The 72,089-nt window shown below is 49.5% G+C and overlaps 1 protein-coding gene across 1 annotated transcript; it reads left to right on the plus strand.

Annotated features, from left to right (window-relative positions):
• The first annotated feature begins 28,784 nt into the window (after positions 1–28,784).
• LOC139227183 (myeloid-associated differentiation marker homolog) lies at positions 28,785–45,461 on the plus strand. The gene is made up of 2 exons (XM_070858245.1): positions 28,785–29,880; positions 44,811–45,461. Exon 1 carries the CDS (start codon positions 28,928–28,930, stop codon positions 29,843–29,845), a length of 918 nt encoding a protein of 305 aa, XP_070714346.1. The 5' UTR covers positions 28,785–28,927; the 3' UTR covers positions 29,846–29,880; positions 44,811–45,461.
• Positions 45,462–72,089: the final 26,628 nt, after the last annotated feature.

A 72,089-nucleotide genomic window follows, 5' to 3' on the forward strand; every position in this document is an offset into this window, starting at 1 on the left:
TAGAGAACTTGCACTACATTTTCAAAGTTAAATTGCATGTTAAGTATGAAACTTGCTGGGAGAGATTTGCAGGGTCTCAGCAGGTCCACCAGGCTGACTGACCCATTCCTCTTTCATATTTTTATATCTGTCTCAGTAGGCCCACATGAACCTAACAGCAGGGGACGAGAGTGAATTCATGATCCAGCAATAATCTACAAGTCATGCATCTTCCTGTTGTGCCCTGTCGTGATCAAACACTGAAGGTCTTCCAAGCAGATATTTGGTCTGGATTTCAGCTGTCAGTCAAGGTGGTTATAATTTTTCATTTTGCTCCTAATTTGCTAAAATGATCCTCAAAATTGTAAAGGCTGTGTGATTGGGTTGCAGTTTTCTGGATGTTTTTTACACTCCCAGGAGATTGAGAGTCAATCCATAGGTAGGTTTGAGCGTCGGTGAATCGGCTTCAATTCTTGAGGCGCTGTGTGAATCAGAGATATCGAAGGCTGATTAAACCTGTAAATGAGTCTTTACTTCTCTAAACTCTCACTAAAAACAAGGTACTTAGTCACTGCTGTGATGTATGATGATGGCATGCAATGTCACAGTTGCCACATGATGTCACAGTTGTCATATGTCACAGGTGTTACATGTGACCTCACTTCCGGTGAAACATTGACCTATCTTTCCTCTTTCCAATTTTGACAGACCCGCTGTGAATCTCCAGCGTTTTCCATTTCGCATTCAGATTTTCAGCAATTTGTGGCTTTTTTTTTCACCTTAGGAAGTCTAGTTTGTAATTACAATGAGGAGCTTTTGAAAAGTCCATGCTGCAGCAGGTTGCCAGATTCCTGGTAGCCATTTTGCTGCCTTTCCCTGAAAAGAATGACGGCAGCCCAGTGTCTTCTGGGTAAATGATCATTTCCAAGTCTTCTCACAAATGTTAGAATGCTGCAATATATACACCTCGAAAGCTTACAGTCCCAACATTACAGGGGAAAACAGGAAAGAAACCATTATTGCACAAATGGACATCGAGTAGCAAGCAGCTGAAAATCAGATACATCCACTGGAAAATTGGTCAATAATCAGGGGCACTGAAGCTAACTGCAGTGCTTCCAATATCAACCTGGCTGAGACTAGCTAACACAATATAAGCCAGGGATTGAACCTGTTCTTCCTGGCCTGCAAGACTGAGTAACACTCTGGGTAAGACTTGGTGGGGTGGGGGCCTTTAATTTTTTGAGACTGAATTGTCTTTGTGTGAGAAGACTTGAGTTGAGCCTGAGAATGGTAACGACCATGTTAGAGAGTGATGGGTCAGCACTGGGCAGGGCTGTGGAACTGAGAGCGCAGCAGCAGGATTGAACAGAGAAGCCAGTTTGGAGAACAAGGCCTGGGTGTGAATAACCATGCCAGAAGGTACAAGAACAATCTGAGCCAGTTAGAATTCCCTATGTTTGTAAGAAGGCTGATGGAGAAAGCAAAGGGAATGGCAAGGGGAAGAACAAGGGAAAGACAGAGGAGGAAGTGACAGCGGCCATTGGGCAAGGTGGAGGGTAAGGGAAGGGTGTGCATGAGTGAGGAGGTAGGTGAGGACAAGAATAAGGAGGACGATGAAGGCACCACCAAGAGGGAGGGCAAGGGGAGGGTGAGGAGGAGAGTGATGGTGAGTGAGGAGGAAGATGAGGGCAAGGGAGAGTGCAAAGGAAAGGGAGGGTGAGGGCAAGCGAAAGGTGAGGGCGTGTGAGGGCATGTGGGAAAAGGAGGGCAAGGGGACAGTAAGGGCAAGGAGGAAGGAGAGGGTAGGGATGAGGATAGAGAGGGCAGGGAGGAGGGAGAGGGTAAGGGATGAGGATCGAGAGGGCAGGGAAGAGGTAAGGAAAAGAGTGAGGCGGCAGGTGATGAGAGGTTAAGAGGATGTGGGCAAGGGAGAGGTTGAGACCACGAGTGAGTCGGAGGATGAGGGTGAGGTGGAGGGTGAGGGTGCATGTGAAATGGAAGGCAGAAATACCAAACCCTGACTAATCATAAACTCTTGAACAAAACTGGGGCAGAATTCAGACAGCAGCAGTTTGCCAATATTACGGTGGCACATTTGAAGAAAGATGACAGGAGGGACATTAAAAATGATCACAGGAGTTCGGCGATAGAAAGAGAAATCATAGGAAGGGGCAAAAAAGTTTAATTCATTCGCGTCTATTTTGCAAGAAACTTTCATTGATGAGCGAGCCATCTTGTCCACTGACAGTAACTAATATAAAATGAAAAGAGCAGGTACTGCCCATGGTCTGATAATCCCCTATCTTTAATCTTAGTCAGGAGCCGAGGTCCAGGCTCTGCAGCCTGATGCCTTAGCTGCTGTGATAATAGCGACAAACCTTTGATGTTCCCGCTCATTCAACAGTATGTTGTTTGGTTCAAAGTGAAGAACAAAGGCTGCTTCTGTGCTTTTAAATTATTAGCTCCCTAAGTCCTCTGTAATGATATAGTTTGACTGAAGTGTGCAGTTTATTAGCTGCATAAAGATGATATTATTAGGAGCGCAGGAGAGCGGCAGTGAGTTTTGCCTTTCAGTTTAGCAGCAGGGGCTTCCAACACTTTGATCTCAATCACAACTAAATGTCTTTGTGAGATAGTGTGAGCTGCTGAAATTACCGTGGGCTCTGAGCCCCCATCAATTATTCACCATTTCTTCCCTTCTAAATTAAAGTGTTTCTCCATCTCTTTTTTCCCTCCTTTTATTCCCCCCTCCCCCCCACCATTTGAATACATACTTCAATCAGTTAATAATATTCATTCTGACCTTTTCGAAATGTTAGGACGATTCTCTTCATTCTTGCCAGATTTTTCTTTTTGAAAAGATTAAACAGATTTCAGATAAAACCGTAAATCACTTAGGGAAATAAATGGGAGAGCTCTCCTCACGCCTGCTTATCATTTGGTTCGTTATTTAATTTCTTTTAAGAATTTTTTTCTACTTCCCGTTAATTAGTTCGGTGCCAGCCGAGGCTCAGTGGGGTAGCACTCTTACCTTAGTCAGCAGGTTGTGGGTTCAAGTCTCACTTCAGAGACTGGAGCACGTAATCTAGGCTGACACTTTAGTGCAGTACTGAGGGAGTGCTGCACTGTTGGAGGGGCGGTACTGAGGGAGCACTGCACTGTTGGAGGGGCAGTGCAGCGGGGAGGGACAGTACTGAGGGAGCGCTGCACTGTCGGAGGGGCAGTACTGAGGGAGCGCTGCACTGTCGGAGGGGCAGTACTGAGGGAGTGCTGCACTGTTGGAGGTGCCTTCTTTTGGATGAAATGTTAAACCGAGGTCTGCTCTCTCTCAGGTGGACGTAAAAGATCCCACGGTGCTATTTAGAAGAGCAGGGGAGCTCCCCCTGCTGGCCTGGTCAATATTTATCCCTCAATCAACATCACTAAAACAGATGATCTGGTCATTTGTAATGTACAACACAGAAACAGGCCATTCGGCCCATGCTGATGTTTATGTTCCTCGTGAGCCTCCTGCCATCTGTCTTCATATTATCCTATCAGCCTAACCCTCTATTCCTTTCTCCCTCATGTGTTTATCTCACTTCACCTTAAATGCATCGATACTATTCGCCGCAACTTGTGTAGCAAGTTCCACATTCTCACCACTCTACGGGTGAAGAAGTTATTCATTGTTGTTTGTGGGAGGTTGCTGTGCGCAAGTTAGCTGCCGCGATTCTCTACAGTACACTTCAAAAATACTTTGTTGGCTGTAAAGTGATTTGGGATGTCCTGAGGTGGTGAAAGGCACGAAATGAATGCAAGCATTTTCCTTTTTCTTTAATTCCACACAAGTTGACAGGAAGGAGGAAGTTTCTGAATAGGCTTCCACTGACCAAGCCTCCCCTTACCCAGAGGTCAGGAAATTTGGATGGTAGCTCGCCGGTAGCCTGCCCGCCATTTCCTGATCCATGCGGTTAGCGGTGTAGACTCGACCCCACCAAGGCAACCTCGAAAACTGGCCCCCAAGTGCCAAATCTAACTATAAAGCAGGTTAACAGTTACATGCCTGCAGTTGTTTAAGAGCAATGAGCTATGGCTGATAGTCAATCTCCACTCTCCACAAAATTATTAATTTTTTTGAAGATTTCAATGCCTGCTGATTACAATGTGGCTTGTTCATTAATGCTGTGTTCATTAATTCCTGTTTTGTGAATAGGCAAAATCATGGCCTTATTTGTAAAGTGGATCAGCCGTTCATTATACACCTCCCCCATTCAAACTTTCCTTTCCAGTGAAGTAATTGTAATTACAAAATAAAAATAAATGCCATTGTAAGCACATCAATGTAAGTGTTATTGAGTTATTTAACAATATAGCTTCACATGAATCATGAGCTTTACACTGAAGCACCGCAATGTGCTGAAACTTCCAACAGAGGGCAGCATTGTTCTTTTATTCAAATCCAGAGGAACAATGTCAAAGAGGGTGAATTAAAAAAAATTAAACACTAAAAATGCTGGAAACATTCAGCAGATCAGGCAGTATCTACGGAGAGAGAAACAGAGTTAACGTTTCAGGACGATGGCCTCTCATCAGAACGTTTTCTCTTTGGTGGGGTTTATCTGTGTAAACCGGGTTTGTACTGAACTTGGGTCCAAGTTACATTGGGGTGGGGGGAAAGTTCTGAGGAAATTCAGCCCCCTTCAAACCTTCAAACTGTTCTGAGTTCAGCACTGCGGCAGGATGTTGGTCAAAATAGAAGGAAATTAAACTGTGCATTTTCAAATCCCTTCATGGCCTTGCCCCTCCCTATCTCTGTAATCTCCTCCAGTCCGATAATCTCCTAGATCTCTGCGCTCCACCTATTCTGGCCTTTTGAACATCCCCAATTTTAAATACTCCACCATTGGCGGTTGTGCCTTCAGCTGCCTGGGTCCTAAGCTCAGGAATTCCATCCCTAAACTCTCCGCCGTTTCACCTCTCTCCTCCTTTAAGACGCTCCTTAAAACCTACCTCTCCGACCAAGCTTTTGGTCATCTACCCTAATGTCTCCTTCTTTGGCTCGGTGTCAAATTCGGTCTGATAATGCTCCTATAAAGTGCCTTGGGACGTTTTATCACATTAAAGGCGATATGTAAATGCAAGTTGTTGTTGTTCAACCTCTCCTGTTGTATAAATAAAGCCCAAGTCCTTCTGATGCCTGAGAACTAGATGTTCCTGTGCTTGTGAATGCATATTAAGGAACGGTAGCAAGTTATGGAACTAGTAAACCAGAGACCTGGACTAATAATCCGAAGATGTGAGTTCAAATCCCACCACTGTAGCGGCAGCTGTGGAGTTTAAATTAAGTTAATTGAATAAAAAGTTAGTGTCAGTAATGGGGACCATGAAACTACCGGATTGTCATAAAAACCCATCTGGTTCACTAATGTCCTTTAGGGAAGAAAATCTGCTGTCCTTATCCCGTCTGACCTATATGTGACTCCAGACCCACAGCAATGTGCTTCACTCTTAACGGCCCTCTGAAATGGCCAGCCAGCCACTCAGTTGTAACAAACTGCCACAAGAAACAATAATGAGAATAAAACTGAAAGGACCACCCGGCATCGATCTCGGCAGCGGCTTCGGACACAACAACGACACACCCAGCCCAGTCGGTCCTGCAAAGACATCATCACGAGCATCTAGGGATTTGCGCCAAAATTGAGAGAGCTGTCCCACACATGAGTCAAGCAACAGTCTTGTCACAGAACCAATGTCCCAGGCTTCTCCATAGCCATCCCTCGGTATGTCCTGTCCCACCGGCAGAACATACCCACCAGAGGTGGTGGCACAGTGGTATACTGTCGGGAGGGAGTAGCCCTGGGAGTCATCAACATTGATTCCAAACCACATGAAGTCTCATGGCTTCAGGTCAAGCATGCGCAAGGAAACCTCCTGTTGATTACTACCTACCGCCCTCTCTCAGCTGATGAATTAGTACTCCTCCATGTTGAACCCACGTGAAAGAAGCACTGAGAGTAGCAAGGGCTCAGAATGTACTCTGGGTGAAGGACTTCAATGTCCATCACCAAGTGTGGCTCGGTAGCACCACTACTGACCAAGCTGGCCGAATCCTGCAGGATATAGCTGCCAGACTGGGCCTGCAGCAGGTGGTGAGAAAATCAACACGAGGGAAAAACCTACTTGACCTCATCCTCACCAATCTACCTGTTGCAGATGTACCTGCCCATGATAGCATTGGTAGCAGTGATCACCGTACAGTCACTGTGGAGACGAAGTCCCATCTTCACACTAAGGACACCCTCCATCATGTTGTGTGGCACTACCACCATGCTAAATGGGGTAGATTCAGAACAAATCTAGCAGCTCAAAACTGGGCATCCATGAGCGCTATGGGCCATCATCAGCAGCAGAATTGTATTACACCACAATCTGTAACCTCAAGACCCGGCATATCCCTCATTCTACCGTTACCATCAAGCCAAGGGACCAACCCTGGTTTAATGAGGAGTGCAGAAGAGCATGCCAGGAGCAACACCAGGCATACCTAAATATGAGGTAACAACCTGAGGAAGCTGCAACACAGGACTACATGCGTGCTAAGCAGTGGAAGCAGCATGCTATAAACAGAGGTAAGCAATCCCAGAATCAACAGATCAGATCAAAGCTCTGCAGTCCTGCTACATCCAGTCGTGAATGGTGGTGGACAATTAAACAACTAACGGGAGGAGGAGGCTCCATGAATATCCCCATTCTCAGTGATGGCGGAGAATAGCATGCAAGTGCAAAAGACAAGGCTGAAGCGTTTGCAACCATCTTCCGCCAGAAGTGCCAAGTGGATGATCCATATCGGTCTTCTCCTGAGGTCTCCACCATCACAGAAGCCAGTCTTCAGCCAATTTGATTCACTCCACGTGATATCATGAAGTGGCTGAGCGCACCGGATACAGCAAAGGCTATGGGACCCGACAACATCCCAGCTGTGCTCCAGAACTAGCCATGCCCCTAGCCAAGCTGTTCCAGTATAGCTACAACACTGGCATCCACCTGACAATGTGGAAAACTGCCCAGCTATGTCCTGTCCACAAAAAGCAGGACAAATCCAATCCGGCCAATTACCACCCCATCAATCTACTCTCAATCATCAGCAAAAGTGATGGGAGGTGTCGTCGACAGTGCTATCAAGAGGCACTTACTCACCAATAACCTGCTCACCGATGCTCAGTTTGGATTCTGCCAGGACCACTCGGCTCCAGACTTCATTATAGCCTTGATCCAAACATGGACAAAAGAGCTGAAGTCCAGAGATGAGGTGATAGTGACTGCTCGTGATCTCAAGGCACCATTTGACCAAGTGTGGCATCAAATAGCCCCAGTAAAATTGAAGTCAATGGGCATCAGGGGGAAAACTCTCCACTGGCTGGAGTCATACCTAGCACAAAGGAAGGTGACTGTAGTTGTTGGAGGTCAATCATCCCAGCCCCAGGACATCGCTGCAGGAGTTCCTCAGGGCAATTGCCTAGGCCTAACCATCTTCAGCTGCTTCATCAATGACCTTCCCTCCATCATGTCTGAAGTGGGGATGTTCGCTGTTGATTACGCAGTGTTCAGTTCCATTCACAACTCCTCAGATAATGGAGCAGTCCATGCCCGCATGCAACAAGACCTGGACGACATTTAGGTTGGGCTGCTGAGTGGCAAGTAACATTCGAGCCACACAAGTACCAGGCAATGACTATCTCCAACAAGCGAGAGTCTAACCACCGCCCCATGACATTCAACGGCATTACCATCGCCGAATACCCCACCATCAACATCCTGAGGGTCACCATTGACCAGAAACTTAACTGGACCAGCCACATAAATACTGGGGTTACAAGAGCAGGCCAGAGGCTGGGCATTCTGCGGCAAGTGCCTCACCCCCTGACTCCCCAAAGCCTTTCCACCATCTACAAGGCACAAGTCAGGAGTGTGATGGAATACTCTCCACTTGCCTGGATGAGTGCAGCTCCAACAATATTCAAGAAGCTCAACACCATCCAGGACAAAGCAGCCCACTTGATTGGTACCTCATCCACCACTTCAAACATTCCCTCCCTCCACCACTGGCGCACCGTGGCTGCAATGTGTACCATCTATAAGATGCACCGCAGCAACTTGCCAAGACTTCTTCGGGCAACACCTCCTTTACCCATGACCTCTACCACCTAGAAGGACAAGGGCAGGAGGTGCATGGAAGCACCATCACCTGCAAGTTATACACCATCCTGACTTGGAAATATATTGCTGTTCTTTCATCGTCGCTGGGTCAAAATCCTGGAACTCACTCGCCTAACAGCACTGTGGGAGCACTTTCACCACACGGAATGCAGCGGTTCAAGAAGGCGGCTCACCACCACCTTTTCAAGGGCAATTTGGGATGGGAAATAAATGTTGGCCTTGCCAGCGATGCCCACATCCCGGAACGAATAAATTTAAAAAATTTTTGAAAATGCCACAAATGTGGCTCGGTACTAAAAAATCTTTTTACTAACACTCCTGTGAAGCGCCTTGGGACATTTTATTAATTTAAAGGTGCTATATAAATATAAGTTGTTGTTGCATTTAACTCTAATCTGTGACTGCTGGGCTCTGACCCTGGAATGAGAAAGAGTTACATTCCCCAGCTGTGACATTGTGACAGTGGGATTGTGGGTGATGACCCTCATTCACAAGGTCACTGTGATTGGATTTTATGATGCCACAGGAGGAGTCAGAAGGAGAAATCTCCCCTTAAACATTGGTTTGTGGACCGATTCAGTAGATTATACATCCCCCTTTTTAACAGGTGCTTAAAGGGGCCCTACTCCCTGTATCAAGCAGTCTCTGATCGAGGATGACTTGCTTCCACCCTTAAGGTGACTGAAGAGTTGAATGCAGGACCTAGTCTCTGTCACAGATGGGGCAGACAGTGGTTGAAGGAAAGGGTGAGTGGGGAGCCTGGGTTGATGCACGCTCCTTACACTGTCTACACTTGGCTTCTGCTTGTCGTCAGCGATGGGACTCAAGGTGCTCAGCGCCCTCCCGGATGCTCTTCCTCCACTTTGAGCGGTCTTGGGCCAGGGATTCCAAGGAGTCAGTGGGGATATTGCACCTTATCAAGGAGGCTTTGAGGTGTCCTTGAAGCATTTCCTCTGCCCATCTGGGGCTCGCTTGCCGTGTCGAAGCTCCTAGTAGAGCGCTTGCTTTGGGAGTCTCGCGTCGTGCATGCGGACGATGTAGCCCGCCCAACGAAGCTGATTGAGCATGGTCAATGCTTCAATGCTGGGGATGTGTGAGAACACTGACGTTAGTGTGCCTATTCTCTTAGTGGATTTGCAGGATCTTGCGGAGGCAGCATTGGTGGTACTTCTCCAGCGCTTTGAGATGTCTGTTGTATATGGTCCACGTCTCTGAGCTATAAAGAAGGGCGGGTATCACTACTGCCCTGTAGACCATAAGCTCGGTGCCGGATTTGAGGGCTTGGTCTTCAAACACTCTCTTCCTCAGTCTACTGAAGGCTGTGCTGATGCACTGAAGGCAGTGTTGGACCTCATTGTCAATGTCTGCTCTTGCTGACAGTAGGCTCCCGAGGTATGGGAAATGGTCAACGTTGTCCAAGGCCTCGTCGTTGATTTTGATAATCGGGGGGGGGGGGGGGTGGGGGGCAGTGCTGTGTGGCGAGGTCAAAGTTTGTCACCATCCTCCATCTGCTCCACGATGACATGCAAGCCGTGATCCTGATCAATGGATCCACCAGACCCAATCCACATCCGAACTGGGGTCAAGCAAGGCTGCGTCATCGCACCAACGCTCTTTTCAATCTTCCTTGCTGCAATGCTTCATCTCACCTTAGCAAGCTCCCTGCTGGAGTGGAGCTAAATTATAGAACAGATGGGAATCTGTTCAACCTCTGCCGCCTGCAGGCCAGATCCAAGGTTGTTCCATCCTCTGTCACTGAACCACAGTACGCAGATGACGCTTGCGTCTGCGCACACTCGGAGGCCGAACTCCAAGCCATCGTCAACACCTTCACCGAGGCATACGAGAGCATGGGCCTTATGCTAAACATTCGTAAGACAAAGGTCCTCTACCAACCTGACCCCGCCACACAACACTGCCTCCTGATTATCAAAATCCATTCCCTCTATAAACAGACCTGTAATATCAAGAGTGAAGCTTTGTGGTGGCAGAATCAGCCCCTCTGAATGGCTACAATTCTCCCAGACCTGCATGGGTTCCCTCATCCCTTTGACTATGTCTCTCGTTTAATAACCAGTGATGGGCCAGTTCTGACGAAGGGTCGTCAACCCGAAAGGTTAACTCTGTTTCTCTCTCCACAGATACTGCCTGACCCGCTGAGATTTCCAGCATTTTCTGTTTTTATTCCAGATTTCAGCATCCGCAGTATTTTGCTTTTGTGTTGTAATGGTCTTATCATGTCTACCAACCGGCTCACCCCCACACTTAAATCTTCCACACACTTGGCATGTTTCTCATATTTTTTAAGAATAACCCACAGCTTCTGGGCTTGATTGAGTCATTTGATACTGTAAAAACGACTGTGTGGGCAGAGTTACTGATTGTCATTGGAATTGTGGTTCACAAGAGTAGTGCCTCTTTCTATATTTACATTGTAGGTGCCGCCTTTTGGATGTGATGTTAAAACCAAGGCCCCTTCTGCGCTCTCAGGTTGACATAAAAGAGCAGGGAACTTCTCCCAGTGTCCTGGCCAACATTTATCCCTCAACCAACACCACTGAGAAAGAGTATTTGATCATTATTACATTGCTGTTTGTGGGAGTTGCTGTGTGCAAATTGGCTGCTGTGTTTCCTACATTAGAACTGTGACTATACTTCAAAAAATACTGAAGTTGGCTGTGTAGCCCTTTGGGACACATTGAGTGTGAAAGGCACTATGTAAATATAAGTTATTTCTTTCTGAATGAGCTGATGGATCTCAATATGACTTCTGCCATTGTAAATTTGGCAGGACTATTTTTAGTTGTTTACAAAACCCTTTTTAATGAACCCGATACCTTTTAACTGGAGGATATGAATTATTTTTAAAAGTAATGATATTCAACGAGGAGGTCGGCGGGTTGGCAACGGGCAGAAACCAGGCAGTGATTTGGAGTCACTGTAAGAAACAGTAAAAAGTTGTAAAATATCAATAAAAATTGAGAAGGGTGTGGGGGGTGGGTGAGTGTGCTCACAGAGACAATGAGGGTAAAGGAATACCAGTGAAGGTGGAGACAGGAGTGTGTTACCAGAGAAATAAAGTCTTGCATTTATATGGTGCCTTTCATGACCTCAGGATATGCCACAGCACTTTTATTGTAGGAACAAAGGTAAGGGGTGTACCAGGGCAGAAGCATTTCGAGATTTCTTCCAAGGTTTAGTGAATTGTTTTATTTTTCAGCCTCACCAAAGCTGGAAAGTAACTGTCAGCCACCCCGCACTCACCCGCCCTCCTCCTCCACAGGAACTGGTGAACGGTTTCTTGGCTCTGCTTCATTCTGGTTGCAATGAGTAAATACGACTGGGGGGGGGGCGGGGGATTTATAAAAAGTAAGCACAAGTCAGAGTGACTGTGCTGCGACCGAACCAGAGTCGAGATTCTGTCATTTAAACACCTCAATTGTACAATCTGCCCAAGTTCGGATTCCATTCATCTCTGCACCTAGTCTTGCAGCTGACACTGTGACACACTCCTCATTTCTACACTGCCTCCACTTATCTTGCGGTTGCTGATTTCTACAGAATTTGATCTGCGGCTGAAAGTCAATATGGTGGTGCTATTTTCAGAGACGCTGTTATGTCTTTTTGCTCACCACACAAGACGGGCAAGCTATTCAAAGCCACGTGGAGGGTTGTGGGGAGCTGTGGTGGGGAGGGGGAGGAGAGTCGATGGGGTGGGGAAGAAGTAAATGGAGAGGTAGGGGAGTGAATGGGGTGGAGGAGGAGTCAATTGAGGGGTGGGGGAGTAGATGGTGTGGGGGGGGGAGTGGATGGTGTGGGGGGAGGGGGAAGTGGATGGTGTGGGGGATGTGAATGGGGAGGGGGGAGAGGGAGGAGTGGGGGAACTGGATGGGGTGTGGGGAGGGGGAGTGGATGGTGTGGGGGGGGGAGTGGATGATGTGGGGGGGAATGGATGGGGTGTGGGGGGGGAGTGGATGATGTGGGGGGGAGTGGATGGTGTGGGGGGAAAGTGAATGATGGTGGGGGGGAGTGGATGATGTGGGGGGGGGAGTGGATGATGTGGGGGGGAGTGGATGGTGTGGGGGGAAAGTGAATGATGGTGGGGGGGAGTGGATGATGTGGGGGGGGGGGAGTGTATGATGTGGGGGGGGGAGGAGTGGATGGTGTGGGGGGGGGGAGTGGATGGTGTGGGGGGGGAGTGGATGGTGTAGGGGGGAGTGGATGGTGTGGGGGGGAGTGGATGGGGTGTTGGGGGGGAGTGGATGGTGTAGGGGGGGGGAGTGGATGGGGTGTGGGGGGGAGTATATGGGGCGTGGGGGGGAGTGGATGATGTGGGGGGGAGTGGATGATGTGTGTGGGGGGGGAGTGGATGATGTGGGGGGGGAGTGGATGATGTGGGAGGGGGGAGTGGATGATGTAGGAGGGGGGAGTGGATGATGTGAGGAGGGAGTGGATGATGTGGGGGGGCGCATGGATGGTGTGGGGGGGCGCATGGATGGTGTGGGGGTGAGTAGATGGTGTGGGGGGGGAGTGGATGGTGTGGGGGGGGAGTGGATGGTGTAGGGGGGGGAGTGGATGGTGTGGGGGGGAGTGGATGGGGTGTTGGGGGGGAGTGGATGGTGTAGGGGGGGGAGTGGATGGTGGGGGGGGGAGTGGATGGGGTGTGGGGGGGAGTATATGGGGCGTGGGGGGGAGTGGATGATGTGGGGGGGAGTGGATGATGTGTGGGGGGGGAGTGGATGATGTAGGGGGGGGAGTGGATGATGTGGGGGGGAGTGGATAATGTGAGGGGGGAGTGGATGATGTGGGAGGGGGGAGTGGATGATGTGGGGAGGGAGTGGATGATGTGGGGGGGCGCATGGATGGTGTGGGGGGTGAGTGGATGGTGTGTGGGGGGAGTGGATGGTGAGGGGGGAGTGGATGGTGTGGGGGGGGTGTGGATGGTGTGGGGGGGGAGTGGATGGTGTGGGGGGGGAGTGGATGGTGTGGGAGGGGGAGTGGATGGTGTGTTGGGGGGGGGGGGAGAGTGGATGGAGTGTGGGGAGGGAGTGGATGGGGTGTGGGGGGGGGGAGTGGATGGGGCGTGGGGAGTGGATGATGTGGGGAGGGAGTAGATGGAGTGGGGATGGGTGTGGATGGGGTGGTGAGAGGAGTGGATGGGATGGGGGGAGGGGGAGGAATGGACGGTGAGGTGTGGAGTGGGGTGTGAGAGCTGCTCGTTCCCTGTTTCTGTGAAACCAACTAGTCTCTGGATTTGCAGCTGGTTGAATCCTTGCAACGTGTGGACAGAGTGGGCCCTGGGTCTGCTGACTGCTGGAGTTTGTGCACCTGGTTTTTTATCCCTATCGATTTACATCACGGGAGGTATGATAGTGAACTGAGAAAGGCAATCATATAAATTCAATATATGGAATGTCCTGTTGACTTTCAGGGTCTGTGGCCTGCCTTTTTTCTCCTCTACTATCCTGCCCCATCAGACAAGTGAAACACTGCGGTAATTCGAGCGGGGATGCCTGCCACTGACTCCTTGCCCTGACCTTGATTTCCCTCCGCCCGTCCACCACTGACATGCTGGTCCACTGTTTAGTGGGAATGGGGTTGAGGAAGCAGGAGGTGGATCTCAATAGACAACTTGAGTTCTGAGAAGGAATTGGGAGGAGATAGGGATGAAACTAGAGACTCATACGTGTTCTAGCAAGGCCTTTGGAAGTGGCCATTCTAGGACTGTAATACTGCTGGTTCAGTTACATACTAGCTTCATACTGGTTCAAGGCTCCCAATCTATGTGAGTTGATGTCTGTGACAGCCCCTTATATAGGCTGTTCGCAACAGGGTTGCCTATCTATACAGGTTTCCAATACTTCAGCAATAATGTTTAGAGGTTTAGTCATTCAGAATTTTTCCAAAATACCAGGGCAGTATTTACAGGAAAACTGCCTGGGCACCTGTCCTAGATCAAACATTTTAGGTAGGTCCAGCAGTTTGCCGTGGTGCTAATTTTCATTCCCACAACACAGAACAGCAACAAAATTCACTCGACCGCTAAAGCATGTCACTCTGCATTGTGGGAAACAATGGTCTTCATACATGCCAACTGCAACAACAACTTGCATTTATATAGCACCTTTAACGCTGTAAATGTTGACACCACGTCAAAAACGACATTAGGACAGGTGACCAAAGGCTTGGTAAAAGAAGTCGGTTTTAAGGAGCATCATAAAGGAGGGGAGGCAGAGGTTTATGGATGGAATTTCAGAACTTAGGGCCCAGACATCTGAAGGTACGGCCGCCAATGGTGGGGCAAAGGACATCGGTGACGCGCAAGAGGGCAGAGTTGGAAGAACACAGAAATCTCGGAGGGTTGTAGGGCTAGCGGAGGACACAGAGGGGTGAGACCATGGAGGGATTTGAAAATGAGGAAGAAAATGTTAAATTTGATTCGTTGCTGGATCGGGAGCCAATGTTGGTCAATGAGCAGAGGATGATGGGTGAATGAGGAGTGTGAATTAGGATACGGCTGCAGAGGTTTGGATGAACTCAGGTTTTTAGAGGGTGGAAGATGGGAGGCTGGCCAGAAGAGTTCCAGCTGAGCAGTAACCCAATTGGTGAGTAGATTGTGTACAGCCACAAGGACCAAGAGAGTTAGTGAGTAACTGGAGCTGAATGCCAAAACTACTTCAGGATTGATTAGAACCATACTGCTTGTTATTATTTAAATTATTTTTGGCCAGCACTATAAAAGAAAGAATTAAAAGACTTACATTTATATAGTGCCTTTCACAAACACCTGATGTCTCAAAGCACTTTATAGCCAATGAAGTACTTTTGGAGTTTAGTCACTGTTGTAATGTGGGAAACGCGGTAACCAACTTATGCACAGCAAGCTCCCACACACAGCACCGTGATAATGACCAGATAATCTGATTTTGAGAGATAAATATTGGCCAGGACACCGGGGGATAACTCCCCTGCTCTTCTTCAAAATAGTGCCATGGAATCTTTTACATCCACCTGAGAGGACAGATGGGACCTCGGTTTAACGTCTCATCCAAAAGACAACAACTCCGACATGCAGCACTCCCTCAGCACTGTACTGGAGTGTTAGCCTAGATTTATGTGCTCAAGTTCCTGGAGTGGGACTTGAACCCACAACCTTCTGACTCAGAGGCGAGTGTGCTGCCCACTGACACTATGGGGGTGTTTTGGTGAACGGTGAGGGTTTTTTTGCAGGTGTAATTTTTTGTTTGTTTTGTTCTGAGCGTTTGTTTTATCATGTCTGAGAGGTGGGTGTTGAGAGGGGGTGGGGAGATTTCCAGGTTTGATAGATTGGAGCTCTGCTGCCTGAATCCAGTGTTCTGAATACTCAAATGACTTTTTTTTAAAGCTGTCATTTGTTAAAAGGGCCAAAGTGCTGTGGCCATTGTGTTCTCAGCAGCTGATGCTAGTCACTCTTGAGGTTGGCTTTAGAACATTAGAAATAGGAGCAGGAGTAGGCCCCTAGTTTTAGTTTCCCCTATGAGTGAAAATATCCTCTCTGCATCCACCTTGTCGAGCCCCCTCATTATATTGGCCCCAAGTTTCCACATGATTTGCTCCTGATTTTTAGGAGCAACTGGTGTAGAACGGAGTATCTTAGAAATCGGAATTCTCGTCATTTAGTTTGCTCCAGTTCTAGTCAGTTAGAACAGTTTCACTTTGGAACAGAATTTTTTTTTCAAAAGGGGGCGTGTCCGGCCACTTACGCCTGTTTTCAAAGTTTCGTCAGTGAAAACTTACTCCAAACTAACTTAGAATGGAGTAAGTGAAGATTTTTGTCCGCTCAAAAAAACCTTGTCTACACTTTAGAAAATCAGGCGTAGGTTACAAATCAGGCTTAGGGAATGAGGGGGGGGGGGTTTAAAGGGAAGTTTACAAACATTAAACACTTTATTTGTAAAACTGAAGAGCCATCATCAATAATGATAAATACATCAATAAATCAACCAATAAATCAATCAAAAAAAATTAATAAGAAATATTTTTTTTAAAAAAATCAATAAATAAAACATTTTCTACTTACCGACTGCAGCACCGGGAGCCCTCCAACAGCGTGCTGGGATGCCCACCCCCCCCCCCCCCCAGTGTGCCTCTGTCAGTGTCTCTATCTCTCTGTCTGTCTGTGTGTGTCTCTCATTCTCTGTCTGTCAGTGTCTGTGTTTCTGACAGCGAGGGGAGGGGGAGGAGGGGGGTAGAGGGAGAGGAGCAGAGGGAGGGAAGGGGGAGAAGCGGATAAAGGAGATGGGGGGGGAAAGGAGATGGGGGAAAGGAGATGGGGAGGAAAGGAGATGGGGGGAATGAGATGGGGGGGAAGGAGATGGGGGGGAAGGAGATGGGGGGGTAAGGAGATATGGGGGGGAAGGAGATATGTGGGGGGGAAGAAGATATGTGGGGGGGGGAAGGAGATGTGAGGGGGGGAGGAGATGGGGTGGGGGGGAAAGGAGAAGGGGGAGGGAGGCTGAACGGGCCGGGCCCGAGACTTCGGGCAGGGCCCGTCCCCAGCACCAGATTTACAGGTAGGTGGCGTTGGGGGGAGCGCGGGTCGGTGGGAGGGAGGTCGGTTCGGTTCAGGTCGGGGGGAGGGCGATCAGGCCGGATCCAGTCCGGGGGGGGGGAGGGGGAGCGGGAGTCGGGTCGGGGGCGGGCGGAGCGGGAGTTGGGTCGGGTCCGGAGGCGGCGGGGGGGGAGTCGGGTCCGGTCCGGGGGGGGGGGGGGGGGCAGGAGTCGGGTCGGGAGGCGGGGGGAAGCGGGAGTCGGGTCGGGTCCGGGGGGGGAGAGCGGGAGTCGGGTCGGTGTCGGGTCCAGTCTGGAGGCGGGGATCGGGAGTCGGGTCGGGAGGAAGCAGGAGCTGGCCGTGGGAGGAGCCTTATTCACGCAGCCCCAGTGAGGCCATTCGGCCAGGGCTTGGGGCAGCGTGCTTCGGGCCCCTCCCACACAGTTTCAGGCGCCTGGAGCTACTGCACTTGCGCACCCACTGTAGCGCGCATGTGCAGAGGTCCCGACACTGTTTTCAGCGCAGCGACCTGGCTCCGCCCCCTACAGCTCGTGCTGCGCTGCGCCGAGGGCCAGAAGACCTGCAGGGAGCTGGAGAATACGGAGGGTTTTTTTAGGCGCACTTTGTGGCGCGAAAAACGGGCGTCCAGGTCGGGACTGCGCCGTTCTAGGCGCAGCTCGAAACTTGGGCCCATTATGTTTTGATAAAATCACCTCTCATTCTTCTGAACTCCAATGCGTATAGGCCCAACCTACTTAACCTCTCTTCATAAGTCAATCTCCTCATCTCCAGAATCAACCTAGTGAACCTTCTCTGAACAACCTCCAATGCAAGTATATCCTTCCTTAAATATGGAGATCAAAACTGTACGTAGTACTCTAGGTGTGACCTCACCAATACCCTGTACAGTTGTAGCAGGACTTCTCTGCTTTTATATTCTATCCCCCTTGCAATAAAGGCCAACATTCCATTTGCCTTCCTGATTACTTGCTGTACCTGTATACTCACTTTTTGTGTTTCATGCACAAGGACCCCCAGGTCCCTCTGTACTGCAGCACTTTGCAATTTTTCTCCATTTAAATTATAATTTGCTTTTCTATTTTTTCTGCCAGAATGGATAACCTCATATTCTCCCACATTATACCTCCATCTGCCAAATTTTTGCCCACTCACTTAGCCTGTCTATATTCCTTTGCATATTTTTTTGTGTCCTCCTCACAATTTGCTTTCCCACCCATCTTTGTATCATCAGCAAACTTGGCTACATTACACTCGGTCCCTTCATCCAAGTCATTAATATAGATTGTAAATAGTTGAGTCCCCAGCACTGATCCCTGTGGCACCCCACTAGTTAATGTTTGCCAACCGGAAAATGACCCATTTATCCCGACTCTCTGTTTTCTGTTAGTTAGCCAATTCTCCATTCATGCTAATATATTACCCCAACCCCATGAACTTTTATCTTGTGCAGTAATCTTTTGTGGTACCTTATCGAATGCCTTCTGGAAATCTAAATACACCACATCCACTGGTTCCCCCTTATCCACCCTGCTCATTACATCCTCAAAGAACTCCAGCAAATTTGTCAAAATGACTACCTTTTCATGCTGACTCTGCTTAATTGAATTATGCTTTTCCAAATGTCCCGCTACTGCTTCCTTAATAATGGACTGCAGCATTTTCCCAACGACTTATGTTAGGCTAACTGGTTTATAGTTTCCTGCTTTCTGTCTGCCTCCTTTTTTAAATAAGGGCGTGACATTTGCGGTTTTCCAGTCCGCTGGGACCTCTCCAGAATCCAGGGAATTTTGGTAGATTACAACCAATGCATTCACTATCTCTGCAGCCACTTCTTTTAAGATCCTAGGATGTAAGCCATCAGGCCTTATCCGCCTTTAGTCCCATTATTTTACCGAGTACTACTTCTTTAGTGATAGTGATTGTATTTTGTGAGTAAATGCACTTCCTGTCAATCAACTGAAATATACAGACCAGCAAAGTACCTTTGATTCAGTCTGTGCTTCACATTGGATGTTAAACCCAAGCCCCATCAGTCTGTTCAGGTGGATGTAGAAGATCCCATGGAGGCTATTTGAAGGGCAGGGGAGTTCTTTCCGGTGTCCTGGCCAATATTTATACCTCAACCACCATCACTGAAACATATTGGCGTAAAAATTCGGACATGGACATTTTTGGGTGTGTAGGTGGCATGGAGAGCAATCCTTTGAGCTTCCAGCCCGCCACATTGGATGTTTAAGAAGGCCGTTTAGTGCCTGAGAAACAGGAGCTGCACGACTGAATTTCAAGCCCAAAGGGGCAATGTGTATGATTGTGCATTTACTGTCTTGGGGTATAACGATGCTGAATCTATCTCCATACATCAGGTTCCTGAGGCATTGGGTTTTTCTTGTTGACTCTCATCAGTGGCCTGTTGTAAAAAGAAAAGTATAGCTCCCACGCTCGATAAAAGACCGTGTTATCAATTATTTCCTTTTTTCGGAATATAAAAATGTAGATAATAAAACACGGCAACAGCTTATAGTTTTAAAAGCTCTTTCATTCTGATGCTGACTGATACTAGGAGTGTGAGCTTTACTTTCCATTCAACTTTTCAAAAAGGTTTTGCCCTCCCCCTCCATTTAACTCTTTCCTCCCCTCCTGGCACTGATTCATATTGGGTGTTTCACAGGCACCAGCCACCCTGTGATATCTCACCCAACCCTGTTTTCATGTGTGTGAATGAGTGCTGATGGGTTATTTAAGCGTATCCATGCATGGTTTAATGTACTTTTTCATTCATGGATTATGGGCATCACTGGGTCAGATAGAGTTAGATGCAGATAAATCTCCCTCTCTACTGTCCCATCAAGCACTCCTGAGTCAGGTACAGCTAGATGCAGAATAAACTTCCCTCTACATTGCCCAAGTGGAGTGGCTTTGGATTGCACTGGTGTGAAATGTTTCACTTCCTCCATCTTTCTGGCCTGTTGACTGTGTGTGTGGGCTCATACCTAGTGATAATAGGACTGTGAGTGCCCGAAATATATTTAATTTCAAACAAGCACGATGTGCTGTATGGCCTCCTCCTGTGCTGTATGATTCTATGTAGGACCTTTATCCGCTCAGTTCAGACCTCAGGTCCTAGAGGTGAAAGGGCAGTCTGTTCCTCACTATGCCACTCACATCTTTTTAATACTGTGGGAAGGATAATTGGCACAAAAACTCAAAAATAAAAATGCAAGGTACGTCAAGCAGAATTGAGCTGAGGTGTTGCTGCAGATCATTGCTATGTCAGGTTAAGGGCCTCTGTGGCCAGTTCCTTGTAAACCACACACAGCTCAGTGATGACACCTGCCTTCTCCACTGGTTGATTTCCCATCGTTGTGAAACCACAGCTTGCTGTTCACATTGCCTTCACAATAGCGGTTATTTTACTGGACGAGTTATGCAGAGGTTGCAAATTCAAATCTCACCATGGCAATTTGAGAATTTCAATTCCATTTTTTAAAAACTCTGTAAATAAAAAGATGGTACCTCGTAAAAAGTGACTATGAAGCTGTCGGATTGTCATTAAAACCCAACTGGTTCATTAATGTCCTTTAGGGAAGGTAACCTGCTGTCCTTACCCGGTCTGGGCCTATCTGTGACTCCAATCCCACACCAATGTGTTTGACTTTTAACTGTCCTCTGAAATGGCCTAGTGAGCCATTCCATTGTATCAAACTGCTATCAGAAATTCAAGGCCCACCACCTACTCAGGGCAACTAAGGATGGCCAATAAATGCCGGCCTTGCCAGCAACGTTCGCATTCTGAGAATTTAATGTTTTTAAATTAATTAAAGAACGAGTAATCTAATTTTAGCATTGCTGACAGTTAATCCACCTTGAAAGGTTCACGGGTAGCACTGAGGTGGGGTGTGGAGAAGAGTGGAAGTTTTTTTTTACTGGGACGTAGGCGTCGCTGGCAAGGCCAGCATTTATTACCCATCCCCAATTGCCCTCGAGAAGGTGGTGGTCAGCCACCGCCTTTGAACCACTGCAGTCCTTGCGGTGAAGATACTCCCATAGTGCTGTTAGGGAGAGTGTTTCCAGCGATGATAAAAGAACGGCGATATATTTCCAAATCAGAATGGTGTGCAACTTAGGGAGGAACTTGGAGCTAATGGCTTTCCCATGCGCTTGCCGCCCTTACCTTTCTAGGTGGTAGAGATTTCAGGTTTACGAAGTGCTACTGAAGAAACCTTGGCGAATTTTTGCAGTGCATCTTGTAGATGGTACACACTGCAGCCACGGTGCGCGGGGGTGGAGGGAGTGAATGTTTCAGGTGATGGACGGGATGCTAATCAAGCGGGTTGCTTTGTCCTGGATGGCGTCTAGCTTCTTGAGTGTTGTTGGAGCTGCACTCATCCAGGCAAGTGGAGAGTATGCCATCACACTCCTGACTTGTGCCTTGTAGATGGTGGAAAGGCTTTGCGGAGACGGAGGTGAGACACTCGCTGCAGAATACCCAGCCTCTGATCTGCTCTTATAGTCACATTATTTATGTGGCTGGTCCAGTTAAGTTTCTGGTCAATAGTAACCCCCAGGATGTTGATAGTGGGGGGAATTCAGCGATGGTTATGCCACTGAATATCATGAGGAGGTGGTTAAACTCTCACTTGTTGGAGATAGTCATTGCCTGGCATTTGTGTGGGCATGAATGTTACTTGCCACTGATCAGCCCAAGCCTGAATGTTGTCCAGGTCTTGCTGCATGCGGGCATGGATTGCTTCATTATCTGAAGAGTTGCGAATGTCACTGATCCCCACTTCTGACCTTATGATGGAGGGAAAGTCATTGATGAAACAGCTGAAGATGGTTGGGCCTAGGATACTGCCTTGAGGAACTCCTACAGTGATGTCCTGGGGCTGAGATGATTGACCTCCAATCACCAAAACCATCTTCCTTTCTAGCCAGTGGAAAGTTTTCCCCCCCGATTCCTGTTGACTTCCATTTTACTAGGGCTCCTTGATGTCGCATTCAGTCACATGGTGCCTTGATGTCAAGGGCAGTCACTCTCATCTCATCTCTGGAATTGAGCTCTTTTGTTCACGTCTGCACCAAGGCTGTAATGAGGTCTGGAGCCGGCTGGTCATGGCAGAACCCGAACTGAGCATCAGAGAGCAGGTTATTGGTGAATAAGTGCCGTTTGATAGCACTGTCGACAACACCTTGCATCATTTTACTGATGATTGAGAGTAGACTGATGGGGCGGTAATTGGTCGGGTTGGATTTATCCTGCATTTTGTAAACAGGACATACCCGGGCAGTTTTCTACATTGTCGGGTAGATGCCAGTGTTCTAACTGAACAGCATGGCGACCATAAGAAATAGGAGCAGGAGTAGGCCATCTGGCCCCTCGAGCCTGCTCCACCATTCAATATGATCATGGCTGATCGTCTACCACAACTCCACTTGCCTGCACTATCCCCATATCCAAAAATCTATTGATCTCGGTCTGGAATATACTCAACGACTGAGCTTCCACAGCCCTCTGGGGTAGAGAATTCCAAAGATTCACCACCCTCTGAGTGAATATATTTCTCCTCATCTCAGTCCTAAATGGCCGACCCCTTATTCTGAGACTGTGGCCCCTGGTTCTAGACTCCCCAGCCAGAGGAAACATCCTCCCTGCATCTACCCTGTCAAGCCCTGTAAGAATTCTGTATGTTTCAATGAGATCACCTCTCATTCTTCTCGACTCGAGAGAATATAGTACGAGTCTACTCAATCTCTTCTTACAGGGCAATCCCCCCGTCCCAGGAATCAGTCTGGTGAATCTTTGTTGCATTCCCTCTACAGTAAGTATATCCTTCCTTAGGTAAGGAGACCAAAACTGTACACAATACTTCAAGTGGGGTCTCACCAGGGCCCGATATAATTGCAGTAAGACATCTTTACTCTTGCACTCAAATCCTCTTGGTAATAAAGGCCAACGTACCATTTGCTTTCTTAATTGCTTGTTGTCATCATCATCATAGGCAGTTCTTTGAAATCGAGGAAGACTTGCTTCCACTCTAAAAATGAGTTCTCAGGTGGCTGTACAGTCCAACGCGGGAATTAGTCTCTGTCACAGGTGGGGCAGACAATGGTTAAAGGAAAGGGTGGGTGGGGAGCCTGGCTTGCCGCACGCTCCTTCTGCTGCCTGCGCTTGATTTCTGCATGCTCTCGGTGATGAGACTCGAGGTGCTCAGCGCCCTCCCAGATGCTCTTCCTGCATTTTGGGCGGTCTTGGGCCAGGGACTCCCAGGTGCCAGTGAGGATGTTGCATTTTATCAGGGAGGCTTTGAGAGTGTCCTTGAAATGTTTCCTCTGCCCACATGGGGCTCGCTTGCCGTGTAGGAGTTCCAAGTAGAGCGCTTGCTTAGGGAGTCTCGTGTCGGGCATGCGGACGATGTGGCCCGTGGTCAAGCGTGGTCAGTGCTTCGATGCTGGGGATGTTGGCCTGAGTGAGAACACTTGCTGTACCTGCATGTTAACTTTCAATGATTTGTGTACAAGGGCACCTAGGCCCCTCTAAACACCAACATTTCCCAATCTCTCATCATTTAAAAAATACTCTGCTTTTCTATTTTTCCTACCAAAGTGGTTAACTTCACATTTCTCCACATTATATTGTATTTGCTATGTTCTTGCCCACTCACTTAGCCTGTCTATATCCCCTTGAAGCCACTTTGCGTCCTCCTCAGAACTTACATTCCCACCTAGCTTTGTATCATCAGCAAACTTGTATATATTACATTTGGTCCCCTCAACCAAATCATTGATATAGATTGTCAATAGCTGGAGCCAAGCACCGATCCTTCGGGTACCCCACTAGTTACAGCCTGCCAACCCAAAAATGACCTATTTATTCCTACTCTGTTTTCTGTCCGTTAACCAATCTTCAATCCATGCAAGTGTATTACCCCCAATCCCATAAGCCCTAATTTTGTTTTATAACCTCTTGTGTGGCACCTTATCGAATGCCTTCTGAAAATCCAAATACACCACATCCACTGGTTCAAGCTAGAGTTGTGGCTAGTTCTGGAGCACAAGTCTTCAGCACGACAGCCAGGATGTTGTCAGGGCCCATAGCTTTCGCTGTATTCAGTGCGCTCAGCCATTTCTTGATACCATGTGGAGTGAATAAAATTGGCTGAAGGCTGGCTTCTGTAATGGTGAGGACTTCACCAGGAGGAGAACAAGATAGATCACACACTCGGCACTTCTGGCTGGAAATGGTTGCAAACGCTTCAGCCTTGACTTTTGCACTCACGTGCTGGGCCCCGCCATCATTGAGGATGGGGATATTCATGGAGCCTCCTCCTCCGTTAGTTGTTTAATTGTCCGCCATCATTCATGAGTGGATGTGGCAGGACTGCAGAGTTTTGTGAGATCACTTAGCTCTGTCTTTGGAAATGCTGCTTCCACTATTTAACATGCATATAGTCTGGTGTTGTAGCTTCCTCAGGTTGGCACCTCATTTTTAGGTATGTCTGGTGCTGCTCCTGGCATACTCGCTTGTCTGAACCAGGTTAGTCCCCTGGCTTGATGGTAATGGTGATACGCTGGGTCATGAGGTTACAGATTGTGGTGGAATACAATTCTGCTGCTGCTGATGGCGCACAGCACCTCATGGATGCCCAGTTTTGAGCTGCTAGATCTATTCTGAATCTATCCCATTTAGCACGGTGGTAGTGCCACACAACACGATGGAGGGTGCTCTCAGTGTGAAGATGGGACTTTGTCTCCACAAGGACTGTGCGGTGGTCACTGCTATCAATGCCGTCATGCACAGATGCATCTGCGACAGGTAAGATTGGTGAGGACGAGGTTAAGTAGGACTTTCCCTCATGCTAGTTCTCTCATTACCTGCCGCAGGCCTAGTCTGCCAGCTATGTCATTCACGACTCGGCCAGCAAGGTCAGTAGTGATGCTACCGAGCTATTCTTGGTGATAGACATTGAAGTCCCCCACCCAGAGTACATTCTGTGCCCTTGCTACCCTCAGCACTTCTTCCAAGTGGCGTTCAACATGGAGGAGTACGAATTTATCAGCTGAGGGAGCGTGGTAGGTGGTAATCAGCAGGTTTCCTTGCCGATGCTTGACCTAAAACCGTGAGACTTCATGGGGTCTGTAGTCAATGTTGAGGATTCCCACGGCCACTCCCTCCCGACTGTATACCACTGTGCCGCCTCCTCTGGTGGATTTGTCCTGCTGGTGGGACAGGAAATACCCAGGGATGGTTATGGAGGAACATAACATAAGAACATAAGAATTAGGAACAGGAGTAGGCCATCTAGCCCCTCGAGCCTGCTCCACCATTCAATAAGATCATGGCTGATCTGGCCGTGGACTCAGCTCCACTTACCCGCCCGCTCCCTGTAACCCTTAATTCCCTTATTGGTTAAAAATCTATTTATCTGTGACTTGAATACATTCAATGAGCTAGCCTCAACTGCTTCCTTGGGCAGAGAATTCCACAGATTCACAACCCTCTGGGAGAAGAAATTCCTTCTCAACTCTGTTTTAAATTGGCTCCCCCGTATTTTGAGGCTGTGCCCCCTAATTCTAGTCTCCCCGACCAGTGGAGACAACCTCTCCGCCTCTATCTTGTCTATCCCTTTCATTATTTTAAATGTTTCTATAAGATCACCCCTCATTCTTCTGAACTCCAACGAGTAAAGACCCAGTCTACTCAATCTATCATCATAAGGTAACCCCCTCGTCTCCGGAATCAGCCTAGTGAATCGTCTCTGTACCCCTCCAAAGCCAGTATATCCTTCCTTAAGTAAGGTGACCAAAACTGCACGCAGTACTCCAGGTGCGGCCTTACCAATACCCTATATAGTTGCAGCAGGACCTCCCTGCTTTTGTACTCCATCCCTCTCGCAATGAAGGCCAACATTTCATTTGCCTTCCTGATTACCTGCCGCACCTGTAAACTAACTGACCCCCGTCCGGACGGAATTCCTCATTGGCGCCAAACCCCGGAACCTCCCTCGGGGGCCGGCGCCTCACAACTTGAGCCGCCTCGGGGAAATCCCCTCCGTGCCTTTCAGTTCCGCGCAGAGGGGTTTCCTGTACGGGCTGCTCCTGCACACTCTCAACTTTGCCATCCTCGCCGGCCGTCCGGACACGCCATGGCATACCATCTTGCCGTCCGGAGGAGGCGGGGGTCCCCGATGGAGGGCACTCTATGCGGGAGTCCTCCCACTATTCATCGGGGACTTGAACTGGAGGGTGGTGCACGGAGCAGTGCCGTGCAACAAATTTTTAAGCCGGTTCACGGACTCCCAGGCCGCCTGCAATTTCTGCGGTCTGGAGGAGTCCGTGTTCCATGTTTTTATTGAGTGCACGAGGTTGGAGCCCCTGTTTCATTATTTAAAGGGGCTGCTCCTGAAATTCTGGCTGCACTTCAGTCCCACTCTCCTGATCTTTGGGCACCCTGTGCGGAGGGGAGCGGGTCGATCCGAGGGTCTCCTCGTAGGACTGCTCCTGGGCACGGCCAAGGGTGCCATCAGCCGGTCCAGGCAGCGGGCGGTCGTTCAACCTGACTGCCTGCCTCTCTTCCGCTCTTACATCCGGTCCAGGGTGTCCTTGGAGATGGAGCACGCGGTGTCCACCGGTACGCTCGCGGCCTTCCGCGAGAGGTGGGCACCGGAGGGACTGGAGTGCATCATCACGCCCGGCAACCAAATTTTAATTTGATTTTATGTTTTAAAGTTTAATTTGTTTTAATTGCCGGTGCTTTTAGTGTCCCCCTCCCCTTTTATAGGGGGCACTGGAGGAAAAAAAATGTGATTTTAGTGCCCAAAAAAAAACCAAAAAAAAAGAAAAACACAAAACAAAAACCACAAAAAAGAAAAAAAAGGGCCTGTAAATGTCTGGTGTGTCATCCAGGTCGGGTGGCACCGATTAATGTTTATGTTTTACAGGTAAACTCCAAAAGAGTTTCATGCACAAGGAACCTGGGACATTGACTGAAAGGTATGATTGTGAGTATGAGTATGTCTGGCTGTTGTTTGACTATTTTGTGGGACAGCTCTCCCAATTTTGGCCCAGGTCCCCAGATGTTCATGAGGAGGACTTTGCCGGGTCGACTGGACTGGGTGTCCGAAGCCGGTGCCTCGGTCGATGCCAGGTGGGACGTCTGGTTTTATTCTTATTACTGTTTTTCGTAGCAGTTTTGTACAATCGAGTGGTTTGCTAGGCCATTTCAGAGGGCAGTTAAGAATCAACCACATTGCTGTGGGTCTGGAAACACATATAGGCCAGACCGGGTAAGGATGGCAGATTTCCTTCCCTAAAGGACATTAGTGAAGCAGATGAGTTTTAAGACAATCCAATAGTTTCATGATCAGTACCGTTGCTGATAATAGCTTTTTATTCCAGGTTTATTTAATTAACTGAATATAAATCCCCCAGTTACCATGGTGAGATTTGAACTCACATCTCATAACCACTATGCTACCATTCCTGGTAAGGTGTACAGAGGTGTGGAAGATGAGTTGCGATGGGCGTGGAGAGGTGTGGCAGATGTAGATGTTGAGCTGTGAAGGATGAGATGTGGAGGGTGTGCTAAAGCAATTCTGATAAGCATTTTGCCAATTTCTGTTTGCGAGACTAACCTTCTCCTCCCCTCCCAGAGGCCTGGGATAACCTGGCTTTTGATTTTCCCTCTCTCCATTGAGAGGCTTTCAACCTCAGCTTAACATTTCCCCCCAGAGCAGTGGAGCCGATTTGGTTAAGTTAGTTTTTATTTGTTGTGCCTCTTTAAGGGGGAATATACTACCTCTTAATTGGTGATGGCAATTGCTATTAACCATTGCAATAAAAGTGAGCACCTTGTGGGTTAAGACACAAGAAAAAGACTTGCATTTTTATAAGCACCTTTCATGGCCACCGGATGTCTCAAAGTGCTCTACAGTCAATGAAGTACATTTGGAATTTAGTCCCTGTTGTAATGAAAGAAACACAGCAGCCAATTTGTGCACAGCAAGCTCCCATAAACAGCAATGTGATAATGACCAGATAAACTGTTTTTGTTATGTTGAGGGATAAATATTGGCCAGGATACCAGTGATAACTCCCTTGCTCTTCGAAATAGTGCCATGAGATATTTTACGTCCACCTGAGAGAGCAGACGGGGCCTCGGGTTAATGTCTCATCCAAAAGACGGCACCTCCGACAGTGCAGCACTCCCTCAGCATTGTACTGGAGTGTCAGCCTAGATTTACGTGCTCAAGGGTCTGGAGTGGGTCTTGAACCCACAACCTTCTGAGGTAAGTAAGTGTGTTACCCGCTGAGCCACAGCTGACATGAGACGGAGCTGCAGCTGGCATAGTTTATAATATAGGTCATTCAGCCCATCGTGTTTGTGGTGGTACATTACTGGAGCAATCCAAAACTTGCTACAAAATGTATCAGTGCTCTTTTCTTGGAGGGTGACAAACAGGGTAAGTATTTTTCAAAGTATGTAAGTGTATGAATAGACGGAATGTTAGGCGGTCCTTCTTTTTGGAAAGTAGTGAGCTTCTGGAATACACTGCTGGTTGGTGCCTTCAAGAGATAGCAGGAGTGGTTCTTGCCTGGGCAGAGAGCACATCATATAGACCGGGGAATCCCCCAATCTTCATTCTATATGCAGCCAGGCACGTGTCTTCATAGATAACACTTGGTCCGTGATATCTCCTGGACTGAGGGGAATTTCACCCTTATTTTACCAGTATTTTTCTGTTTATTTTTCCCTCTTCCAGGGCTGGGTGGGAAGTGTTGGAGTCCTGCTGTTCCAGCCATCACGGTGCATGTGTGTGTGTGTGTGGGTGCATTTGGGTCCAGGTGGTCTTTTTCTGCCGACATACAATAGATTAATTTGTGAACTGTCCCGGGTTGGAAAGATTAGACTCACCTAGCAAGTAGCAAGCCCTTACTGTTAGCTGCATCGCTGCTATTGCGGTTAGTAAGTAGGTCGCTTTCCATCTGACGAGACCCTATTTCGCTCACTTTCCAGCGAGACAGGAAACGCGTGTGGGTATGTAAATATAGAACGATGCAGCAGGTTATTTTCACATGTGTCTGCTGCCTCTTGCTTGATCTTTGGCTGCACGAACTGTCCAGGTGACATTGGGTGAGGGAGAGCTTGGCGACAGGCGATAGACTTGAGGCGACAGGCGATAGACTTGAGGCGAGATGCCGGTGAGATTCAGCGAGCTGAGTAACCTGACCTCCCCGAAGGCCGTGGTCCGGGGGCTGCAGATGCTGTTCGCCTGCGCGGCCTTCAGCCTGGCGGCGGCGGCGGGCTGGAGCGAGACCGCCGAAGCCGGGGCCTTCGCCGCCTTGGCCATGTTCACCTGGTGCTTCTCCTTCGCCGCCACGCTGCTGGTCTTCCTGGCCGAGTTCACGCAGCTGCACAGCCTGCTGCCCGTCTCCTGGAGGAACCTGCCCGTCACCCTGGCCGCCTTCGCCGCCCTCATGAACCTGGCCGCCTCGGTCAGCTACCCGCTGCTGGTACTGAGCGCCGGGCCGGCCCCGGGCTGCCCTGGGCCCCGGGCTTGGAGCGACCTTTCCTGCAGCTACCAGCTCGCCGCCACCATCTGCTCCTGCTTCGCTTTCCTCGCTTACTCGGCCGAGGTTTTGCTGGCCCAGCGCGGCGACCAGGGCCGCGCTTACATGGCCACCGCGCCCGGCCTGCTGAAGGTTCTGGAAGTGTCGCTGGCCTGCCTGCTGGCCGTTACCCTGGCAACCGCCGAGCTCCCGCGCTCCGCCGCTTACTGCGCCTGCGCGGCCTCCCTGGGCGCCTGCGCGCTGCTGCCGCTGGTCGCCATAGTGACCATGGTGAGCGAGTGCCGGTGCCGGGCCCACTGCCCGCTGCCGCCGCCCCGCCGCCTCCTGCTGGCCGCCAGCTCGCTCGCCGCCCTGCTCGCCGCCGCCGTGCTGGCGGCCTGGAGCCTGGCGCTCGGGCGCGGAGCTGACCTGCTGGCCAAGTGCTCGTCGACGGACTGCCGGCGGAACCGGCTGCTGACGGCTACGGCTCTGTTCGCCGTCAACCTGCTGGCCTATGTGGCTGATCTGGTCTATTGCATCAAACTGACCTGCTCCAGGAGCTGAGATTCCGCAATCACAACTTGTGGTGTGACCCGAGGGTAAGATGTCATTCCTTTCTCTGATTATATTGACCACATTGCCTGGTGATAAAGCCCGCCTGCTGGGGCAAACTTCTCTCCCATGTTCGTGTTTGTTTGGAGCAGTTCTTTTACACCCAACCTTCCCTTTTTATTACACATTCATACTTTTACATTCGCATTTATTTTACATTCACTTATATATTCATATCGATTGTACATTCGTATATATTATACATTCACATTTACTGATAGAAACATAGAAAATAGGTGCAGGAGTAGGCCATTCGGCCCTTCTAGCCTGCACCGCCATTCAATGAGTTCATGGCTGAACATGAAACTTCAGTACCCCATTCCTGCTTTCTCGCCATACCCCTTGATCCCCCTAGTAGTAAGGACTTCATCTAACTCCTTTTTGAATATATTTAGTGAATTGGCCTCAACAACTTTCTGAGGTAGAGAATTCCACAGGTTCACCACTCTCTGGGTGAAGAAGTTTCTCCTCATCTCGGTCCTAAATGGCTTACCCCTTATCCTTAGACTGTGACCTCTGGTTCTGGACTTCCCCAACATTGGGAACATTCTTCCTGCATCTAACCTGTCTAACCCCGTCAGAATTTTAAACGTTTCTATGAGGTCCCCTCTCATTCTTCTGAACTCCAGTGAATACAAGCCCAGTTGATCCAGTCTTTCTTGATAGGTCAGTCCCGCCATCCCGGGAATCAGTCTGGTGAACCTTCGCTGCACTCCCTCAATAGCAAGAATGTCCTTCCTCAGGTTAGGAGACCAAAACTGTACACAATACTCCAGGTGTGGCCTCACCAATGCCCTGTACAACTGTAGCAACACCTCCCTGCCCCTGTACTCAAATCCCCTTGCTATGAAGGCCAACATGCCATTTGCTTTCTTAACCGCTTGCTGCACCTGCATGCCAACCTTCAATGACTGATGTACCATGACACCCAGGTCTCTTTGCACCTCCCCTTTTCCTAATCGGTCACCATTCAGATAATAGTCTGTCTCTCTGTTTTTACCACCAAAGTGGATAACCTCACATTTATCCACATTATACTTCATCTGCCATGCATTTGCCCACTCACCTAACCTATCCAAGTCGCTCTGCAGCCTCACAGCATCCTCCTCGCAGCTCACACTGCCACCCAACTTAGTGTCATCCGCAAATTTGGAGATACTACATTTAATCCCCTCATCTAAATCATTAATGTACAGTGTAAACATCTGGGGCCCCAGCACAGAACCTTGCGGTACCCCACTAGTCACTGCCTGCCATGTCACATTACTATCAGCCATGGCTCAGGGTACCACCCTCACCTCTGAATCAGAAGGTTGTGGGTTCAAGTCCCACTTCAGAGACTTGAGCACAAAAATCTAGGCAGTACTGAGGGAGTGCTGCACTGTTGGGGGTGGTATCTTTCGGATCAGCTCTCTCAGCTGGATGTAAAAAAATCCCATGGCATTATTTCGAAGAAGAGCAGAGGAGTTATCACTGGTGTCCTGGCCTTAGAATTTGGCTATAGAATTGTAGCTATATAAATGCAAATGTATGATTAAAGAAAGACTTGCATTTATATAGCGTGTTTCATGACCACCGGACGTCAGATAGCATTTTACAACCAATTAATTACTTTTTGAAATGTAGTTGATGTACTACATGCACATCAATTATATACCCACATTTATAATATACACACAAGATTTTATACATTCACATTTATTATACACCATTTATGGTCTAATACAGTTTTTACTCATATAATCAAATAACAACCACTGCACTACCGCACCCGTTGTTGGAATTGTAAAGCTGGAAGAGGTTACAGGAATAGGGAGGGGAGGGGACATGAAGACATTTGACAATTTTAAATCATAGAATCATAGAATGATCATTTGGCCCTTCATGCCAGCTCTTTGGTCGAGCTTGTCAATGAATCCCACTTCCCTGCTCTTTCACTGTAGCCTTACAAATGTTTTCCCTTCAAGTATTTATCTAATTCTCTTCTGAATGTTACTATCGAATATGCTTCCACCACCCTTTCAGGCAGTGCATTCCAGATCACAACAACTCGCTGTGTTAAAAAATGTTTCATTATGTCGCCTCTGGTTCCTTTGTCAATCACCTTAAATCTGTGTCCTTGGTTACTGACCCTTCTGCCACTGGAAACAGTGTTTCCTTAATTACTCTATGTCAAAACCCTTAATGACTTTAAACACTTATATCAAATCTCCTCTTAACCTTTTCTGCTCTAAGGAGAACAGCACAGCTTCCTTCTCCAGTCTCTCCACATAACTGAAGCCTCTCATCTCTGGTACCTTTTCCATTAAATCTCTTCTGCACTCTCTCTGAGGCCTTGACATTCTTCCAAAAGTGTGGAGCCCAAAATACTCCAGCAGAGGCCTAACCAATGTTTTATAAAGGTTTAGCATAACTTACTTGCTTTTGTACTCTATATCTCTATTAATGAAACTGAAGATTCCATATACTTTTTTAACAGCCTTCTCAACTTATCCTGCCACCTTCAAAGATTTGTGTACAATCACCCCCAGCTCCTCCCTCTGAGCTTGCACCCCCTTTAAAGTTGTACCATTTAGTTTATTTTGCCTCTCATTCTTCCTACAACAATGTATCACTTCACACTTCTGTGTTAAATTTCATCTGCCTTGTGTCTGCCCATTTTGCCAGTCTGTCTAAGTCCGATCACTGGGGAACACCACAGCACACTTCCCTCTGTTCGCCACTACTCTCTGCTTTCTATCCTTTAGCCAATTTTGTATCCATGCCATGGGCTTTAATTTTGCTAACTAGTTTATTGTGTGGTACTTTTTCAAATGCCTTTTGAAAGTGCATATACACAACATCAATCTCACTACTCTCATCAATCCTCTCCGTTACTTTATCAAAGAACTCAATCAAATTCGTCATTCACAATTTGCCTTTAATAAATTTGTGCTGACTTTCATTTATTAGCCCATATTTTTCCAAATGCCAATTAATTTTGTCCCGGATTATCATCTCTAAATGTTTCCCCACCATTGACTTTAGGACGACTGGCCTGTAGTTGCTGGGTTTATCCCTCTCCCCTTATTTAAACAGGGATGTAATATTTTCAATCCTCCTGTCCTTTGCCACGACCTCCATGTCTAAGGAGGATTGGAAAATTGTGGCCAGAGCCTCCACAATTTCCACCCTAGCTTCCCTCAGTAACCAAGGGTGCATCCCATCTGACCGGGTGACTTTTCTACTTTCAGCCATCCTTTTAAGTACCTCTCTCAGTTTTTATCCTGTCCAATATCGCTCCTACCTCCTCCTTTACTGCTACATTGGCAGCATTCTCTTCTCTAGTGAAGACAGATACAAAGTACAAAGTGGGTGTAGATTTAAAGTAAATTGGAGGAAAGTATGGAGAAGATATAAGGGGAAACTTCTTTACCCAGAGGGTGGTGGGGGTCTGGAACTCACTGCCTGAAAGGGTGGTAGAGGCAGAAAGTCTTAACACATTTAAAAAAAATATTTGGATGTGCACTTAAAGTGCTATAACCTACAGGGCTACAGACCAAGAACTGGAACATGGGATTAGGCTAGATCGCTCTTGATCGGCCAGCGCAGACACGATGTAAATTTCTATGATATTATGATACTCATTTTGTGCCTCAGCCACGCCCTCTGCCTCCACAAAAATATCTTCTATTTGGTCCCTCGTAAGCCCTACTCTTACTTTGACAATCCTTTTACTATTTATGTGTTTTATAAAAGACTTTTGGGTTCCCTTTTATTGTTGCACTCCTCTCTGTTAGTCCCCTGGACCTGATGGCTTGCATCCTAGGGTCTTAAAAGAAGTGGCTGCAGAGATAGTGAATGCATTGGTTGTAATCTACCAAAATTCACTGGATTCTGGAGAGGTTCCAGCGGATTGGAAAGCCGCAAATGTAACACCCCAATTTAAAAAAGGAGGCAGACAGAAAGCAGGAAACTATAGACCAGTTAGCCTAATATCTGTCGTTGGGAAAATGCTGGAGTCCATTATTAAGGAAGCAGTAGCAGGACATTTGGAAAAGCATAATTTAGTCAAGCAGAGTCAGCATGGTTTTATGAAAGGGAAATCATATTTGACAAATTTGCTGGCGTTCTTTGAGGATGTAACAAGCAGGATGGATAAGGGGGAACCAGTGGATGTGGTGTATTTGGATTTCCAGAAGGCATTCAATAAGGTGCCTCATAAAAGGTTACTGCACAAGATGAAAGTTCACGGGGTTGGGGGCAATATATTAGCATGGATAGAGGATTGCCTAACTAACAGAAAACAGAGAGTCGTGATAAATGAGTAATTTTCCAGTTGACAAACAGTAACTAGTGGGATGCCACAGGGATCGGTGTTGGGGCCTCAACCATTTACAATCTATATATTAATGATTTGGATGAAGGGACCGAGTGATAGAAACATAGAAGCTTACAGCGCAGAAGGAGGCCATTTCGGCCCTTCGTGTCTGCGCCGGCCGACAAAGAACCAGATGGCCCTTGGCTAGCAGCCCTAAAGGTTACATATAAATCTATGAACAATGACGGAAAGGCAAAGACCACCCAGCCTAACTAGTCCGCCTCACCACAACTGCAACACCCCTTATACTAAAACATTCTACACTCCACCCCAACCGGAGCCATGTGATCTCCTGGGAGAGGCAAAAACCAGATTTAAAAACCCAGGCCAATTTAGGGAGAAAGAATCTGGGAAAATTCCCCTCCACCCATCCAGGCAATCGAAACTAGTCTAGGAGATCACCCTGGCCGTATTCTATTCCCTGCAGTACTTACCATTATATCTGCAACAAAAGCTCATCCAGTCTAATCCCAATTACCAGCTCTAGGTCTGTAACCCTGCAGGTTACTGCACTTTAAGTGCCCATCCAACTATCTCTTAAAAGTGGTGAGGGTTTCTGCATCCACCACTCTTCCAGGCAGCGAGTTCCAGATCCCTACAACCCTCTGCGTAAAGAAGCCCCCCCTCAAATCCCCTCTAAACCTTCTACCATCCACCTTAAAACTATGCCCCCTCGTAATAGGCCCCTCCACCAATGGAAATAGACCCTTACTATCCACTATGTCTAGGCCCCTCAATATTTTGTATACCTCAATGAGGTCTCTTCTCAACCTCCTCTGTTCCAATGAGAACAAACCCAGCCTATCCAATCTGTCCTCATAACTAAGATTCTCCATTCCAGGCAGCACCCTAGTAAATCTCCTCTGCACCCTCTCTAGTGCAATCACGTCCTTCCTATAAAACGGCGATCAGAACTGCACGCAATACTCCAGCTGTGGCCTAACCAAAGTATTATACAATTTAAGCATAATCTCTCTGCTCTTATATTCTATACCTCGGCCAATAAAGGCAAGCATTTCGTATGCCTTCTTAACCACCTTATCCACCTGGCCTGCTACTTTCAGGGATCTGTGGGCAAGCAGTTTTATTATTTAAAGGGGCTGCTCCTGAAATTCTGGCTGCACTTCAGTCCCACACTCCTGATCTTTGGGCACCCTGTGCGGAAGGGAGTGGGTAGGTCCGAGGGCCTCCTCGTAGGACTGCTCCTGGGCACGGCCAAGGGTGCCATCAGCCGGTCCAGGCAGCGGGCGGTCGAGGGGGTCGTTCAGCCTGACTGCCTGCCTCTCTTCCGCACGTACATTCGCGCCAGGGTGCCCTTGGAGATGGAGCACGCAGTGTCCACCGGTACGCTCGCGGCCTTCCGTGAGAGGTGGGCACCGGAGGGACTGGAGTGCATCATCATGCCCGGCAACCAAATTTTAATTTGATTTTATGTTTTAAAGTTTAATTTGTTTTAATTGCCGGTGTTTTTAGTGTCCACCCTCCCCTTTTGTAGGGGGCACTTGGAGAAAAAAATATATATATGATTTTAGTGCCCAAAAAAAAAACTTTTAAAAAAACAAACAAACAAAAATAAAATACAAAAAACAAAAAAAAAGGGCCTTGTAAATGTTTGGTGCGTCCCCCAGATCGGGGGGCCACGATTTAATGTTTTCGTTTCCCCCAAAAGAGTTCTGTGGGCAAGCAGTTTTATTATTTAAAGGGGCTGCTCCTGAAATTCTGGCTGCACTTCAGTCCCACACTCCTGATCTTTGGGCAACCTGTGCGGAGGGGAGCGGGTAGGTCCGAGGGCCTCCTCGTAGGACTGCTCCTGGGCACGGCCAAGGGTGCCATCAGCCGGTCCAGGCAGCGGGCGGTCGAGGGGGTCGTTCAGCCTGACTGCCTGCCTCTCTTCCGCGCGTACATTCGCGCCAGGGTGTCCTTGGAGATGGAGCACGCGGTGTCCACCGGTACGCTCGCGGCCTTCCGCAAGAGGTGGGCACCGGAGGGACTGGAGTGCATCATCACGCCCGGCAACCAAATTTTAATTTGATTTTATGTTTTAAAAGTTAATTTGTTTTAATTGCCAGTGTTTTTTAGTGTCCCCCTCCCCTTTTATAGGGGGCACATGGAGAAAAAAAAATATGATTTTAGTGCCCCAAAAAAATAAAAATAAATAAATCAAAAACACAAAAAAAACAAGAACAAAAAAACAAAAAAAGGGCCTTGAAAATGTTTGGTGTCCCCCAGATCGGGGGGGACACGATTTAATGACTTAATGTTTTAGTTTTCTCCCAAAATGAGTTCTGCAGGCAAGCACTCCAAGGTCCCTTTGTTCATCTACACTATTAAGTGGCCTACCGCTTAATGTGTATATCCTTTCCTTATTCGCCCTCCCAAAGTGCATCACCTCACACTTAGCTGAATTAAATGTCATTTGCCACTGCTCTGCCCACCTGACCAGTAGATTGATATCCTCCTGCAGCCCATGACTTTCCTCTTCATTATCAACCACACAGCCAATTTTAGTGCCGTCTGCAAACTTCTTAATCATACTTCCTATATTCAAATCTAAATCGTTGATATATACCACAAAAAGCAAGGGTCCCAGTACTGAGCCCTGCGGAACCTCACTGGAAACATCCTTCCAGTCACAAAAACATCCATCAATTATTATCCTTTGCTTCCTACCTCCAAGCCAATTTTGGATCCAACTTGCCACTTTGCCCTGTATCCCATGGGCTTTAACCTTCATGACCAGTCTACCATGTGGGACCTTATCAAAAGCTTTGCTAAAGTCCATATATACAACATCATACGCACTACCCTCATCGACCCTCTTGGTTACCGCCTCAAAAAATTAAATCCGGTTAGTCAGATACGATCTTCCTTTAACAAATCCGTGCTGACTGTCCCTAATTAATCCTTGCCTTTCCAAATGCAGATTTATCCTGTCTTTCAGAATTTTTTCCAATAATTTTTCCACCACCGAGGTTAGGCTGACAGGCCTGTAATTACTCGGCCTATCCCTTTCTCCCTTCTTAAACAAAGGTACTACATTAGCAGTCCTCCAGTCCTCTGGCACCATGCCCAGATCCAAAGAGAACTGGAAAATTATGGTCAAGGCCTCTGCTATTTCCTCTTTTACCTCGCGCAACAGCCTGGGATGCATTTCATCCGGGCCTGGGGACTTACCTACTTTCAAAGCTGCTAAACCCCTTAATACTTCCTCTCTCACTATATTTATTTCATCCAGAATATCACACTCTTCCTCGATAGCAGTATCTGCATTACCCCTTTCCTTTGTAAAAACAGATGCAAAGTATTCGTTGGGAACCCTCCCAACATCTTCCGCCTCCACACAAAGATTACCCTCATGGTCTCTAAAAGGCCCTACCCTTTCTTTAGTTACCCTCTTACTCTTAATATATTTATCGAACATCTTAGGGTTTTCCTTAATTTTACTGGCCAAGAATTTCTCGTGCTCTCTCTTAGCATTCCTAATATCCTTTTTAATTTTGCCTCTTAACTTTCTATGTTCCTCTAAAGATTCTCCAGTATTTAGCCGTTGATATATGACACAAGCGTCCCTTTTTTAAAAATCCTCCACTGTAAGTCCCTAGACATCCAGGGGGCTCTAGAATTATTTTTCCCAGCCTTTTTCTTTAAGGGCACATGTTTGTCCTGAGCCTTCCAGATCTCCTCCTCAAATGCCTCCCACTGTTCCGACACTGATTTACCCACAAGTATCCACAGTCCACCATGGCCAAATCACTCCTTAACTTAGCAAAATTTGCTTTTCCCCAATTCGGAACTTTTATTCCAGGCCTATTCTTGTCCTTATCGATAACCAACTTGAATCTGACTGAATTATGGTCACTGGCACCCAAATGCTCTCCTCCTAATACCCCTTCAATCTGCCCAGCTTCATTCCCCAAAACTAAATCCAAGACTGCCCCCTCTCGTGTTGGGCTTGCTACATACTGTCTAAAAAAAAGTTCTAATGAATGCATTTTAAGAATTCCTCACCCTCTATACCCTTCACATTAAATTTGTCCCAATCAATGGGCCCAAGTTTCTGCCCCCTGTAAAAGTGTGCGCGCATGTGCAGTAGTTCCTTGCAGCCCGATGCTCTGCAGTTCAGCCTCCTGTTCAGCCCCCCCCTCGTTCAGCCTCCTATGGTCGGGTTTTGGGTTTAGCCTGTATTGAATACGGTTGTGAGTAGTTTACTTCTCTGGCAAAGTGTTTTGTGTATATGATGCTGTTTAGCATTGTTGTGTTCTTAATAAGACTGGTTGTCTGGGCAGAAACTAATGGCTTTTATAACTTTGAATCTTGATTTTTGAAAAGTTTGGGGCAAATGTATTATTTAATGGACTTTGGTCCAACCAATTGTCAAAGTGAACATGTATTACTTGTAGCCAACCCCCTCCGCCCCCGCGTTCAGCCTCCACACCCCGTCCCCCTCCCGTTCAGTCCCTCCACCCCTTACTTTCAGACAGAGACAGAGACAGAGACAGAGACAGAGACAGAGACAGAGACAGAGACAGAGACAGAGACAGAGACAGAGACAGAGAGCGCGAGCGAGACACAGAGACAGAGACAGAGACACACATAGAGAGACATGGACAGAAACACAGAGGTTGACACAAACACCTTCCCTTCACATAAAGGTAGGACTTCTATTTTTTATTTGTGATTGATTGATTGCTTATTACTTTGGTCTTGGTGCTTTAGGTGCAGGGTTCCTTCTATTTTTTTTATTATTTAATTGCTTATTACTTTTTGTGCTTCGTTTATTGCTTGGTGCTTTAAATCTACTTATGCTTCTTTAATGTTGTTGTATCAAAGTAAGAAGTTTTAGGCCATTTTAAGTGATGTATTTAATGCTTCAGTCCTTTGTGTTTAATGCTTCCCACCCCCCGTCTCTGGTGTTGTGCCTGCACTGAACTTAACTCTAGGTAAGGTTTTTCAGAACTTACAAAAGTAGACACTTTATTCTAAGTTAGTTTGGAGTAAGTTTTCACTGCCTAAACTTGCAAAACAGGCCTAAGTGGCTGGACACACCCCCTTTTGGAAATAAACCTGAACGAAAACAAAACTAAACTCCCAGCAGTGTGATCGCCCCTTTTTTATTTTTCAATTCGACCCATATGGCCTCATTTGATGATCCCTCTAACATATCATCCCTCCTCACCGCTGTAATAGTTTCTTCAATCAGTACCACGTCCCCCACCCCCGCCCCCCCCCCCCACTTTTTACCCCCCTCTCTATCTTGTCTAAAAATCCTGTAGCCAGGAATATTGATCTGCCAAACCGGCCCCTCTTTCAGCCATGTTTTGGTAATGGCTATAATGTCATACTCCCAAGTGTCTACCTGTGCTCTTAGCTCATCCACCTAATTGGCTATACTCCTTGCATTAAAGTATACACCATTCAGCGCTGGAAGATCTCCTTACTTACTACTTACTAAGCCATCTAGCCAAATTTGCTGATGATACAAAGATGGGTGGGAAAGCAAGTTGTGAGGAGGACACAAAAAAATCTGCAAAGGGATATAGACAGGCTAAGTGAGTGGGCAAAAATTTAGCAGATGGAGTATAATGTGGGAAAGTGTGAGGTTATCCACTTTGGCAGAAAAAATAAAAAAGCAAATTATTTAAATGGAGAAAAATTACAAAATGCTGCAGTACAGAGGGACCTGGGGGTCCTTTGTGCATGAAACACAAAATGTTAGTATGCAGGTACAGCAAGTAATCAGGAAGGCAAATGGAATGTTGGCCTTTATTACAAGGGGGATGGACTATAGAAACATAGAAAATAGGTGCAGGAGCAGGCCATTCAGCCCTTCTAGCCTGCACCGCCATTCAATGAGTTCATGGCTGAACATGCAACTTCAGTACCGCATTCTTGCTTTCTCACCACACCTCTTGATCCCCTAGTAGTAAGGACTACATCTAACTCCTTTTTGAATATATTAAGTGAATTGGCCTCAACAACTTTCTGTGGTAGAGAATTCCACAGGTCCACCACTCTCTGGGTGAAGAAGCTTCTCCTCATCTCGGTCCTAAATGGTTTACCCCTTATCCTTAGACTGTGACCCCTGGTTCTGGACTTCCCCAACATTGGGAACATTCTTCCTGCATCTAACCTGTCTAAATCTGTCAGAATTTTAAACGTTTCTATGAGATCCCCTCTCATTCTTCTGAACTCCAGTGAATACAAGCCCATTTGATCCAGTCTTTCTTGATATGTCAGTCCCGCCATCCCGGGAATCAGTCTGGTGAACCTTCACTGCACTCCCTCAGTAGCAAGAATGTCCTTCCTCAAGTTAGGAGGCCAAAACTGTACACAATACTCCAGGTGTGGCCTCACCAAGGCCCTGTACAACTGTAGTAACACCTCCCTGCCCCTGTACTCAAATCCCCTTGCTATGAAGGCCAACATGCCATTTGCTTTCTTAACCGCCTGCTGTACCTGCATGCCAATCTTCAATGACTGATGTATCATGACACCCAGGTCTCGTTGCACCTCCCCTTTTCCTAATCTGTCACCATTCAGATAATAGTCTGTCTCTCTGTTTTTACCACCAAAGTGGATAACCTTACATTTATCCATATTATACTTCATCTGTCATGCATTTGCCCACTCACCTAACCTACCCAAGTCACTCTGCAGCCTCATAGCATCCTCCTCGCAGCTCACACTGCCACCCAACTTGGTGTCATCCGCAAATTTGGAGATACTACATTTAATCCCCTCGTCTAAATCATTAATTACAATGTAAACAGCTGGGGCCCCAGCACAGAACCTTGCGGTACCCCACTAGTCACTGCCTGCCATTCTGAAAAGTACCCATTTACTCCTACTCTTTGCTTCCTGTCTGCCAACCAGTTCTCAATCCACGTCAGCATACTACCCTCAAACCCATGTGCTTTAACTTTGTACATTAATCTCTTGTGTGGGACCTTGTTGAAAGCCTTCTGAAAGTCCAAATACACCACATCAACTGGTTCCCCCTTGTCCACTCTACTGGAAACATCCTCACAAAATTCCAGAAGATTTGTCAAGCATGATTTCCCTTTCACAAATCCGTGCTAACTTGGACTTATCATGTCACCTCTTTCCAAATGCGCTACTATGACATCCGTAATAATTGATTCCATCATTTTAGCCACTACCGATGTCAGGCTGACCGGTCTATAATTCCCTGTTTTCTCTCTCCCTCCTTTTTTAAAAAATGGGGTTACATTGGCTACCCTCCACTCTATAGGAACTGATCCAGAGTCTATGGAATGTTGGAAAATGACTGTCAATGCATCCGCTATTTCCAATGCCACCTCCTTAAGTACTCTGGGATGCAGTCCATCAAGCCATTGGGATTTATCGGCCTTCAATCCCATCAATTTCCCCAACACAATTTCCCGACTAATAAGGATTTCCCTCAGTTCCTCCTTCTTACTAGACCCTCTGACCCCTTTTATATCCGGAAGGTTGTTTGTGTTCTCCTCAGTGAATACCGAACCAAAGTACTTGTTCAATTGGTCTGCTATTTCTTTGTTCCCTGTTATGACTTCCCCTGATTCTGACTGCAGGGGACCTACGTTTGTCTTTACTAACCTTTTTCTCTTTATATATCTATAGAAGCTTTTGCAGTCTGTCTTAATGTTCCCTGCAAGCTTCCTCTCGTACTCTATTTTCCCTGCCCTAATCAAACCCTTTGTCCTCCTCTGCTGAGTTCTAAATTTCTCCCAGTCCTTGGGTTCGCTGCTATTTCTGGCCATATAAAAGCAGGGAAGTCGAGCTACAACTGTACAGGGTATTGGTGAGGTCACACCTAGAGTACTGCGTACCGTTTTGGTCTCCGTATTTAAGGAAGGATATACTTGCATTGGAGGCTGTTCAGAGAAGGTTCACTAGGTTGATTCCTGAGATGAAGGGGTTGACTTATGAAGATAGGTTGGGCCTATACCCATTGGAGTTCAGAAGAATGAGAGAGGACCTTATTGAGACATATAAGACAATGAGGGGGCTCGACAAGATGGATGCAGAGAGGGTGTTTCCACTCATGGGGGAATCTAGAACTAGGGGACATAGTTTTAGAATAAGGGGTCACCCACTTAAAACTGAGATGGGGAGAAATTTCTTCTCTGAGGGTTGTAAATCTATGGAATTCTCTGCTCAAGGGAGCTGTGGAGACTGGGTCATTGAATATATTTAAGGCAGAGAGAGACAGATTTTTGAGTGATAAGGGAGTAAAGGGTTATGGGGAACAGGCAGGGAAGTGGAGCTGAGTCCATGATCAGATCAGCCATGATATTGAATGGCGGAGCAGACTCGAGGGGCCAAATGGCCTACTCCTGCTCCTATTTCTTATGTCATTATGTTCCAGTTATGTATTTTTACACTTGATTGTTCCTTGTCCTTTTGTGTAACTATTCTAAATCTGATGAAATGATCGCTGTTCTTCCACTGAAACATGCTCCACTAGCCCCACTTAATTCCCAGCTAGGATTCCTTCCTCGTTAGGCTGGAAACACATTGAGCAAAGTGCAAAGTGATACATTTTGGTAGGAAGAATGAGGAGAGGCAATATAAACTAATGGGTACAATTCTAAATGGAGTGCATGAACAGAGAGACCCGAGGGTATAAGTGCACAAATCGTTGCAGGTGGCAGGGCAAGTTGATAAAGTGATTAAAAAAGCATAAGGTATCCTGGGCTTTATAAATAGAGGTATAGAGTACAAAAGCAAGGAAGTTATGATGAACCTTTATAAGACACACCTTTGGCCACAACTGGAGTATTGTATCCAATTCTGGGCACCTCACTTTAGGAAGTATGTGAAGGTTTTAGAGAGGGTGCAGAAAAGATTTACAAGAATGGTTCCAGGGATAAGGAACTTCAGTTGCATGGATAGACTGAGAAGCTGGGGTTGCTCTCCTTAGAGCAGAGAAGATTTAATAGGGGTGTTCAAAATCATGAGGGGTCTAGACAGAGTAGATAGAGAGAAACTGTTCACATTGATGGAAGGGTCGAGAACCAGAGGACACAGATTTAAGGCTATTGGCAGAAGAACCAAAGGCGACACGAGGAAAAACATTTTTACGCAGCGAGTGGTTAGGATCTGGAATGCACTGCCTGACGGGGTGGAGGAGGCTGACTCATTCGTGGTTTTCAAAGGGTAATTAGCTAAGTACCTTAAGGGAAAAAAATGTGTAGGACTACAGGGAAAGGGCAGGAGATTGGGACTAGCTAAAGTGCTCTTGCAGAGAGCTGACACAGGCCTCCTACTCTGCTGTAAAGATTCTCTGATTCTAAGAAAGTTCTCCTGAACACGTTTCAGGAATTACCAGCCCCTCTCTTTGCCCTTTACACTGTTACTATTCCAGTCTATATCAGGATAATTGAAGACCCCATTATTGCCGCTCTGTAGTTTTTACAATAATTTGCCTGAAAATGTGCTCCTCTATCTCCTTCCCACTATTTGGTGGCCTATTATTATACACCCACAGTTACCCACTGAGCAGTACCTAGGTGTTTGGAATTTTTCTTGTGATTGGAACCCTTTCCGCTCAGTCCAGCAACAGCACCTCTCACAGTGACCATCAATCTAGTGATTGGAGCCCACACACCTCACCTCAGCACATTCTCAGAGGGTTGTAAATCTGTGGAATTCGCTGCCTCAGAGAGCTGTGGAAGCTGGGACATTGAATAAATTTAAGACAGAAATAGACAGTTTCTTACACGATAAGGGGTTATGGGGAGCGGGCAGGGAAGTGGAGCTGAGTCCATGATCAGATCAGCCATGATCTTATTGAATGGCGGAGCAGGCTCGAGGGACCGTATGGCCTACTCCTGTTCCTATTTCTTATGTTCTTATCTCCCCATTCCCAACCATCACTTGGGTGATCACAGACTCCTCCCCGGCAGAACAATCCACTCACTCAGAGCATTGTTTTGGTAACCAGAACCCAGCCTCCTCACCTGAGCCCCCTCCCCACCGAGCATCACACAGCAGATTGCAGCCTCCCTGTCGTCCTTTCCCCATCTCCACCTCATCCCTCCCTCCCTCTTCCTTTACTCCTCATCTAATCTCCCTTCCTTAACTTCCCACTGCTTCCCCTCCCTCTCCCCCGCTTTCCTTCTCCTCTCCCCCACTTTCCTTCTCCCTCGCCCTTTCATCCTGCTCTCCCATCTGTTTCCTCCTTCCTCTTCTTGGTCCAATTCAATTATCCCCCACTCTCTAACCCTGCTTGGCCTTGACTCCGTGTCCAATAACATCGGACATCACCTAGTATGTATTTTTTTGTGGGTGTCACTGGCAAGGATTTATTGCCCATCCCTAACTGCCCTTGAAAAGGTGGTGGTGAGCTGCTTTCTTGAACCACTGCAGACTGTGTGTTGATGGTACTCCCACAGGACTGGTAGGTAGGGAGTTCTTGGATTTTGACCCAGCGACGATGAAGGAACGGCGAAGTGGGGCACAAAGTATATTTGCCCATGGACATTCCCGGTGTCCCATGGTGTGGTTTTAAAGGGGGGAATCCTGGCTGACATGTCCCTTCATCTGTTTCAGGTGCTTTCTCCGATGACATTGCCTGCTTGTCAGATGGTTTGATGGATGATCCCGGAATGCTCCCTGATTCCCATAAATGTGGGATCTCTGAACCAGACAGTCTCCATCATTCTCTGCCACTGAACCTTGGGATCCACCTTACCCTTCAGACAAGACCGGGGCTTCTCATGCGAAGAGTTGACGGCTGGTTGGGGAGCGGATGAATTGCCCGTGTGGGGCCCACAGATATCTGACTGCACCATCCGAGGGGGACATTCATTTAAAGAGTGCCACAGAAAACTTTGAACTCTATTTGATTTAAACCCTTATCAGTTGTGGTGCAGGAGGAAGCTGAACATTATCTGAATGTCACAGTATCTGTATAAAGTCTTAATGGGGTCTGGATGAAATCTCCTTGTTAATATATAATGGATGGCCTGATTTACTGTAACTTATTGGAATTGACCAAGTCAGTGGGCAGGGTTTGTACCTCACTCACAATGGTCAAGGTGAGTGATCCATTGGGTCTTGACCCTTCACCTCTGGCACTCCTTATTGCCCTGGTAATATATCGGGGTATTTTGTATATGGGGAATCTTTCCTTGCACAGAATCTGTTGGGGTGAGTCTAAGATCAAGCTTTTTATTAAAAAAACAAATCCCTCTGCCTAAACTGTGAACTCTGAACATTTATAAAATGTGTGGTGTATCCCTGTCACTGTTTGGTCTTTTCACTATTTCCTCCTATTTACTACCCACAGTCGATGCTTGTTGACAACAAATGGTGATTCCTGTGTACCAGAACTTCCCTTCTATCATTTCCGATGTGGGCGGGTGTTTTGTTAGCACAGGCACAGTTACTTCATCAGCTGTAAAATTAACCGCTTGTGTAACAGCCTCTGACAGGCCTGATTGAACTATAGATTGAGCAGTGATGAAACCAGGCACTGTGATTAGCATCTTCAGCAACTAAATGTCAGCGGCAGAGCGTGACTTAATTTGCAAAGATAAGACAACCAAAGAATGAAAAGCATCGATTTATACCCAACATCTCCACCACAGCCAGGCCTGAGAGTCTGTTAATGTTGTGGGGACGGCAGTGTGACTCGTCACCCAGAGAACCTGAGTGCAAATCCCACCGTGGTAGTTTGAAAATTTGAATTTGGTTTTAAAAATATCAATCAGGAAATAATAAGTGACCATGCAACTGTGGGATTGTTGTAAAAATCCATCCGGTTCACTGATGTCCTTTGGAGAAGGAATCCTGCCAGCCTTACCCGGTCTGGCCTATATGTGACTCCAGTCCCACACCACCGTGGCTGACTCTTAACGGCCCTCTGGAGTGGCCAAGCGAGTCACTCGGTCGTATCCAACCACATGGCCTTTTTCGATCTTACAAAGGCCTTTGACACTGTCAATGGCGAGGGTCTATGGAGCTTCCTCCGTTTTGGATGCCCCGAAAAGTTTGTCAACATCCTTCGCCCGATGCATGACGACATGCAGGCCGTGATCCTTACCAACAGATCCATTACAGACCCAATCCACGTCCGGACCGGGGTCAAACAGGGCTGCGTCATCGCTCCAACCCTCTTAATCTTCCTCGCTGCCACGCTCCACCTCACAGTCAACAAGCTCCCCGCTGGAGTGGAACTAAATTACAGAACCAGTGGGAAGCTGTTAACCTACACCACCTCCAGGCCAGGTCCAAGATCACCCCAACCTCTGTCGTTGAGCTACAGTACGCGGACGACGCCTGCATCTGTGCACATTCTGAGGCTGAAATAGTCGTCGTATTTACTGAGGCATACGAAAGCATAGGCCTTACGCTAAATATCCGTAAGACAAAGGTCCTCCACCAGCCTGTCCTCACCGCACAGCACTGTCCCCCAGTCATCAAGATCCACGGCGCGACCCTGGACAAATGGACCATTTCCCATTCCTTGGGAGCCTCTTATCAACAAAAGCAGACATTGATGTGGAGATTCAACACCGCCTCCAGTGCGCTACTGCACCTGAGGAAAAAAGTGTTCGAAGACCGGGCCCTCAAATCTACCACCAAGCTCATGGGCTGTAGTAATACCCGCCCTCCTGTATGGCTCAGAGGCATGGATGATGTACAGAAGACACCTCAAGTTGCTGGAGAGATATCACCAACGATGTCTCCGCAGGATGCTACAAATCCCCTGGGAGGACAGGAGCACCAACATGTGTCCTCGTCCAGGCTAACATCCCCAGCATTGAAGCACTGACCACACTCGATCAGCTTCGCTGGGCAGGCCACATAGTTCGCATGGCAGACACGAGACTCCCTAAGCAAGTGCTCTACTCAGAGCTCCTTCACGGCAAACAAGCCCCAGGTGGGCAGCGGAAACGTTACAAGGACACCCTCAAAGCCTTCCTGATAAAGTGTGACATCACCACTGACACCTGGGATTCCCAGGCCAAAAACTGCCCCAAGTGGAGAAAGTGCATCTGGGAGGGCGTTGAGCACTTCGAGTCTCAACGCTGAGAGCATGCAGAAAACAAGCACAGGCAGCGGAAAGAGCGTGCGGCAAACCAGTCCCACCCACCCCTTCCCTCAACGACTATCTGTCCCACCTGTGACAGGGTCTGTGGCTCTCGTGTTGGGCTGTACAGCCACCAAAGAACTCACTTAAGGACTGGAAGTAAGTCTTCCTCGATTCCGAGGGACTGCCTATGATGATGATGATCCAACCACGACAAGCACTGTGGGAGCACTTTCACCACATGGACTGCAACGGTTCAAGATGCAAGGACCTTCTCGAGGACACCTAGGGAAGGACAATAAATGCTGGCCTTGCCAACGACGCTCACGACCCGAGAATGAATGAACTATACAAAGAAGCTGCGTTGTGGAGAAAAAAACACCACTCGAAGTCACGATATAGTCCACGATACGAGAATTCTTTAATATAAGCATACAGGGGAGAGCGTTCGACATCCCGTTGTCAAGTCCTGAAGTCTCTCAACTTTACAGCCGTCATGACAATGTATTTATACATAATGCAGCAGAAGCGAAACTCGACAGTTGACAAGCTAAGAGCTTACTCGATCAACAACCGAGCAACTGTCAATTGTTAATCACGTTCTCTCTCAGCAGCTGTATGCTGTTATCTCAACTGTCTTCTGTTTGCCCATTGCCCTCTGTCACAAGGTTTCATCATTACCCATTGTCTCTGTAACAAGGTATCATGAAATGATACCAACTGTTGCATATTAACTGCTGACACTATGCTTCTGTCTGCTTTGGCAAAGATTCGCATCATGCCTTGTAACATAGCTCAGTGTTTCAAAACAACATTCACATTAACCCCGTGCTACCCACATCGGCCTGCGATTCAGGAAACTCTGCACTGATCTTTCTGCCACCCTGGCCTCCAGCAGTCTCACTGCTGATTAAATTAAACAACCGACAATGTTTATTACAGTAACTGCAGGATTGGAATTTGGATTTTATTTTTCTCCTGAATTTGGGTCAGAAATCAGGTAAAATGCCAGCTCAAAAATAGAACATAATGTTTGAATCATAGAAACAGAAGGGGGCCATTCAGCCCATCGTGTCCAAGCTGGCCGACAAAGAGCTCTCCAGCCTAATCCCACTTTCCAGCTCTTGGTCTGTAGCCCTGTAGGTCACAGCGCTTCAAGTGCACATCCAAGTACTTTTTAAAGGTTCCTCTTTCAGGCAGTGAGTTCCAGACCCCCACCATCCCCTCAAATCCCCTCTAAACCTTCTACCAATTACTTTAAATCTATGCCCCCTGGTTGTTGATCTCTCTGCTAAGGGAAACAGGTCCTTCCTATCCAGGCTCCTCATAATTTTATACACCTCAATCAGGTCTCCCCTCGGCCTCCTCTGTTCAAAGAAAACAAACCCAGCCTATTCAATCTTTCCTCATAGCCTAAATTCTCCCGTCCAGGCAGCATCCTCATAAATCTCCTCTGCACCCTCTCTAGTGCAATCACATCTTTCCTGTATGTGGTGACCAGAACTGCACGCAGTGCTCCAGCTGTGGCCTAACTGGTGTTTTATACAGTTCAAGCATAACCTCCCTGCTCTTTTAATCTATGTTTGTGATCGAAAAAACTCTGGATTTAATGAGGGAATAACAAGGGGGGAAAAGAACCAAATGCCAGTGTTCAATGTAAGATCAGCGGATACAGTGAGGGGATGCGAGATTGGCTGTGCTAGATGTCATAAGTCACCTCTCAGTAGAACCACTGGTTGGAGGCAGCTTGGGGGTAGATGCATTGTGCTGAATGTTGGCAGTGGGTAGTCAAGAAGTGTGTGGGCTCAAGTCCCATTCCAGGAACTTGAGCACAAAATCGAGGCTGACACTCCCTGTGCAGTGCTGAGGGAGTGGTGCACTTCGAAGATGGCGGATGAGATGTTAAACCGAGGCCCCGCCTGCCCCCTCAGGTGGATGTAAATGACCCCACAGCACTATTTCAAAGAAGAGTTGGGTAGAGTGGTCAATATTTATCCTTCAATCAACACCTCAAAATAGATTATCTGGTCATTATCACATTGCTGTTTGTGGGAGCTAGCTGTGCGCAAATTAGCTGCCGTGTTTCCCACACTGCAACAGTGACTACACATCAAGAAAAGTACTTCATTAGCTATAAAGTGCTTTGGCACGTCGTGAGGTCATGGAAGATACTATATAAATGCAAGTATTTTCTTTATGTTGAATGGCCCCTCACATGACACGATTATGTTCAATATCTGCTGCACGCTTCTGTACTGGTGAAGATTGGAAAGTTGACACCCTGTTAAATATGCTAGCTTCTGACTTGAATTAAAATACTCTTTTCAGTCTGTCGAGGCGGCTAGGGAATGTTGCACGAGTTTATCGTTGGTGATCATCAACCAGGCTTCAGTGCAGGACTGAGGGAGCTCTGCACCATCGAAGGCGTTAGACCAGGGCTCCCTTCTGCCTGAAGATCGAATAAGAGTAGGGGAGTTCTCCTAGTGTCCTTGGCCAACACTCGACCCTCAACCAACACTACCAAAAAACGATTAAGGGGCAGTGTATCACATTTGCTGTTTGTGGGATCTTTCTGTGCACAAATTGGCTCCGCATTTGCCTACAATAGCAGTAACTGCACTTCAAACACAACGCATTGGCTGTAAAGCACTTTGAGACGTCCAGTGGACATGAAAGACGGTTAAAAAAATGCAAGTTCCTTCTTTCTCATGTTTTGCTGGTGTTGGCCAATCCATTTTTGGAGAGAAATGTATCTGCTCAGAGCAAGTGAACAGTCTTAGTGCTCTCTACTTTCCTTGCAATATTTTCACTTTTACTTTGTTAAAATTACTGAGATCAGCAGTAAGCATGCCTAGAGCTGGGAAAGCTTGGATTACACAGAGTAAATCTTCCTCCATCTACTCGGGTGTCTGAAACACTGCGGCGCCCTCTACAGGGAATCTGGGACCTGTGTGAACAGGTCAATCAATAGTGTGACTCTTCAACCAATCAAATTGAACAATCCTTACTGAGGCACGCAGACTTTGAACCAGGAAGTGTAAATTAGAATATTTAATTCAATGTAAAATCATGCACAGGAAGTGAAATAAAGAGAAGGAAAAAAAGATGGGATTACAAGAGAAAAGGCAAAAAGAAAAAGTAAAAAAATGCATTTTAATTATAATCTGAAGGACTGGGACTCCACACTTGTAAAAATTAATTTTCAGTGGCAGAGAGGTTGCAATTAAGACTTATCACACCATTAAAAATTCACTTACTCTTGAATGTCCTAGCCCTAACTCTCTAGCGTGTTTAGTAGGTAACTGGTGGATGAGTCCCTGGCCAAAGACCACCCTAAGTGGAGGAAGTGCATCCGGGAGGGTGCTGAGCTCCTCAAGTCTCATCGCTGAGAGCATGCAGAAATCAAGCGCAGGCAGCGGAAGGAGCGTGCGGCAAACCAAACTCCCCACCCACCCTTTCCTTCAACGACTGTCTGTCCCACCTGTGACAGAGACTGTAATTCTCGTATTGGACTGTTCAGCCACCTAAGAACTCATTTTTCGAGTGGAAGCAAGTCTTCCACAATTCCGAGGGACTACCTGTGAGAGGTGGATGAGTACGTACTGCAACTGCATGCCCTGCCGTGTATATGAATGCCGAGGGTCTCAGCGAGAGATACCGGTGTAGTGATGTTTGTGGAGGAGCAGGACAACTGGAATAGCAACTTCCTGATTTCCTTGTTTAACTGCGCATGTGTGGATGCCAGAAGTTGCTGTCCGATTTGCTCTATAATAACGGTGAGCGCTGATAGCCTCACCAATATTCCTACTGCAAAATCTGGTCCCATGTAGTTAATTTAGTGCATCAGTGAAGAGGCTTTTTCCAGTTCCAGAAAATATATTTTGGTGTTAAGTAGTTCAAACTATTCATGTAGTTTGTGTTATGAACCATTGCCCCACCTAGTGGTGCAAAGCTAAACTGCAGCGCTGGTTATCACTGTGAAATGGTAAGTGAGAGTGGAAAGAACGTGGTTATAATTTTACTGCAAGTAAACAAAAGGAATCTACCTGCCATGTCTGTTTAAATCTGGTAGGTTGCTGAGATTCTTTAATCTCCATTCACAGAAGAGGCTGGAGGTTATTCTGACGTTTTTAATTTACCTTTCACAAAGTCCTTTTGTATCTGATGTTTATTTTTCTGTTAATGTTTTCCTCCCATTCCCATTTATTAGTTTTCATGCTCGAAGTCGCAAACCCCCCCCACCACCACTCGCCGCTCCCTGACTGGATGGGTGGGCAGGTGACGCAGTTCGGGTTCCCACTCTAGATTATGCGCTGGTGATCCCGGCTGGAAGTACGTGTGTGTTAAACGAGCTCAGGTTGGGCTGGGACACCGCTCCTGGGGTCCACAAGTGTGTGTGCCACAGCACCGTGGTATCACATGTACATTCACTCAGGTACAGCACAGCCTGTGGTGCAGGTGTGTGGTGAACACGCGTGTATACTGTGCACTGAACACAGGGGGGAGGTGAATGGAGGTCTGATACACATGGACGATACTACAACTGGTGCTCATAGTTTCCTGGAACACTTCATAGCAGGTGTACTATTTTCATATTTATCTTTGTATCTATATAAAAGGCAGGCGTTTCTCACCGCGATGTTTTATTCTTACCTGCAGAACAAACTTTTGTTTCCCTTGTGTATAGGAGATTGAGGGGTGATCTGATCGAGGTGTTTAAAATGTTCGAGGGATTCGAGAGGGTAGATGCAAAGAAATTGTTTCTTCAGGTGGGGAGTTAAACACAATGGGGAACATGATCTTAAAATTAGAGCCAGGCCATTCAGGATTGACAGCAGGAAGCACTTGTTCACACAAAGGGCAGTAGAAATCTGGAACTCTCTTCCTCAAAAGTCAGTGGATTCTAGGGGGCAATTGGAGCTTTCAAGCCTGGAGTTAATAGATTATTGTTGGGTAAGAGGATCGAGGGATATGGAGCTAAAGCAGATAAATGGAGTTAAGGTGCAGATCGGCCATAATCTAATTGAATGGCACAGCAGGCTCGAGGGACTGGATGGTCTACTCCTGTGCCCATGTTACTCAGCACCTTCCAACCTGCAACCTTCCCTCACCAAAAGCCAATCAAACTCTGACCTTAGGTTGTGAAGAACTATAGTGGTTGGATCTTAAAAGGGCCAGGCCATTTGAAAACAAAAGGTCCATGATGTGCTACATGATGTAATGCTCCTGTCATCTTAAACAGCACATCATCCGACTTACCGAGCAATGCCACAGGACATCTGCTGGTTTCTGTATGAAATAAGTCAGAATTATTTTATGCTAGGGTACATTTTCTCTGTAAATCAGAATATTTTTATGTGACTACGTTTCAGCATTTGCGCAAATATTTTCTTGTGCTAACAGCACCCCCACCCCAATGTCAAGTCCCCAATGAAGTAATTTCTCTGCAATAACCAATGGTCTCAGCTGGTGAGCTGCCCTGTTTAATTTGTTTTTATTTGTTCCTGGGATGTGGGTGTCGCTGGCATTTATTGCCAATCCCTAATTGCCCGTGAGAAGGTGGTGGTGAGTCACCTTGAACCGCTGCAGTCCGTGTGGTGAAGGTGCTCCCACAGTGCTGTTAGGGAGGGAGTTCCAGGATTTTGACCCAGCGACGATGAAGGAACAGCCGATATATTTCCAAGTCAGGTTGGTGTGTAACTTGGAGGGGAACTTGGAGGTGGTGGTGTCCCCATGCGCCTGCTGCCCTTGTCCTTCTAGGCGGTAGAGGTCGCGGGTTTGGGAGGTGCTGTCGAAGGTATTTCCCACACCATAAGCTTTGGTCTCACTCTTGCAAAGGTTACATGTAAACTTCTTTAGAGGGCTTGATAGGGTAGAAGCTGAGAAGCTGTTTCCACTAACTGGAGAGTGTAGAACTAGGGGGCACAGTCTTAGGATAAGGGGGTGGCCATTTAGGACTGTGATGAGGAGAAATTTCTTCACAAAGGTGTGTGAATCTTTGGAATTCTCTACCCCAGAGGGCTGTGGATGTTCAGTCGTTGAGTATATGTAAGTCAGAGATCGATAGATTTTTGGACATTAAGGGAATCAAGGGTTATGGGGATAGTGCAGGAAAGTGTTGAGATAGAAGATCAGCCATGATCTTACTGAATGATGGAGCAGGCTCGAGGGGCCGAATGGCCTGCTCCTATTTCTAATGTTCTCATCAGGCCAAGGTGCAGTGCAATGCCAGGCACTGTGTCACAGGAAGGGAGGGGGGCAGAGGATAAAATCCCATGGCTGATTCACAGAGCTCTGCACAGCTTCATCGCTACAGTAATTCACATTATATGAGACGCCTGCACTGGATGCAGATTAGAAGTGGAATTCCCATTTCAAATGACGGGAGTGCAAATGGTGATGAGCAGCAAGAAAGAGCTTGTGATCCGCAATAGTGCACAGCAAATCCAGGCCAGCGGTCTGTCAAGGTTGCGAATTTGAAAAAGGGAGAGGGAAAAGTGGAGGAGACAAATAGGAAATGGGAAATAAACAGCAAGAAGGGCAATGTGTGGTGCTAATTTCCCCTGACCAGCAGGGGGAGCAAGAGGTCACCTTTAAAAATGATACCAGAGCTGAGGCTGTAACTACCAGGGAAAAAATAAAGACTTAGGAACATAGGAACAGGAGGAGGCCATTCAACCCCTCGAGCCTGTTCCGCTATTCAGTGAGATCATGGCTGATCTGCGATCTTGCACCATATACCACACCTGGAGTATTGTATACAGTTTTGGTCTCCTTACCGAAGGAAGGATATACTTGCCATAGAGGGAGTTCAACCAAGGTTCACCAGACTGATTCCTGGGATGGGGGATTGTCCTATGAGGAGAGATTGAGTAGACTAGGCCTATATTCTCAAGAATTTGAAGAATGAGAGCTGATCTCATTGAAACATACAACATTTTTACAGGGCTTGACAGGATAGATGCAGGGAGGATGTTTCCTCTGGCTGGGGAGTCTAGAACCAGGGGTCACAGTCTCAGAATAAGGGGTCGGCCATTTAGGACTGAGATGAGGAGAAATTTCTTCACTCAGAGGGTGGTGAATCTCTGGAATTTTCTACCCCAGGGTGCTGTGGAGGCTCAGTCTTTGAGTATATGCAAGACAGAGATCAATAGATTTTTGGATATTAAGGGGAGCAAGGGATATGGGGACAGTGCAGGCAGGTGGAGTTGAGGTCGAAGATCAGCCATAATCTTATTGAATGGTGGAGCAGGCTCGAGGGGCCAAATGGCTGATTCCTGCTTCTATTTCTGACGTTCCTTTGGTCCATATCCCTTAATATCCTTGGTTAACAAAAAGCTATTAATCCCCGATTTAAAGTTAACAATTGATCGAGCATCAGTGTCTCACACCTGACTCCCAAAGCCTTTCCACCATCTACAAGGCACAAGTCAGGAATGTGATGGAATATTCTCCACTTGCCTGGATGAGTGCAACTCCAACAACACTCAAGACGCTCGACAACATCCAGGACAAAGCAACCCGCTAGATCAGCCCCCCATCCCCCACCTTCAACATTCACTCCCTCCACCACCGGCGCACCGTGGCTGCAGTGTGTACCATCTACACGATGCACTGCAGCAACTCGCCAAGGCTTCTTCGGCAGCACCTCCCAAACCCGCGACGTCTACCACTTAGAAGAACAAGGGCAGCAGGCGCATGGGAACACCACCACCTCCACGTTCCCCTCCAAGTCACACACCGTCCTGACTGGGAAATATATCGGCCGTTCCTTCATCGTCGCTGGGTCAAAATCCTGGAACTCCCTCCCTAACAGCACTGTGGGAGCATCTTCACCACACGGACTGCAGCGGTTCAAGAAGGCGGCTCACCACCACCTTCTCAAGGGGCAATTAGGGATGGGCACTAGACAGGGATTACCAGCAACGCCCACATCGCATTAATGATAAAAAAAACATCCACTGCAAGGCATGATTGAATCAGAGGCAGATGGGATGCGTGCGAGCAGCACTTACAGGATTAGGGATATCGTTTTAGCTCAAAGCCGATGGCTGCGTAAAACAGTCCACAATCTCTCTCTGCAAAGCACAGATACAGTCAGGTGCTTAAAGCACAAGCTCACAGTTGAAGATGCTGAAAATGTGTTTCTATCACCTGAATGGTCAGGAATACCCTGCGTCTGATCTCCGAAATCATTGCAGAGGAATTTTCCATATTCTTTTCCATAATTGGCCTGGGTTTTTAATCTGATTTTCTGCCTCTCCCAGGAGATTACCTGGCTTCCGGGTGGGCTGGGCAGTGCCTGTATTGTGACATCATGATGCAATGGGACCAGTGTATGTCTGTTCCTGCCCGTCCCTGCTCCAGGTGGCCTACTCCTGCTCTGTTTTCTTATGTTCTGTCACTGTCCGTATGTTCCGGGGCTGCTGTCTACTGCACACCTCTGGCCCGACGGCCCGAGGGTCACCTCTGGCTCTGGCCCTGGCCTGAGGGTCGGCTCAGGCCTGAGGGTCACCTCTGGCCCGAGGAATGCACGCAGGATATAGTTGGGGAGGGACCGGCACATCCCGTACGCACATCATGCGCTCACAATGGGCAGGGGATTCAGAACACGTTCATTACAGAAACCTGCGCAACTCTAAATAAATCATAGCTGCAGTTATCTTCCTTAATATTAACCTCTCCCAGTGAAAATCTACGTCACGTTGCCAGTTCACCTCTCCCTGTGTCGGGTTACCAACAATGAATCCTCTTTTTTTTTTCCGTGCACGGTCTATTTGTATTTGCTGCGTGACCACGCATCGAGGCTATTCTCTCCAGCCAGCGACCTGCCTGCAAGGGATCTCCCGATCGATTGATACACGGGACCTCATGATCAATCAATGCGGGGAACCTCCCAATCGATGCACGGAACCTCCCGATCGATCGTTGCACGGGACCTCCCGATCGATCGAAGTGTGGGACCTCCCGATCGATCGAAGTGTGTGACCTCCCGATCGATCGATGTGTGGGATCTCCCGATTGATCGATGTGTGGGACCTCCCGATCGATCGATGGACAGGACGTCCCGATCGATCGATGTGTGGGACCTCCCGATCGATCAAAGTGTGGTACCTCCCGATCGATCGATGTGTGGGACCTTCCGATCGATCGATGTGTGGTACCTCCCGATTGATCGATGGACGTGACCTCCCGATCGGTCGATGGACGGGACCTCCCGATCGATCGAAGTGTGGGACCTCCCGATCGATCGAAGTGTGGGACCTCCCGATCGATCGATGTGTGGGACCTCCCGATCGATCGATGCACGGGACCTCCCGATCGATCGATGGACGTGACCTCCCGATCGGTGGATGGACGGGACGTCCCGATCGATCGATGTGTGGGACCTCCCGATCGATCGAAGTGTGGGACCTCCCGATCGATCGATGTGTGGGACCTCCCGATCGATCGATGGACGGGACCTCCCGATCGATCGATGTGTGGGACCTCCCGATTGATCGATGTGTGGGACCTCCCGATCGATCGAAGTGTGGGACCTCCTGATCGATGTGTGGGACCTCCCGATCGATCGAGGTGTGGGAACTCCTGATCGATCGAAGTGTGGGACCTCCCGATCGATGTGTGGAACCTCCCGATCGATCGATGTGTGGGAACTCCTGATCGATCGAGGTGTGGGAACTCCTGATCGATCGAAGTGTGGGACCTCCCGATCGATGTGTGGGACCTCCCGATCGATCGATGTGTGGGACCTGCGATCGATCAATGGTTGGGACCTCCCGATCGATCGATGTGTGGGACCTCCCGATCGATCGAAGTGTGGGACCTCCCGATCGATCGAAGTGTGGGACCTCCCGATCGATGTGTGGGACCTCCCAATCGATCGATGTGTGGGACCTCCCGATCGATCGAGGTGTGGGAACTCCTGATCGATCGAAGTGTGGGACCTCCCGATCGATGTGTGGGACCTCCCGATCGATCGATGTGTGGGACCTGCGATCGATCAATGGTTGGGACCTCCCGATCGATCGATGTGTGGGACCTCCCGATCGATCGAAGTGTGGGACCTCCCGATCGATCGAAGTGTGGGACCTCCCGATCGATCGATGGATGGGACCTCCCGATCGATCGATGTGTGGGACCTCCCGATTGATCGATGTGTGGGACCTCCCGATCGATCGAAGTGTGGGACCTCCTGATCGATGTGTGGGACCTCCCGATCGATCGAGGTGTGGGAACTCCTGATCGATCGAAGTGTGGGACCTCCCGATCGATGTGTGGGACCTCCCGATCGATCGAGGTGTGAGAACTCCCGATCGATTGATGTGTGGGACCTCCCGATCGATCGATGTGTGGGACCTCCCCATCGATCGATGGACGTGACCTCCCGATCGATCGATGGACGGGACCTCCCGATCGATCGATGGACGGGACCTCCCGATCGATCGAAGTGTGGGACCTCCCGATCGATCGAAGTGTGGGACCTCCTGATCGATCGATGTGTGGGACCTCCCGATCGATCGATGCACGGGACCTCCCGATCGATCGAGGTGTGGGAACTCCTGATCGATCGAAGTGTGGGACCTCCCGATCGATGTGTGGGACCTCCCGATCGATCGAGGTGTGAGAACTCCCGATCGATTGATGTGTGGGACCTCCCGATCGATCGATGTGTGGGACCTCCCCATCGATCGATGGACGTGACCTCCCGATCGATCGATGGACGGGACCTCCCGATCGATCGATGGACGGGACCTCCCGATCGATCGAAGTGTGGGACCTCCCGATCGATCGAAGTGTGGGACCTCCTGATCGATCGATGTGTGGGACCTCCCGATCGATCGATGCACGGGACCTCCTGATCAATCGAGGTGTGGGACCTCCCGATCGATCGATGTGTGGGACCTCCCGATCGATCGATGTGTGGGACCTGCGATCGATCAATGGTTGGGACCTCCCGATCGATCGATGTGTGGGACCTCCCGATCGATCGAAGTGTGGGACCTCCCGATCGATCGAAGTGTGGGACCTCCCGATCGATCGATGTGTGGGACCTCCCGATCGATCGATGGACTGGACCTCCCGATCGATCGATGTGTGGGACCTGCGATCGATCGATGTGTGGGACCTCCCGATCGATCGATGTGTGGGACCTCCCGATCGATCGATGTGTGGGACCTCCCGATCGATCGATGCACGGGACCTCCCGATCGATCGATGGACGTGACCTCCCGATCGGTGGATGGACGGGACCTCCCGATCGATCGATGTGTGGGAACTGCGATCGATTGATGTGTGGGACCTCCCGATCAATCGATGTGTGGGACCTGCGATCGATCGATGTGTGGGACCTCCCGATCGATCGAAGTGTGGGACCTCCCGATCGATCGATGTGTGGGACCTCCCGATCGATCGATGGACAGGACCTCCCGATCGATCAATGGATGGGACCTCCCGATCGATCGAAGTGTGGCACCTCCCGATCGATCGAAGTATGGGACCTCCCGATCGATCGATGTGTCGGACCTCCTGATCGATCGAAGTGTGGGACCTCCCGATCGATCGAAGTGTGGGACCTCCCGATCGATCGAAGTGTGGGACCACCCAATCGATCGGTGTGGGACCACCCGATCGATCGGTGTGGGACCTCCTGATTGATCGATGTGTGGGACAGCCCGATCGATCGATGTGTGGGACCTCCCGATCGATCGATGTGTGGGACCTCCCAATCGATCGAGATGTGGGACCTCCCAATCGATCGAGATGTGGGACCTCCCGATCGATCAATGTGTGGGACCTCCCGATCGATCGATGTGTGGGACCTCCCGATCGATCGATGTGTGGGATCTCCCGATTGATCGATGTGTGGGACCTCCCGATCGATCGATGGACAGGACGTCCCGATCGATCGATGGACAGGACGTCCCGATCGATCGATGTGTGGGACCTCCCGATCGATCAAAGTGTGGTACCTCCCGATCGATCGATGTGTGGGACCTTCCGATCGATCGATGTGTGGTACCTCCCGATTGATCGATGGACGTGACCTCCCGATCGGTCGATGGACGGGACCTCCCGATCGATCGAAGTGTGGGACCTCCCGATCGATCGAAGTGTGGGACCTCCCGATCGATCGATGTGTGGGACCTCCCGATCGATCGATGCACGGGACCTCCCGATCGATCGATGGACGTGACCTCCCGATCGGTGGATGGACGGGACGTCCCGATCGATCGATGTGTGGGACCTCCCGATCGATCGAAGTGTGGGACCTCCCGATCGATCGATGTGTGGGACCTCCCGATCGATCGATGGACGGGACCTCCCGATCGATCGATGTGTGGGACCTCCCGATTGATCGATGTGTGGGACCTCCCGATCGATCGAAGTGTGGGACCTCCTGATCGATGTGTGGGACCTCCCGATCGATCGAGGTGTGGGAACTCCTGATCGATCGAAGTGTGGGACCTCCCGATCGATGTGTGGGACCTCCCGATCGATCGATGTGTGGGAACTCCTGATCGATCGAGGTGTGGGAACTCCTGATCGATCGAAGTGTGGGACCTCCCGATCGATGTGTGGGACCTCCCGATCGATCGATGTGTGGGACCTGCGATCGATCAATGGTTGGGACCTCCCGATCGATCGATGTGTGGGACCTCCCGATCGATCGAAGTGTGGGACCTCCCGATCGATCGAAGTGTGGGACCTCCCGATCGATGTGTGGGACCTCCCAATCGATCGATGTGTGGGACCTCCCGATCGATCGAGGTGTGGGAACTCCTGATCGATCGAAGTGTGGGACCTCCCGATCGATGTGTGGGACCTCCCGATCGATCGATGTGTGGGACCTGCGATCGATCAATGGTTGGGACCTCCCGATCGATCGATGTGTGGGACCTCCCGATCGATCGAAGTGTGGGACCTCCCGATCGATCGAAGTGTGGGACCTCCCGATCGATCGATGGATGGGACCTCCCGATCGATCGATGTGTGGGACCTCCCGATTGATCGATGTGTGGGACCTCCCGATCGATCGAAGTGTGGGACCTCCTGATCGATGTGTGGGACCTCCCGATCGATCGAGGTGTGGGAACTCCTGATCGATCGAAGTGTGGGACCTCCCGATCGATGTGTGGGACCTCCCGATCGATCGAGGTGTGAGAACTCCCGATCGATTGATGTGTGGGACCTCCCGATCGATCGATGTGTGGGACCTCCCCATCGATCGATGGACGTGACCTCCCGATCGATCGATGGACGGGACCTCCCGATCGATCGATGGACGGGACCTCCCGATCGATCGAAGTGTGGGACCTCCTGATCGATCGAAGTGTGGGACCTCCTGATCGATCGATGTGTGGGACCTCCCGATCGATCGATGCACGGGACCTCCCGATCGATCGAGGTGTGGGAACTCCTGATCGATCGAAGTGTGGGACCTCCCGATCGATGTGTGGGACCTCCCGATCGATCGAGGTGTGAGAACTCCCGATCGATTGATGTGTGGGACCTCCCGATCGATCGATGTGTGGGACCTCCCCATCGATCGATGGACGTGACCTCCCGATCGATCGATGGACGGGACCTCCCGATCGATCGATGGACGGGACCTCCCGATCGATCGAAGTGTGGGACCTCCCGATCGATCGAAGTGTGGGACCTCCTGATCGATCGATGTGTGGGACCTCCCGATCGATCGATGCACGGGACCTCCTGACCGATCGAGGTGTGGGACCTCCCGATCGATCGATGTGTGGGACCTCCCGATCGATCGATGTGTGGGACCTGCGATCGATCAATGGTTGGGACCTCCCGATCGATCGATGTGTGGGACCTCCCGATCGATCGAAGTGTGGGACCTCCCGATCGATCGAAGTGTGGGACCTCCCGATCGATCGATGTGTGGGACCTCCCGATCGATCGATGGACTGGACCTCCCGATCGATCGATGTGTGGGACCTGCGATCGATCGATGTGTGGGACCTCCCGATCGATCGATGTGTGGGACCTCCCGATCGACCAATGGATGGGACCTCCCGATCGATCGATGTGTGGGACCTCCCGATCGATCGAAGCGTGGGACCTCCCGATCGATCGATGTGTGGGACCTCCCGATCGATCGATGCACGGGACCTCCCGATCGATCGATGGACGTGACCTCCCGATCGGTGGATGGACGGGACCTCCCGATCGATCGATGTGTGGGAACTGCGATCGATTGATGTGTGGGACCTCCCGATCAATCGATGTGTGGGACCTGCGATCGATCGATGTGTGGGACCTCCCGATCGATCGAAGTGTGGGACCTCCCGATCGATCGATGTGTGGGACCTCCCGATCGATCGATGGACAGGACCTCCCGATCGATCAATGGATGGGACCTCCCGATCGATCGAAGTGTGGCACCTCCCGATCGATCGAAGTATGGGACCTCCCGATCGATCGATGTGTCGGACCTCCTGATCGATCGAAGTGTGGGACCTCCCGATCGATCGAAGTGTGGGACCTCCCGATCGATCGAAGTGTGGGACCACCCAATCGATCGGTGTGGGACCACCCGATCGATCGGTGTGGGACCTCCTGATTGATCGATGTGTGGGACAGCCCGATCGATCGATGTGTGGGACCTCCCGATCGATCGATGTGTGGGACCTCCCAATCGATCGAGATGTGGGACCTCCCAATCGATCGAGATGTGGGACCTCCCGATCGATCAATGTGTGGGACCTCCCGATCGATCGATGTGTGGGACCTCCCGATCGATCGATGTGTGGGACCTGCGATCGACCAATGGATGGGACCTCCCGATCGATCGATGTGTGGGACCTCCCGATCGATGTGTGGGACCTCCCGATCGGTCGATGGACGGGACCTCCCGATCGATCGAAGTGTGGGACCTCCCGATCGATCGAAGTGTGGGACCTCCCGATCGATCGATGTGTGGGACCTCCCGATCGATCGATGCACGGGACCTCCCATTCGATCGATGGACGTGACCTCCCGATCGGTCGATGGACGGGACCTCCCGATCGATCGATGTGTGGGACCTGCGATCGATCGATGTGTGGGACCTCCCGATCGATCGATGTGTGGGACCTGCGATCGATCAATGGTTGGGACCTCCCGATCGATCGATGTGTGGGACCTCCCGATCGATCGAAGTGTGGGACCTCCCGATCGATCGATGTGTGGGACCTCCCGATCGATTGATGGACGGGACCTCCCGATCGATCGATGTGTGGGACCTCCCGATCGATCGATGTGTGGGACCTCCCGATCGATCGAAGTGTGGGACTTCCTGATCGATGTGTGGGACCTCCCGATCGATCGAGGTGTGGGAACTCCTGATCGATCGAAGTGTGGGACCTCCCGATTTGTGTGTGACCTCCCGATCGATCGAGGTGTGGGAACTCCCGATCGATCGAAGTGTGGGACCTCCCGATCGATCGAAGTGTGGGACCTCCTGATCGATCGAAGTGTGGGACCTCCCGATTGATCGAAGTGTGGGACCTCCCGATCGATCGAAGTGTGGGACCTCCCGATCGATCGGTGTGGGACCTCCCGATCGATCGGTGTGGGACCTCCCGATCGATCGAAGTGTGGGACAGCCCGATCGATCGATGTGTGGGACCTCCTGATCGATGTGTGGGAACTCCCGATCGGTCGATGTGTGGGACCTCACGATCGATCGAAGTGTGGGACCTCCCGATCGATCGAAGTGTGGGACCTCCTGATCGATCGAAGTGTGGGACCTCCCGATCGATCGAAGTGTGGGACCTCCCGATCGATCGATGTGTGGGACCTCCCGATCGATCGATGTGTGGGACCTCCCGATCGATCGAAGCGTGGGACCTCCCGATCGATCGATGTGTGGGACCTCCCGATTGATCGATGCACGGGACCTCCCGATCGGTCGATGGACGGGACCTCCCGATCGATCGATGTGTGGGACCTGCGATCGATTGTTGTGTGGGACCTCCCGATCGATCGATGTGTGGGACCTGCGATCGATCGATGTGTGGGACCTCCCGATCGATCGAAGTGTGGGACCTCCCGATCGATCGATGGACGGGACCTCCCGATCGATCGATATGTGGGACCTCCCGATCGATCGATGTGTGGGACTTCCCGATCGATCGATGTGTGGGACCTCCCTATGGATCGATGGACAGGACCTCCCGATCGATCAATGGATGGGACCTCCCGATCGATCGAAGTGTGGGACCTCCCGATCGATCGAAGTATGGGACCTCCCGATCGATCGATGTGTCGGACCTCCTGATCGATCGAAGTGTGGGACCTCCCGATCGATCGAAATGTGGGACCTCCCGATCGATCGAAGTGTGGGACCACCCAATCGATCGGTGTGGGACCACCCGATCGATCGGTGTGGGACCTCCTGATCGATCGAAGTATGGGACCTCCCGATCGATCGAATTGTGGGACCTACCGATCGATCGATGTGTGGGACCTCCCGATCGGGGTCTGGGACCTCCCGATTGATCGATGTGTGTGACCTCCCGATCGATCGAAGTGTGGGACCTCCCGATCGATCGAAGTGTGGGACAGCCCGATCGATCGATGTGTGGGACCTCCCGATCGATCGATGTGTGGGACCTCCCTATCAAGCGAGGTGTGGGACCTCCCGATCGATCGATGTGTGGGACCTCCCGATCGATCGATGTGTGGGACCTCCCGATCGATCGATGTGTGTGTCCTCCCGATCGATCGAGGTGTGGGACCTCCCGATCGATCGAGGTGTGGAACCTCCCGATCGATCGATGTGTGGACCTCCCGATCGATCGATGTGTGGGACCTCCCGATCGATCGAGGTGTAGCACCTCCCGATCGATCGATGTATGGGACCTCCAGATCGATCGATGTGTGAGACCTCCCGATCGATCAATGTGTGGGACCTCCAGATCGATCGATGTGTGTGACCTCCCGATCGAACGAAGTGTGGGACCTCCCGATCGATCGATGTGTGGGACCTCCCGATCGATCGATGTGTGGGACCTCCCGATCGATCGAAGTGTGGGACCTGCCGATCGATCGAGGTGTGGGACCTCCCGATCGATCAATGTGTGGACCTCCCGATCGATCGATGTGTGGGACCTCGCGATCCATCGAAGTGTGGGACTTCCCGATCGATCGATGTGTGGCACCTCCCGATCGATCGATGTGTGGGACCTCCCGATCGATCGATGGACAGGACCACCCGATCGATCAATGGACGGGACCTCCCGATCGATCGAAGTGTGGGACCTCCCGATCGATCGAAGTGTGGGACCTCCCGATCGATCGATGTGTGGGACCTCCTGATCGATCGAATTGTGGGACCTACCATTCGATCGATGTGTGGGACCTCCCGATCGGGGTCTGGGACCTCCTGATTGATCGATGTGTGTGACCTCCCGATCGATCGAAGTGTGGGACCTCCCGATCGATCGAAGTGTGGGACAGCCCGATCGATCGATGTGTGGGACCTCCCGATCGATCGATGTGTGGGACCTCCCGATCGATCGATTTGTGGGACCTCCCGATCGATCGATGTGTGGGACCTCCCGATCGATCGATGTGTGGGACCTTCTGATCGATGTGTGGGACCTCCCGATCGATCGATGTGTGGGACCTCCCGATCGATCGATGTGTGGGACCTCCCGATCGATCGATGTGTGGGACCTCCCGATCGATCGATGGACAGGACCTCCTGATCGATCAATGGACGGGACCTCCCGATCGATCGATGTGTGGGACCTCCCGATCGATCGAAGTGTGGGACCTCCCGATCGATGTGTGGGACCTCCCGATCGATCGAGGTGTGGGAACTCCTGATCGATCGAAGTGTGGGACCACCCGATCGATGTGTGGGACCTCCCGATCGATCGAGGTGTGGGAACTCCTGATCAATTGATGTGTGGGACCTCCCGATCGATCGAAGTGTGGGACCACCCAATCGATCGATGTGTGGGACCACCCGATCGATCGAAGTGTGGGACCTACCGATCGATCGAAGTGTGGGACCTACCGATCGATCGATGTGTGGCACCTCCCGATCGATCGAAGTGTGGGACCTCCCGATCGATCGAAGTGTGGGACCTCCCGATCGATCGATGTGTGGACCTCCCGATCGATCGATGTGTGGGATCTCCCGATCGATCGATGTGTGGGACCTCCCGATCGATCGATGTGTGGGACCTCCCGATCGATCGATGTGTGGCACCTCCCGATCGATCCAAGTGTGGGAGCTCCCGATCGATCCAAGTGTGGGAGCTCCCGATCGATCGAAGTGTGGGAGCTCCCGATCGATCGAAGTGTGGGAGCTCCCGATCGATCGAAGTGTGGGACCTCCCGATCGATCGAAGTGTGGGACCTTCCGATCGATCGATGTGTGAGACCTCCCGATCGATCGATGTGTGTGTCCTCCCGATCGATCGAGGTGTGGGACCTCCCGATCGATCGAGGTGTGGGACCTCCCGATCGATTGATGTGTGGACCTCCCGATTGATCGATGTGTGGGACCTCCCGATCGATCGATGTGTGGGACCTCCAGATCGATCGATGTGTGGGACCTCCCGATCGAACGAAGTGTGGGACCTCCCCATTGATCGATGGATGGGACCTCCCCATCGATCGATGGACGGGACCTCCCGATCGATCGAGGTGTGGGATCTTCCGATCCATCGATGTGTGGGACCTCCCGATCGATCGATGGACGGGACCTCCCGATCGATCGATGTGTGGGACTTCCCGATCGAACGAAGTGTGGGACCTCCCGATCGATCGAGGTGTGGGACCTCCCGATCGATCGATGTGTGGGACCTCCCGATCGATCGATGTGTGGGACCTCCCCATTGATCGATGGACGGGACCTCCTGATCGATCCATGGACGGGACCTCCCGATTGATCGAGGTGTGGGATCTTCCGATCAATCGATGTGTGGGACCTCCCGATCGATCGATGTGTGGGACCTCCCGTTCGATCGATGAGTGGGACCTCCCGATCGATCGAGGTGTGGCACCTCCCGATCGATCGATGTATGGGACCTCCAGATCGATCGATGCACGGGACCTCCCGATCGATCGAAGTGTGAGACCTCCCGATCGATCGATGGACAGGACATCCCGATCGATCGATGGACGGGACCTCCCGATCGATCGATGTGTGGGACCTCCTGATAGATCAATGTGTGGGACCTCCCGATCGATCGATGTGTGGGACCTCCCCATTGATCGATGGACGGGACCACCCCATCGATCGATGGACGGGACCTCCCGATCGATCAAGGTGTGGGATCTTCCGATCAATCGATGTGTGGGACCTCCCGATCGATCGATGGACGGGACCTCCCGATCGATCGATGGACGGGACCTCCCGATCGATGTGCAGCCCCCTTCGGGGGAACATTGGTTGCCAATCCCCAGAATTGCCCCACAGTCTCCAGGAATTAAAGGTTAATCTCCAGGACACTGCAACGAACAAACCTGGGAGAAATATCACAGGGACTTTAAAAGAACATTTTTATTTTCACCGAACATTTATTAGTTATAAAAATATTGGAATCGGGATTAAAAAAAGGCTGTTTGACTGACGGTTAAGCATCAGCCAATCCGGTGGTTGAGAGCCTGTTCGCTTTCCGATTGGCCATGAGAAGGCGGTGCGCAGCATGGATTGACATGTATGTTGATCAATGGAGGGAGCGTAGGGGCGGGGCAGTTGGAGGCAGGAGGTTGAGTGACAAAACCTGCAGGAATACATGCAACCAGCGTCAGCTACTCGGTCGGTGCATCGGCTGGGCTCAGTCAGTCGCACAGTCCCACCTCAGGGTCAGAAGACTGTAGGTCTGAGCTGCATGCCAGGCAAAGTACTGCCTTACTCCCTCTGCCCGCCAGCGTCAGGCTTGTGGACTGAACAGCGTTCAGCAAGGCGATTATCCAGTCTGCGTTTGGTCAATCCCCAAAGTAGAGGAGACCGCATTGTGAATACAGTATACTAAACTGAAAGAAGTAAAACTAAATCGCTGTTTGACCTGGAAGGAATGCTTGGGGCGCTGGACAGAGGGAAGGGAAGAGGTGAAATAGCAGGTGTTGCGTCTCCTGCGCTTGCACGGGAAGGTGCTGTAAGTGTTGGGAGTGGCCGAGGAGTGGACCAGGATGTCGTGGAGGGAACGGTCCCTTCGCAATGCTGAGAGGGAGGGGGAAGAGAAGATGTGTTTGGTGGTGGCATCGTGCTGGAGGTGGCGGAAATGGCGCAGGATGATCCGTTGCATGTGGAGGCTGGTGGACTGGAAGGTGAGGACAAGGGGAACCCTTTCGTGGTTCTGGGAGGGAGGGGAGGGGGCGAGAGCAAAAGTGTGGCAAACGGAATGGACACGGTCAAGGGCCACATCAACCACGGTAGAAGGGAATCCTCAGTTGAGGAAAAAGGAAAACCTATTGAGAGCACTGGTGTCGAAGGTAGCATCGTGAGGACAAATGTGACGGAGACAGAGGAACTGGGAGAATGGAATAAAGTCCTTAGGAAGTGGGGTGGGAGGAACTGTAGTCAAGTTTCTACAAAATTTGTTTCTCTCTCCACAGATGCCGACCTGCTAAGCGTTTCCAGCATTTTCTGTTTGTATTTCAGATTTCCAGCATCCGCGGTATTTTGCCTTTGTATTGGAGTATGCTGATAGGGTTAGATAACGAGCTCACATGCAGCATAAACCCCGGCACGGAGCAGTTGGGCCCAACGGCCTGTTTGTGTGCTGTGCATTATGTAACTCAAACAGTGCAAGGAAACTGAATCAGTAACAGAAGCCAGTCAGTGGCCTGGGGTGTTACAATGATCTTGTCCTTTGAACTGCATTTAAACTCTCTCTCCCATCTGATGATCCTATCAACACTCAGTCATCAAAACTGTGAGTAGAAATTGGCAGAGAGTGGCCGTGAACCATGTTAGAGTTAACAATAATTACATCAGCTAATGAATCTTTAATCGCACTGATAGAGGTATTCCCTCTTTGAATGCAAATGTCTCTTTAGTCTTGTATTTGAATTTCCCTATAATTTGCAGGGCTGGGCATTTATATTTTGGTGAATGTCACCTCGAACCTTTGATGATTGGTGTGCTTTGCCTGTGTTACGTTTGGAATAACTCCGCAAGGCTGTACATCTTCAGCTCAAACTGTTGTGACCTTGGTCTCTTTATTGTAACTCCAGAGTGAGGAAGCAGCATGGTAGATCACCTTTTATACCTGCTTTCCCAGGGTGCACAGGTGACCCTTAGGTCTCTCACAGGTGTGCCCCCCCTGGTGGCAGGTCTTACACATTGGTGGGGTTTACATACATAACATCACTTCCCCCACCCCCCGCAAAGTCTTATGTACAAGTTATTTACAAGTTGAGGCGATCTAGCGCTCTGCATTCCCAGGTCGATCGCCTGAGTTGAAGTCCTGGCATGGGTGAGTTGGTCGGATCATTGCTGCATGGCCGTGCCGCTGGTCTGATCGGACTGTCAAGCATGGTGGGTTCTTCCTCGTGGTTGATAGCGAGGTTGATTGTGTTAGTGGGTCGCTGGGGGCCAGGTCCTTTCACAGTAGTTCCTGGTTATCTGTAGTTCGCAGTTTGGTCTGGTCCACATGCTTTCTGCGTTTGCCCATTACATGGTTTCACAACAAACACTCCATTTTCATCACAAACACTCCATTCCCATCTTTTGCTAATACAGTGCTAGCAGCCCTGGGGCCATGATCATGGTCAACATCATTTATTCTGATGTCGCGTGGAGGAGCCGTACAATCATGGTGCATTCTCTGCTGATAGCATACGGAAGGCCCGGTTCTGAGTGATTCAGTCCGGTGACTGCATAGCACCCAGGATAGCCGGGTCTGTGGGGAGTCTACCGTGACATGTGTGGTGCTCGGCTTTATGATTTGGGCTGCCTACTCTGGACTATTGTCACTGACCTTAAGGTCTGACAAGCCAAGGATGGCAGATATGGCCTTGAGACTTTGGTAGTGGCAGGAGGCCGCGTGGTCCCCGTGGATCCTGGGCCATGGTATGGAAGCCCAGAACCACCAACTGTGTATAGCCTCCCTGCCTTTCTTTGCAACGTTGCAGAGTTGCCCCATAGGGGCCAATCTGATGGGATGAGCATTACGTCTTTGCGATGGATAAGCTGCAACATCCCGTCTAGCAGTTCGCCGTTAGCAGGCGATAACGTGGGATCCTAGCTGGTCCAGGTCCTAGTCTGGGGAGCCGTTACGGTTGACCCCTCGCTTTCCAGCACTTCCATAACAACGAGCAGGCCTGCAGGCTGCGCCGTTTCCACCACGGTGGTGGGCAACGATGGTATCAGCGCCGGGTCTCAGTGCCTGGCCCGTGGCGGGTCATGTTACAGTGCACACACAGTGTTCGACATATTCGAAACAAAGCATTGATAATGGTGCCTCTGCTCTCCAAAAACTGTGAGATTGGCAGCTTGTCTGACTCGATTGGGACACTCTTTGGTACGTCTCTTTTGTCCCGTGAACGCAGGCTACTGCCTTGGGTAACTTATTGGATACATGTACAACCGGTTGGAGTTCGCCCGCTACTTTGGCTTGCTGTACAACACGCCGACCCCATGTGATAACACATCACTTGCTACAAGTACTTTGTGAGATACATATACAACTGGTTGGGGTTCCCCATTACTTTGGCTTATTGTAAGGTACCCCCGACCCCATATGATAATACATCATTTGCCATGAATGGGCGCTCACATCGGTTTTACAGTGCAAACTCAGCGGCCACCCCTTTACCTTTGCCCCAAGTCCAGTCATCTTCCTTGCTGGGCAACACATGTCTCTGTTTTGGTCTGGACACACTCTCGTCCCGTGGTCTGGACACTCTCGTTCCGTGGTCTGGACACACTCTCGTCTCGTGGTCTGGACACGTTCTCGTCCCGTGGTCTGGACACTCTCTCGTCCCATGGTCTGGACACACTCTCGTCCCGTGGTCTGGACACATTCTCGTCCCGTGGTCTGGACACACTCTCGTCCCGTGGTCTGGACACACTCTCGTCCCGTGGTCTGGACACTCTCTCGTCCCGTGGTCTGGACACTCTCTCGTCCTGTGGACTGGACACTCTCTCGTCCCGTGGTCTGGACACTCTCTCGTCCCGTGGTCTGGACACTCTCTCGTCCCGTGGACTGGACACTCTCTCGTCCCGTGGTCTGGACACTCTCTCGTCCTGTGGACTGGACACTCTCTCGTCCCGTGGTCTGGACACTCTCTCGTCCCGTGGTCTGGACACACTCTCGTCCCGTGGTCTGGACACATTCTCGTTCCGTGGTCTGGACACACTCTCGTCCCGTGGTCTGGACACACTCTCGTCCCGTGGTCTGGACACTCTCGTCCGGTGGTCTGGAAGCTCTCTCGTCCCGTGGTCTGGACACTCTCTCGTCCCGTGGTCTGGACACTCTCTCGTCCCGTGGTCTGGACGCTCTCTCGTCCCGTGGTCTGGACGCTCTCTCGTCCCGTGGTCTGGACGCTCTCTCATCCCGTGGTCTGGACACACTCTCGTCCCGTGGTCTGGACACTCTCTCGTCCCGTGGTCTGGACACTCTCTCGTCCCGTGGTCTGGACACTCTCTCGTCCCGTGGTCTGGACACTCTCTCGTCCCGTGGTCTGGACACTCTCGTCCCGTGGTCTGGACACTCTCGTCCCGTGGTCTGGACACACTCTCGTCCCGTGGTCTGGACACACTCTCGTCCGGTGGTCTGGAAGCTCTCTCGTCCCGTGGTCTGGACACACTCTCGTCCCGTGGTCTGGACACACTCTCGTCCGGTGGTCTGGAAGCTCTCTCGTCCCGTGGTCTGGACACTCTCTCGTCCGTGTCCGTGATGCCAACTGCTGCGATGTTCCTCCCAGGGATTTTGCCTCTGGCGTCAGGAAGATGCATTCAGATCGTTTCGGCCGGAGTCCCTCTCTGCTTGGTTGACCTGGAGCCTCTTCCATCGTCGCGGAGAGATCGGCTGCTTTGGGTGGTGGGTACTGTTGTGTATCTGTAAAGCATGCACTCCCATGTTCCGCCACCAGGGAGCGCATCTCCTGAAGTCCCAAGGGATCCCAGCATCCCTTGGGAGCACTGTATATAAGCCGGCCCCTAAGGCCTGTTCCTCACTCTGGAATGTCTTAATAAAGGCTGAGGTCACTGTTACTTTAACCTCCCTATGTGCAGTCTCATCTGTGTTAGGAACACAATAACTGGCGATCCATGTCGACTATGCAGGCCCGTTTCTCGGTAAAGTGTTCCTGGTGGTGGTGGATGCTTTTTCAAAATGGATTGAATGTAAATAATGTCGGGAAGCACCGTCACCTCCACCATTGAAAGCCTGAGGGCCATGGTTGCCACACACGGCCTGCCTGACATACTGGTCAGTGACAACGGGCCATGTTTCACCAGTGTTGAATTTAAAGAATTCATGACCCGCAATGGGATTAAACCTGTCACCTCGGCCCCATTCAAAGCAGCCTCCAATGGGCAGGCAGAGCGGGCAGTACAAACCAAACAGAGCCTTAAACGAGTCACAGAAGGCTCACTCCAAACCCACCTGTCCCGAGTACTGCTCAGCTACCGCACGAGACCCCACTCGCTCACAGGCGTGCCCCCGGCTGAGCTACTCATGAAAAGGACACTTAAAACCATACTCTCGCTGGTTCACCCCAACCTGCATGATCAGGTAGAGAGCAGGCGGCAGCAACAAAATGTAAACAATGGTCGCGCCACTGTGTCACAGGTAATTGATCTGAATGACCCTGTGTAT

Source organism: Pristiophorus japonicus, chromosome 16 (assembly GCF_044704955.1).
Source record: "Pristiophorus japonicus isolate sPriJap1 chromosome 16, sPriJap1.hap1, whole genome shotgun sequence".
Classification (NCBI taxonomy): Eukaryota; Metazoa; Chordata; class Chondrichthyes; family Pristiophoridae; genus Pristiophorus; species Pristiophorus japonicus.

Bases quoted from the DNA above. Each gene is read 5' to 3' on its own strand.
- LOC139227183 (XM_070858245.1), top strand. From the start codon at position 28,928: ATGCCGGTGAGATTCAGCGAGCTGAGTAACCTGACCTCCCCGAAGGCC.